Source organism: Notamacropus eugenii, chromosome 1 (genome assembly GCF_028372415.1).
Source record: "Notamacropus eugenii isolate mMacEug1 chromosome 1, mMacEug1.pri_v2, whole genome shotgun sequence".
Lineage (NCBI taxonomy): Eukaryota > Metazoa > Chordata > Mammalia > Diprotodontia > Macropodidae > Notamacropus > Notamacropus eugenii.
This window is the reverse complement of record NC_092872.1, coordinates 437,558,075-437,630,163: the sequence shown is the minus strand read 5'-3', so window position 1 is coordinate 437,630,163 and position 72,089 is coordinate 437,558,075. Positions and strand designations below refer to the sequence as shown.

Below are 72,089 nucleotides of genomic sequence, written 5' to 3'. Positions count from 1 at the left end.
AGTTCAAAAGGTATCCACAGTTGGCTGCATAGACATAGTTATGCCTTTGGGTATAATTCCAAACGCTTTTCCAGAATAAATGGATTAGTTCACAACCAGGGCATTAGTGTCCCAATTTTTCAACATCTTCTCAAACACTGGTCATTTTCCTTTTCAGTGATATTAGCCAATGTGATGAGCATGAGGTAGGACTTCTTATTTGTTCAATTTTTTATTTCTCTAATCAATAGTGCTTTATTTTTATTTTTTCTTCTGTAAACCATCTATCACTATCTTTTCATGATTTATCATATGGGGAATGAATCTTAATTCTATAAATTTGGATCATTTTCTTATATATTTGAGAAATGAGACCTTTTCCAGAAACATTTGCTCTATCTTTTTTTTTTTTCAATTTTCCTGCTTTCCTTCTAATCTTGGCTATTTAATTGAATATTTGGGGGGAGTTTGATGGGTTTCACATTAAATAAGTAAATTAATTTTGGGAGAATTTTTTTTCTTGTATTATTGCCTCAGCCTATTTGAGAGAAATCAATATTTCTCAAGTTGTTTTGATCTGCATCTATTTTTCCGACAAGTGCTTTGTAATTATATTCATATATTTTCTGGATTTGTTTTGGCAGGTAGGCTACCAAATATTTTATATTGTCTGCAATAGCTTTAAATAGAATTTCTCTTTTTATCTCCTCTTGTTGATTATTTATGTAGGTTTTTTTTTTTAAATCCTGCAACTTTGCTAAATTGGTTAATTGTTTCAACTAATTTTCTTTAGTAGATTCTCTAGGACTCTTTTCGTATATCATCATAACATTTGCAAAGTGATCATTTCCCCCCCTCATTGCATATTCTAATTCCTTCCATTTATTTTCCTTCTTTTATTGCTATATCTAACACTTCTAAGACAATATTGAATAATAGTGCTGATAATGGATATCCTTGTTTCACCCCTGATCTTACTGGGAAGGTTTCTAGCTTATACTCATTATAGATAGTGTGTATTGATGGTTGTAGATGGGTACTACTGTAAGGAAAACTCCATGCATCCACATGATTTCTATTTCTTTCCTTTTCTTTCTTTTTCTTGTGGGAATGAGTGTTGGATTTTATCAAAAACTTTTTCTACATCTACTGAGATAATCATGTGATTTTTGTTGTTTTTGTCATTGATATGGGCAATTAGGCTGATAGTTTTCCTAATATTGAACAAACCCTGCATTCATGGTATAAATTCTACCCGGTCACCATAAAGAATCATCGTTGTTTATTGCTGTAATTTTGTTGCTAGCATTTTATTTTAAAAATTTGCAATAACATTCATTATGGAAATTCACTTATAGTATTTTTTCTGTCTTTGTTCTTCCTGATTTAGGTATCTTCATAATATTTGTGTCATAAAAGGAAGTTGGTTTGACTCCTTCTTTGCCTGTTTCTTGCAAATAATTTACATAGTTTTAAAACCAATTATTCTTTAAATGTTTGGTAGATTGTGTTGTGTTTGTCCTTCATTGTCGAAGAAGACTATGCCATCAGATAAATGATGACATGACTTGCACTTGACTTTGTTTTGAGTGAGGGAGGGCTGTGGAAGTCACCAGCCTCACTTCTCCAGAGCCATCTGAATCCAGAGATCTGATATTCATCAGGATGACTGGAGATGACCCAGGATGCACTGGGAGACCTTGGGCCCTTTAGGCTAAATGTTTGGTAGAATTCACTTGTGAATTCATCTGGTACTAAGGATTTTTTTTGTTATGGAACTTATCTATGGTTTATTCAATTTATTTTTCTCAGATAAGGTTACTTAGGTGCATTATTTTCTCTTCTGTTATTCTGGGAAATTTATTATTTTGTAAATGTTCATCTAATTCACTTAGATTATCAGATTTGTTAACTTATTATTCAGAAAAATAACTACTAGTAATTGCTTTACTTTCATATGTATTGATAATGCAGCCACTTTTCATTTTTGAAACTGGTAATTTCATCTTTCTTTTTTAAATCAAATTAATTTATGGTTTATCTATTTTATTATTTTTTAACAAACCAGCACCTCATATTATTTATTACTTCAATTTTTTGAACTTTCAATTTTATCACTATGTCCTTTGATTTTCAGGATTTACAATTTGGTGTTTAATTGAGTAATTATTCTTTTTCTGTTTTTTTTCTTTAATTGCAAGTCCAATTCATTGATCTACTTGTTCTCTTTTTTATTGTTCTAAGTTTTTAGAAATATCAGTTTCATCCCCAGTTACGCTTTGAATGAAATCTCACAAATTTGGTATCTTGTTTCATTGTTGTCATTCTCTTTAATGAAAACATTTATTGTTTCTATGATTTATTCTTTGATCCATTCACTGTTAAACAACCTGACCATTTAATACTCAACTAATTTTAACCCATTTCCTTAGCTTTTATTGATTTTTTTTTTGCATTATAACCTGAAAGAATGCATGTATTACTTTCTCTTCTGCATTTGGTTGTAAGATTTTTATGCCCTAAAGCAAGATCAATTTACTTGAAGATGCCTTGTACATTTAAAGGGCACAGTAGATAGAATGCTGGGCTTACAGTTAGGAAGATTCATCTTTCTGAGATCAAATCTGACCTAAGATACCTACTAGCTACATAACCCTGAGAAAGTTACTTATTCCAGTTTGATTTGGTTCATCATCTGGCAAATGGAAAAGTAAGTGGCAAACTGTTCCAGTATCTTTGCCAAAACATACCCAGTTGAGGTCACAAAAAGTTGGACACAACTGAAATGACTAAAGAAAAACATGAACACCTGAGAAAAAGGAATACTTTTTTTTTCTATTCCTATTCAATTGTATCCAGAGTTCTACAATGTCTAACTTTTTTTTCTAAATTTTTATTCATATCTTTATCTTATTTTTTATTTATTCAAGGATTAAATTTATCTAGCTCTGAGAGGGGCAAGTTGATGTCTGGTACAGTTTTATTTCCTGTCAACTCTTGTAATTCATTTGACTTTTCTTTAAAAATTTGGATGCTGAGCCATGATGGTACAGTAAAAAGCAGGGACTTACTTGAGCTATCCCCCAAATCCCTCCAAATATCTGTAAAAATGACTCTGGGGACAGAGTCAAGATGGAAGAGTAGAAGGATGGTCCTGCTCTAGCTCTCCCCCAATAGCCAAAAACATACCTGTAAAAAATGACTCTAAAAATTTCTAGAGCATCAGAAGCCACAAAAACAGCAGAGTAAAAAAGATTTCCAGCCCAGAGAGCCTAGAAGGCCCACAGGAAAGGTCTATCATACCAGACTCAGAGCAGAGCAGTCTGAGCCACACAGCATGGACAAGACTAGAGCAGGATTCAGAGCACAGAATCATGGGTATCAGCTGTGGTTCCCAGATTTCTCAACCCACAAATGCCAAAGACAGCTTTAAAAGTCTGTAAGAAAGCTCTTTCACCTGAGTGAGAGGGGAGTGCAGTCTGGCCCCAGATCTGGTCCCAGGGCAGCAGCCTCTGCAGCAGCAGCATCCACTTTTGGAGCCCTCAGTCTAAAGACCCTGGGGGAGTTGAGTATCTGATCTAGGTCTCAGTCCTGAGTGGTGATCCTGGGGTGAGGAAGAGCACTGGCATGGTGCAGCTGGAGATAGCTGTGGAGAAGGAACTCTACTCACAGTTTCAGGACAGAAAAGAGTGCTTGTAGTTGCTGCCAGAGCAGAGTGCAGTTCAGGAGAGGAGTAAACTCTTCTCCCTTGATTGTGCCACCTTGGAGGAACTGAGAACTTACAGGTATCTAGAGTATACCCTGTGCTTGACAAAGAATTCAAAAGTCAAGTAACTGGCAGGGATAATGCCCCAAAAGTGGGAAGAATAGAAGACTATAGAAGGCTATTTTCTCAGTGGAAAGGTAATTTCTTCCATCCTTCAGATGAGGAAAAACAAAGCATACTATCGGACAAAGACATAAAAGTCAAGCCTTCTACATTCAAAACCTCCAAAAAATATGCAATAGTCTCAGGCTATGCAAGAGCTCATAAAGGACTTTAAAATTCAAATAAGAGAGGTGGAGAAAAAATTGGGAAGAGAAATGAGAGTAATGCAAGAAAAATCATAAAAAGCAAGTCAACAGCTTGCTAAAGGAGACTCCAAAAATGCTGAAGGAAATAACACCTTTAAAAATAGACTAACCCAAATGGCAAAAGAGGTTACAAAAGCCAATGAGAAGAAGAATGCTTTAAAAAGCAGAAATGACCAAATGAAAAAGGAGGTTCGAAAGCTCACTGAAGAAAATAGTTCTTTAAAAATTAGAATGGAGCAGATGGAAAGCAATGACTTTATGAGAAACCAAGAAATTATGAAACAAAACTGAAAAGTGAAAAAAAAAAAGAAGACAATGTGAAATATCTCATTGGAAAAAACAACTTACCTAGAAAATAGTTCGAGGAAAGATAATTTAAAAATTATTAGTCTACCTGAAAGTCATGATCAAATAAAGAGCCTAGATATCATCCTCGAAAAAATTATCAAGGAAAACTGCCCTGATATTCTAGACCCAGAGTGTAAAATAGAAATGGAAAGAATTCACTGATCACCTCATGAAAGGGAATCCAGAAGGAAAACTCTTAAGAATATTATACCCAAATTTCAAAATTCCCAGGCCAAAGAAAAAATATTACAAGCAGTCAGAAAGAAACAATTCAAGTATTGTGGAAATACAATCAGGATAATCCAGGATTTAGCAGCTTCTACACTAAGGGATTGAAGGGCTCAGAATATGATATTCCAGAGGTTAAAGGAGATAGGATTAAATCAAGAATGCACTACCCAATAAAACTGAGTATAATACTTAAGGGGGAAAATGGAATTTCAATGAAATACAGGAATTCTAAGCATTCTTGTCAAAAAGACCAGAACTGAATAGAGAATTTGACTTTCAAATACAAGAAACAAGAGAAACATGAAAAGGTAAACAGGAAAGAATAGCCTTAAGGAACTCATTAAAGTTAAATTGTTTACATTCCTAAGTGGAAAGATGTTATTTGTAGCACATGAGACCTTTTTCAATATATATATGTATGTATGTATGTATGTATATAGGTGTGTATGGGTATGTATGTGTATATAATATATGTATTGGTATGTATATGTACATGGGTTTATGTGTGTATGTATGTATATGTGTGTGTGTATATAAATGTAGGTATGTATACATGTAGAGAGCATGGAGGATAAACTGAATATAAAGGGAGAATACCTAAAAAAATAAAATTTACTGTTGAATGGGATGTACTAGGAGTAAGAGAAAGGGAGAGGTAGAATGTAGAAAATCATCCCACATAAAAGAGGGAAGAGAGGGCTTTCAAAATGGAGGGGGAAAATGGGAGAGATGAAAGGACATAATTGAGCCTCAATCTCATGGGATTTGGCTTAAGGAGGGAATAACACACACTCCATCAGATATGTAAATCTATTTTACCCTGCAGGAAAGAAAGGGGAAAGGGTATAGGAGAGGGAAGATAATAGAAGGGACAGTAAATTGGAGAAAGGGATAATCAGAAAAAATCATTATTTTGGGAGGATAGATCAAGGGAAAGAATGGAATGAATGAAGAACAGGATAGGACAAAGGGAAATGTAGTCAGTTTTTTACAACATAGCTATTATGAAAGTAGTTTGCATTGGTACTCATGTATGATCTATATTGAATTGCTTTTTTTCTCAATGAGGATGGGTGGAGCAGGAGAGCGAGAATATTGAGGAGGGAGGGAGAGAATATGGAACTCAAAACTTTAACAATGAAAGGGAAAAATTATTATTTAAGCATGCAACTAGAAATTAAGCCATAGAGGCAATGGACTTTAGAAATCTATTTTGCCCCACATGAAAATAGAGGGGAAGGGGAATGGAAGAGAATATTAAGAACTGAAAAATAAATTAATTATATATTTTTAAAGATGACTCTAAACAAATTCTAGAGCAGCAGAACCCACAAAATGACAGAGGGAAACAAATTTCTAGCCCAAGACCCCATTCCCAACCCCAGGGCAGTGGCAGCCAATGCCTCAGTGGTCACTTCTAGAGCTCTCATGGGGAAATCTAGCAGCTGATTTGTTTCTCAGTGCTAAGTGGTGGTTCTGGGATGAATAGTGCTGGCTTGGCAGAGCTGGTGGCCGCTTTGGAGAGAGAATTCTACTCTCACTTCCAAGGCAGAAAAGGGTGCTTGTGGTTGCTCACAGATCCAGAGTGCAGGTCAGGAAAGTAGTCAGCACTTTCCCCATGATTATGTCACTTTGGAGGTACTGAGAATTTACAGGTCTCTAGAGATATCTTGGAAAACAGCCACACAAAACCTCTGAAGCCTGATGTAGTACACCCTCCACTTCACAAAGAGCTCAAAGTCAAGTAATTGACTGGAAAATTCCCAAAAGAAGGAAAAATAAGACTATAGAGGTGACTTTCTTAGTGGAAAGGTATTTTCTTTCATCTTTTCAGAGGCAGAAGATCAAAGCATATAACCAGAGGAATAACAAACCATACAAATGGAGGAAGTTAGCAAGGCTCCTACTTCAAAGCTCCTACATTCAAAACCTCCAAAAAAAATACGAAATGATCTCAGGTCATGGAAGAGCTCAAAAAGGACTTTGAAAATCAAGTAAGAGAAGTAGAGGAAAAATTTGGAGAAAACTAAGAGAAAAGCAAGAAAATCATGAAAAATGAGTCAATAGCTTGCTAAAGGAGACCCAAAAAATGCTGAAGAAAATAACACCTTTATAAATAGACTAACCCAAATGGCAAAAGAGGTCCAAAAAGCCAAAGAGGAGAACAATGCCTTAAAAAGCAGAATTAGTCAAATGGAAAAGGAGGTCTAAAAGCTCACTGAAGAAAATAGTTTTTTAAAAATTAGAATGGAGCAGATGGAAGCTAATGAGTTTATGAAATATCAAGAAATTTTAAAACAAAAGCAAAAGAATGAAAAAAAATAGAAGACAATGTGAAATATTGGAAAAACTATTGACCTGGAAAAAGATCCAGGAGAGATAATTTAAAAATCATTTGTCTGCCTGAAAGCCATGATCAAGAAAACAGTCTAGACATCATCTTCCAAGAAATTATCAAAGAAAGCTACCCTTATATTCTAAAAGCAGATAGTAAAATAGACATTGAAAGAAATCACTGATTACATCCTTAAAGATTCCCCAAAAGGAAAACTCTTAGGAATATTGTAGCCAAATTCTAGAGTTCCCAGGTCAAGGAGAAAATATTGCAAGCAGCTAGAAAGAAACAATTTTAGTATTGTGAAAACACAATCAGGATAACATATGATTTAGCAGCTTTTACACTAAGGGTTCAGAGGGCTTGGAATATGATATTCTAGAGGTGAAAGAAGGTAGGATTAAAACCAAGAATTGCCTACCCAGCAAAACTGAGTATAATATTTCAGGGAAAAGAATGCAATTTCAATAAAATAGAGGGCTTTCAAGCATTCTTGTTGAAAAGACCAGTACTGAATAAAAATTTGACTTTCAAATACAAGAATCAAGAGAAACATGAAAGCACAAACAGGAAGGAGAAGGTATAAGGAACTCATTAACGTTAAACTGTTTGCATTCCTACATGGAAAGATGTTATTTGTAAGTCATGAAACTTTTTTCAGTATTAAGGTTGTTAGGTGGAACATTCCACACACTCACACACATACACACACACACACATATACACACACATACATAAATATATATACACATATACATAGATATGTGTGTAGGTGTTTGTGAGTAGGTATGTATGGGTATATATGTACATGTATGTTATACATGGGCACGTGTGTATGGGTATATATGTATATGTTACATATGTGTGTGTGTCTATGTATATGTATATACATATACATATGGATACATAAATAGACAGAGACCATAGGATGAACTGAATAAGAAGGGAGATTATCTATAGTACCTTTAAGAAAATATAGTTTCCCTACTTCTCACTTTTAATTAGGGCTTTTCCTTTTTCTGAGATTATGATTGCTATCCCTGACTTTTTTTTTTACTTAACTGAAGTATAAGAATTTCTATGCCAGCCTCTTACTTTCACTTTGTGTTTGTTTTATTGTTTTAAGTTTATTTCCACTAAGCAATATATAGTTGGATTCTAGTTTCTAATCCATTCTTCTATATCCTTTTTTCATGAATGATTTCTTCCCATTCGCATTAAGTTATGATTATGAACTGTATTTCACTTATCCCATTTTTCCCATTTATTCTCTCTCTCTTCTCTCTCTCTGTCTCTCTCTCTTTCTGTCTCTCTGTCTCTCTCTGTCTCTGTCTGTCTCTCCCTCTGTCTCTTCTTTTCCTTCTCAACAGTCTATTTTGTTTTTGAGTACAGCTCCTCTTAATCTTAATTTTTCCTTTCCCTTCCCTTTCTTCTCCCCATTTTCTCCTACATCCCTGTGGAGTAAGATTATTTTCACTGCACAAATGAATGTGTATGTTATTCCCTCTTGGAGCCAATTTGAATGAGAGTAATGATTAAGTATTGTCAACTCCCTCATTTCCTACTCTACTTGAAAAGTTCTTTCTTGTGCATGTCTTTTATGTGAGATAATTACCCAATTCTTTCTCTGCCTTTCTCCTTCCCCTAGCACATTCCTCTTTCTCGCCACTTTTTTAAATCATCACAGTCAACTCAAACCCAGCCCCTCTGTCTTTGTAAAATCCTAATTTGCCTAATAATAATAAATGTCTTAGGATTTAAAAGTCAAAATGTAAACAGTTTAACCTGATTGAGTCCCTTATGATTTCTTTTCCTGTTTACTGTTTTATGTTTCTCTTGAATCTTGTGTTGGAATGTCAAATTTCCTATTCAGCTCTATTTATGCTTGAAAGGTATGCTTGAAGGTCCTCTATTTCATTAAATATTCATTTTCCCCTAAGGGAGTACACTCAGTTTTGTTGGGTAGTTTATTTCTGTCTATAATCCTAGTTCCTTTGACTTCCAGAATGACTTATTTCCAGCCCTTCTTTTGTTTTATGTAGAAGCTGATAAATCTTGTGTCATTCTGATCTGGCTTCTTTATATTTGAATTGTTTCTTTCTGGCTACTGGCAATATTTTCCCCTTAAGTAGGGAGGACCGAAATTTGCTTTAGCTGTTCTTAGGAGCTTTTAACTTGGGATCCGTCTCAGGAGGTAATTGGTGGATCCTTTACATTTCTACTTTATCCTTTGGTTTTAGGCTATCAGGAAAATCTTCCTTGATAATTTCTTGAAATATGCCATCTAGGCTTTTTCTTTCTGTCCTAGCTTTCAGATAGCCCAATTAATTCTTAAATTTTCTCTCCTGTATGTATTTTTAGGTCAGTTTTTTCTTATGTTTCATATTTCTTCAATTTTTTTCTTTGTTTTGACTTTGTTTTATTGTTTCTTGATGTCTTATAGAGTCATTGCCCTCCAGTTGCCCAATTCTAACTTTTAAGGAATTATTTTCTTCAGCAATATTTTGCATCTCTTTTTCCATTTGATTAGTCCTATTTTTTTAATAAGTATTTTTTTCAGTGAATTTTTGTGCCTCTTTTTTCCATTTGTTTAATTTTACTTTTTTATTAAAGTGAGATTTTATTTTATGCTGATATGATTATTTCTTTAATATGTTCATATGCTTGTCCTGTGTTTTAAAAAAATTGTTTTTTAAAGCATGCAATGACTTAACATCTTTTCACTCTGCAGATAGGATTGTCTGGCCTAAGCAAAATGGTTAAATTTTTCAAATTTTTAACAAATTGTTTTCTTCTATTAGCTTTTGTTCCTTCTTTTCTATTTTTGCCAATTCTACTTTTAAAGGAGTTGTTTTCTTCAGTATACTTTTTTTTTCCATTTTACCAATTGCATTTTTAAAGAAAATGTTTTCTGCAGTCAATTGTCCTTCCTTTTCCAATATATTGACTCCCTCTTTCTTACCTCTTGTGTCTTTTCCCAATTTTTCTTGTACCTCTCTTATTTGTCTTTTTAAATCCTTCTTGAGCTCTTCCAAAAAGACTTTTTGAGGCTTGAAACCAGTTCATATTCCCCTTTGAGGTTTCAGATTTGGGTATATTGATAATTTTGTCCTCTTCTGAAATTTTGTTTTGCTCTTCCCTGTCACCATAATTCTCTATAGTCATTGTTTTCCTTTGTTGTTTTTGCTCATGGTGTTTGCCTTTTTCCTGGCTTTTAGAGTTTATCTATGCTTTTGGGACATATGGGGCACTGTTCTAAGCTTCTTATTCTGGGAATCAGGAGCCTGGTCACTGTCTTAATGTGCTGGGGCCTCAGATATTGGTAGCTGGAGACTATAGGTGTCTGATAGCTTACCTGGAGCTGAGCTGGAACTGGTATTACTGGATGGTATGTACAGGTGCCAGGTGAGGTTACTGTCCATTTCTCCAGGCCTACACTGAAGTTTGCCAAGTTTGTGGTGGGGGAGAGTAGGAGGCTCTGAACACTGGAGGATGCCTCTTCACTGGGGCTGTGCTAGAACACAGTAAGGTTCAGTCACTGGTGGGTGTGTCTCCACTGGTGCATGTAGTAGTTTTCTGAGCTGGAGTCTTCCATTTCCCCTGGCTGTGCCAATGCAGACACAGGTGGTCTACCATCTTAGGGCTCTGGGACTCCTGCTTGTTTGATGAGATGGGATTTGCCACTGACTTGCCAGGAAGCTCCCATCCTGTACTGCTCTCCTTCTATAAGCACAAGAGGGACCTTTCCTATTAATCCCTCAAGCCTCCTGGGCTATGAGACTACTGCACCCTATCTTTTTGCTGGTTCTGCTACTCCAGGATTTTTCTTGGGTGATACATTCTGGGTTTTTTGAGGTCAATAAGTGAGGGTGAAGGTGAAACACTGCTTACTCTACCATCTTGACTCCTGGAAAGTCCAGTTAATTCTAATTTTTAAAGAGCTTTTCTTGTTAGTGAATTTTTCTGTCTCTTTCACCATTTGGACAATTTTTTTTAAAGGAACTCTTTTCATCAGTGAATTTTTGTATCTCTTTTTACCATTTGTCCAGTTCTATTTTTAAGGTATTCTTTTCTTCAGTTTTTTTGTGCCCCTTTTGCTATGCTGTTGACTCTCATAATTTTCTTGCATCTCTTTCATTTCTTTTGCCAATTTTTCCTCTAGTTCTTTTATCTGATGTTCAAAATTCTTTTCAAGCTCTTCCAAGAATTCTTATTGGACTTCTTTCAAATTAGAAATTTTCTTTGAGGATTTGTTTGTAATGGTTTTTACCTCAGTGTCTTCTGAGTTTGTATCTTTGTCTTCATTGTCACCGTAGTACATATTTATCACCAGATTCTTTTTGTTGTTGCTGTTGTTTGCTCATTTAATAGAAGTCTATTTCTTAACTTTTAACTTTATGTTAACATTGGGCTCTGCTCACCTGGAAATAGAGGGGGGCACTGTCCCAAGTTTCAGGATTTTTGTCCAACTGTTTTCAGAGATAGTTCTAGGGGTCAGCAAAATTTTGGTGTTTCCAAGATAGTTTGATCTAAGTTAAGGTGTGGTCACTGCTTTCCTTACCTGTCATCTGGTCTTTACCCAGGAAGGGACTCTGTTTGAAGACACAACCATGAGAATGCTCTTCTGCCTTGGGTCTGAGAGTAGCTCCCCTGTTCCTTTGTGGAGGACCAAAAACATTCCTCTGCTCTTTCTGACTATGACCAGGGCCTCTATTCTCCTGTAGCTACAAGTGCCAGTGTATCTCCACTCCAGAGATGTGACCCTGAACTAGATATGGACAGAGCAACAGGGTGCTACATGCTGGCAGCACATGGTTCCCTGTAATCTCTTTTTGACAATTTTTTCTGAGCCCTTTTCCATCTCCAGAATGAGAACTGCCAAAGCTGCTGCCATGTTCAAAGCCACCTCCAAGACCTGCTGCTTGTATTGCTTCTGTGCTTTCTTTTCTCCTGGCTGTCTCTGACCTTGGTGTCACAGACCTCTCCTAAAATATCTTAGGGTGGGAAAAATTTCTCACTCTGAACTTTTTCTGGTTCTGTCACTCTAGAATTTGAATTGAGTTATTATTTTAAAGGGGTTTTTTTTTTGGAAGGAAATGTTTGGAGAGTTTAGTTGAGTTGCTGCCTATATTTCACCATCTTGGCTCAGCCTCCCTAGGTCCCCCCCAACCCCTACAAAGGCTTCTTGAAAAATATGGGCTTTCTATTAAGACTTGAGCAAAGCCAGGGAACCAGTAGGCAGAAATGAGGGGGAACAGAATTTGAGTCAAGGGCTACAACCAGTGAAAATGCAAGGAACCAGGAGATAAAATGTCATGTGTGTCATGAACAACAAGAAGGTCAGAGCCACTGGATTGTAAAGGATGGGAGGAAGCATGTGTAAAACTAGAAATGTAGTAAAATGGGCCAGATTATGAAAGGTTTTAAAATCCTAACAGAGGATATTATCTTTGATCCTGAAAGTGATAGAGTGCCTTTGGAGTTTATTGAGTATATAAGTAACATATTCAGACTTGCTTTTTAGGAAGATCACTTTCACAGAGGAGTGGAGGATAGACTGGAATGAGGAGACACTTGAGTCTAGGAGATCAAACAGAAGGATTTTATAATCTTCCAGGTGTGAAGTGGTGGGGGTCTGTACTAGGGTAGTGCCAAGTGACAGAAGAGAGTAGAAGGTATATATAAGAAACATGATGAAGATAGAAATGATATGTCCTGGCAACTGATTGAATATGGTGGGAGGGGGATGCAATAGAGTAAGGAATTAGGGACAAAACCTAATTTGTATGACTGTGAACGTGGTGGTAACCTTCACAGTAATAGAGAGGTTAGGAAGGAAGGAAGTTGTTGTTTTTGTTGTTGTTGATGTTGTTTTGGAAAAGATAATATGTTCAGTTTTTGACATTTTGAGTTAAAGATCCAATTTGAGCTGTCCCATAGCCAATAGAAAATTTGAGACAGGAGAGAATAAAAGAGATTAAGGCTGAATAAAATTTAAGTAATATAGTGGGGAAGTAGATAGTGGGGTAGCTTAGGGTAAAGGGTAGAAGCCTTGGATTTAATCCTACTTCTGATTCATGCAGTCTGTGTGACCCTGGCTAAGTCACTTAGCCTCTCAGTTCCTCAGACAACTTTCTAAACATTATAAGTTATAGAGCAGTTGCTTATATGCATAGTAGGGAAACTAGAAGAGCCTCTTCAGAGATTCTCCCACTAATGAAAGCACAGATCTGCCTGATGATGACGATGATGTTGGTGGTGGTCATGATGCCATCAATAAAAGTAATATCATCACAGTAATGAAGGTGCAGAGAAAAAGGAATAAGATGAATTTATTTAAATGACTTCTTATAAGTACTAACTAAAAGGAAAGAATAAAACTTGGCTTTGAATCTAAAAAGACCAAGACCGAGGGAGATCAGTGAGCCAAACCTATGTAGCCATAGAGGGAAAGAGTGGTTTCCTGCTTGTTTGATCATCGAGTCATATAACATGAGAAATGGACACCCATGTTGAAGTTTGAAGGAGGTTGTTGCTGAAGAAAATGAAGGTTTGCTTGATTGTTTTCTTTTCCTAGTGGGGAATGAATACTTTGTAATAGTTACCTCAAAAAAATCTTATTAACAGACCTGTGAGCTCATACTGATGAATCATCCAAGGGATCAGATCACCACTCATTTTTCATTCTTTGTAATTTTTGTCCACATTCTCCTCAAATGCTTGGTAAGATACCTACCTAGTATCCTGCGGAAGGAGTGGGGGGGGGGTCCTTCTTTAAGATAGGGATTCTCTGATTTGGGTCCATTAGTTTAGTTTTAGAAAAATATTTTTTGATAACAATTTCAATGATATTTATTTTCTTTGCAATCCTACATATATTTCTTTTGCATTTAATACATTCTGATGAATTTATAAGAATCACCAAACTACCAAAGTAGTCCATGACACAAAATAAACAAACAAAACATGTTAAGAACCCCTATTCTCAGTCTCTAAAAATATCGTGAATGTGATCCTAACAACTGTGCTATGATAGATTCTGCTTCAATCTTGTTAAATAAATAGCTTGCTTCCTTTTTGCACTAATGTCCTCCTTAGATGACACTTTTGCTTTTCCTTCATAATTCTTAATTCATAACGTTTTACAAACTATTTAGGACCATCATAAGGCTCTCCAATGCTGTTTGAGTAACCCACAATTTCAATTATTCAGAGACTGTAGTTATCTCTGTTAGATATCCTGAATCATAGAAACAATATTTATGATAAAAAGGTGAGATAGATTTTTGTTTGAAGTAGGTCAGGGTCTTTAATACTTCTATATAATTTTCCAGATGCAATGTTTCATGTTCACTCTCCTCCTCCTATTCAACTGTGGGCTCAGATAATGTTCAACCTGAACTGTCTGTCCAAGTTATATACACTGGTGAACCAGTTCTATGAATTTCCAACCTTCTGAATAGTTCAATCTAGGTAACAGATATTTTTCTCCATTTATTTATTTGTCCTACATGGATAGACAGGCTGAAATTTTTGAGATTGCATTAAGAGATTTTGCAGTCAGTATTCAAGGCTTTGATAAAATTAGCACAATGTCATTTTCAAATACAAGTGTATGGGGAAATAATTTACAATCTTTAAGAAATTTCTATTTGATTTAAAATCCTTGCTTGATACCCCTGATAGCAGCAACAAACATGTATGGTTATAATTTGGTGCTTTTGTTTTAAGATTTAGAGGGTCCTCACAATACAATTATTTTATTACATCTTTTCAAAGAATCTTCTATTATTTACATTGGAAATACTTTGTTAGAGGAAAGCCTTCAGGGCAACATGTTTACTCCACCAAGTCAAATACTTTGTTATAGACAACAATGAGCAAAGTAGGTTCTTGTATTCTCTGAATCTTTTGTCAGTTGTGTGGTTGTAATGAAGTTGTTTGCTGTAGAACATTGCTCGAGAGAGTCTTCCAACTGATTCCTTTTCATAACTTCTCATGCACCAAGAAATGATAGTATAAATAAAGTTTAAAGAAAGTGTTCATATGTGACATCCACAAAAGATCGTTAAGGATCAGATATGAATGTCAATCCCAGCTCTGTAAGAACTTACTGGACTCAACAGAACTTGAGTCGGGAAGAACCTCAGAGGCCCCCTAGTCCAATCAATACCTAGCCAAGAACTTGCTCTGCATTATTCCCAACAAAAAAGACATCCAGTCTTCACTGAAAGGTCTCCACTCATGGAGCACTTACTACCTCCAAAAGAAAGTCATTACACTTTTGGCAGTTCCTATTGTTACAAATTCTGTCACTCCATTTATCTGAAATCTCCCATCAAATTTCACCTATTTCTTCAATTTCTGTTTTTGGATCTAAGAAGAAGAAATCTCTTCTTTCTTTCATATGGTAGGCTTTCAAATACCTTAACACAGCCATCATCCTCCTAACCTTCATTAAATGCTTTCTTCTCCATTCCCAATATTTTTAAATAATCTTCACATAATGTGATGCCCAGAAATGTAGTAAACCCTTTCCTCTAAGCAAGTAAGTATATAGAAAGTCTATATATCACTGCCTTGTAACACTTGGCAGAATGCAAGAATAAGAATGATAGCAGTGCTGAAATAAAATGAAAATACTTTTGAAGTTTAATCTCACCTAAATCAATGAAAATATTTGTGTACACATACATACACACATATACATACATACACATGTAATTTTTAGTAACTCTTCACCAATTCATAAAAGGGGGACATTTCTTCAGTTCTCTCCTTGAGTCCATTCTTATTCAGAAACAGAATATTGTTGCTCTGCTTTTGTTCAATTTTCCTTGAGGTATGTGATATACTATCACCTCCTTCCCATTTTTCTGTGATGAATCTCTCCCTTTCTTCCACGGTCAGTTCAGATGTAGCCCCTCAATTAAATATTTCCTAGATACTCCATCTTTCTAGGGAAAAAAAAAAGTGATTTCTTTGTTTTCATATTCTCATTGTCCCATCCCCCACATACATACATACACCTTGTCCCTCCCACCCCCAAAATTTTCTTTTCTCTAGTTACTTGTATAAATATATTTGCCCCCTCATACTGTGAACTCCTTGAAGGGAGGGTCATGGGCATCTATATTTGTTTCTTTAGTGTCTGCCGCAGTGCCTGGCACATACAGAATGTTTACTGAAATAAATCTAAACACATGAAAAGCTAAAGGAGGCTGTAGGACTCACTGGCCTGACTCAGATTGGGAATTCTCTCTCTCTCTCTCTCTCTCTCTCTCTCTCTCTCTCTCTCTCTCTCTCTCTCTCTCTCTCTCTCTCTCTCTCTCTCTTGCTGTTGTTGGTATCCTACTGCTCTTTACCAGCTAGAGAGAGTCATTGGCATCCCTCAGAATTCTCAGTTTCAACCCTCACAAAAGCATATCCCCTTTCTCAGAGAGACAAGCCCTTCTGATAACATTCTTAGCCCTTGTCTCCTGTAGATGCATTGACTCTGCCGCCTGGTGATTATAATTAAAATTCTTCTCCTTTGATTTATTTCAGTTGGGGAAAAGAAATCATTTAACTTCTTAGAGATGCAGATAAGAGATGAAACATGCTCCATCTATTTTGCTGATAGCAACATATCCTGCTGTTAACACAGATGGAGAAGTGACTTCAATCCCACCCATCTCTAAGTAACCACAGTGGAATAAAGGGCATAGGAAGTGGGATGTGGGGGTGGCCAGAGAGTCTGGGAAATAGTCAACTCACAAAACTTTAGAAAACAGAATGTTAGAAATAGAAAGGTCTTAGTACATAGGGTACTAGAAAAATTCCTCAAATGTAGAATATGGATCTAAAAAAGACTTTAAAAGATAGAATATTTTTAAAAAGCTAGACATGAAGGAAACCTTAGAGAACACCTAATCTAAACCCTTCATTTCACAGCCAGAGCCCCAGGAAATTCTAAAAGTGAAGTGATATGAGTTAAGTGATAAAATGAGTTAGCATCAAAACCAGAATTAGAAACTGGGTCTACTGATTCTTTGTCCAATAGTCTTTATAGAACATTGGCATCAAGAAACTATTATTATCATTGGTCAGAAGTTAATGGAGGGAGGAATTTATTGTCTACTATATTCTGGGTACTATGATAAGCACCTTATATATCATCTCATTTGTTCCTCACAACCACCCTGCTATTATTCTCATTTACAGTTGATGAAACTGAGAGAGATAGGAGTTGAGTGACTTGCCCAGGGTCATGCAGTTACTATGTGTCTGAGACCTGTTTTGAGGTCATGTTTTCTTCAACTTCAGACCTAGCATTCTTTCATTGAGCCAGCTAGTTGCCCTAGATGCCTAATAGAATTAGAAAAATCACATTTTACTAACAATTAATTTTTCAAGGCATTTAAAATATATTTATAGAACAAAGATTAGTTTGGATTTGTAATGACGTTTTGAATCAAAATACCCAAGTACTAATTCTGATTTTGCTGCTTTCTTGCATGATCTTAGAACAGTCACTTTCCCTCTGGAACTCCATGTCCGCTTTTGTGAACTTAGGAGATTGATTGTTCCTTAAGGTAACCTTCAGCTGTAAGAACTCTACTATTTAACAATAACCTCAAAAGAATTCTGTGATCAGCCCAAGACAGGTTTTATTATTCCCATTTGACTTAGACCCTTTAACTGAGACCCAGAGTACTTTGTGTCCTGACAGTGAATTCATTTTCCACCAAAGTGTCTAAGGAACAACTGGGGAAAAGTTTAAATAGAAGATAATGCTGTCATTTCTCTCAGTCTTTGTCTGTTTTGGAAAATGTCAGAGCATCGTTTAGAGCAACCATATGAGTGGTGGTAGTTGAGTTTTGGGATATTTGAATCATTAACCCAGCATCTCAGAGCATAGCTGTAATATGATTAATGCTATTCTAGGAAGATCAGGACATCCTAAGTTACATTCCACTGCATACCCTCTTCCCTGTACTTTTTTTCTCCAAGTGTGATCAATCTAATCGAAGGCTTAACAGATGAAGTGAATAGAATGAGAGAGGTGATAGTTCAACTATTCTCTGATCTGGTTAGTCAACTCTGGAATATTGTATCACATTCTGGGGACCAGTATTTTATGATTGTACCCTAAATAAAGGTAAGGATAATAAAAAATCAATACTCTTAGAGGAAATGTATTGACTAGGATGATAAAGTGATTCAAAACCTTGGTATATGAGGGTCCACTGGAAAAAGCAGGAATGTTGGCTTTCAAAAAAGATAAGACTATATAAAGATATATGATCAATTATCCCATCAGTCAATAAATATTTGTTACATAGCTACTACGTGCCAGGCACTGTGTTAGGCACTGAGAATGCAATGATAAATGTAAAAGAGAACCCACCCTCCAAAAGCTTACATTTGATAATAAAAACTTTTAAATGTTGAAAGCTCTCATATTTAGGAAAGATTGGATTTATTTTGCTTGGTCTCAAAGGGAATATTAGATAGAAGTTGCAGAAGCAGATTTTTGACCCTCCTTGTAAGAGCTGTCCAAAAGTGGAATAGGCTGCCTCAGGAGGTAATACCAAGAGTAATCTTGAAGGAGGAAAGAAGTTAAATAAAACAATTCATATTCTGAGATCTCCCTGGAAATGGAAAAAAAGTAGTCTCAGGTCAGAGAGGACATTGGCTGATTGTAAGCATCCATATGAGCCTTATTTGTTTGTTGTTTTTTAGTTGCTAAATACTTTCTAGCACCTCTGATGTAAATGTAAAACGCAGAAAATTTCAAAAGATCATGAAATAGGGTTTGAAGGGACCTTAGGGGACCCCGTTAAGTTTTATCAACCAATTAGCCAGTCAGCAACTATTGATTATTTGCTTACTGTAAGAGACAACTTCATGGTACAATGGATAGAGTGATGGCCCTGGATTCAGGAACCTCTGAGTTCAAATCTGGCCTCGGATATTTCCTTTATATGTGATTATGGACAAATCACTTATCTTCTCTCAGTCTCAGTTTTCTAATTTGTCAAATATGGATAATAATTTCACTTACCTATTGTGTTGTAAGTAGTTATTAGTACCAAGGCACTGGTGAGAAATGAAAGAAAATCCATATTGAGTCCCCTTTTTATATAAAGACCCTGAAGCCATATTTCCAATATGTTCTGCACACTGTTAGATATATAAGTACAAGTGAGACAACCCTCACAGATAAGAATCAAAATGGCATCTTGATGGAAGCTGTATGTAAGGTGAACTGTGGACGTGTCTAGTGATTCATTTCCAAGAGGCCTCTCTCTAGAGGTGAGGAGGGAAAGTCATCCAGAAAGATTCATCACATAGCTTGGGTTATTTCCTTCTCAGAATCTTATAATAAACTTGTCCTTCTTGCTGCTTCCCTGTGTCACTTCCAGATTACCTGTAGTAATTCTGTAGTTCCTGCAGTAATACTGGGTTCCTGTAGTGTTGCTGCCCTCCCCCAACCCTCCACCCCCACTTTAAGAGGCCCAGGATAACTGCTCCAATTTCTTATGATCTAGCAATACCTCTGCACTCTGCTGGGATTTAAGCCTCATGACTTAACTAAAGGGGTCTCATTCTCTAACTTGGTGAGGCACATCCTTGACTCCTACTAAAAATCACTAAGCTAATGGGTTGGGGCCTCTGTCAGGGCAAGTTGGAAAGCTTTCTGTAGATATTACTTCTTTTCTGGGAATGGTTGGAGAACCATCCTATATGAGAAGCTGACCTATATATGAAAGGACAAGCTTGAAAAAATTCTATCTCTTTCTGTCTTCCTCTGTCTGTCCAATTGTCCCTTCTTTGCCATTCTCCTTTCTTTCCTTCCTTTCTCTCTCTCTCTCTCTTCTCTTTCTCTACCTCTTCATCCTTACTTTCCATTTCTGAGATCCTAAGTCATGGAGTTCTAATGCCCCCTGCTGCTAGCTGATTACAGAGTCCACAAATCTTTCCTACTTGCCCTAGTTTTTAATTTCTGTATGTCTATTTCTGTCTTTCTGTCTACATCTCTCTCTCCACCTTCCCCCCCCTCCATCTCTTCTCCCTTCTCTTTCTCTCTCTCTCTCTCTCTCTCTCTCTCTCTCTCTCTCTCTCTCTCTCTCTCTCTCTCTCTCTCTCTCTCTCTCCTCAAGCTATACCTATCTTCACCGCTGTCCATGTCTTGATCTATCACTGTCTCTTTCATATAAATACATTAACAGAAACACAATGAATATATGAACACATAGAGACAGAGACATATAAATGTGCATGCACTCAAAAGGCTCCATATGAGGATCTCTAAAACTTGCCTGGATCCTCTCTTTTATTTATCTTTTCTCTGCTCCTAAGCTAAGCCTCTTATTTTTGACAAGGATACACACTCATACTTTTTAAGATCAAAGGAACTGGTTTGGTTACTAGATTACTAATTTCCTACAGTAAATCTCTTCCTTCCTTCCTCCAAAAAATTGCTCAATAATATATGAGTTTGGATTTTAATGTGCTCTGCTTGCTATTGTATGGTGGTGAGGGAAAACCACCTACAAGAGGAAAGCAGACACTGGGTTTCTACAAGGATGTTGCCAAGTTTTGGGAATAGGGGAACTGCCTAGTGGCAACCATTCTTTATCCCCAGAAATAGAAAGTGTACTACCTCTTTCTGCTGGGTATTTTGACCTGCCACCATCTGGACCATTCAACCAGTCTTTACTCTCCTGAAACTAGCGATGCTGAGACTATCAAGAGGTTTACAGATATGCTGCTACAGTTGAGATGGAACTTTCCCTCAGATTTTAAATTTATGGGTGGGAAATTCTCGATTTCTGACATTTTCTTTTCTTTCTTTTGTTCCTTTTTTTTATTCAAGAACATCTGCAAAGTGTTCCAACTTACCTATAATCCAGCCACACCAGAAACTAGATATTTCTTAAATATACTGCATTTTGTTGCATCATTGTTCCTTTGTTCATACTTACTTCCCCCCAATCCATCTAAAATGCTTTCCTCCTGCATCTTTTTCTTGTGACATCCTACCAGTGCTTTAAAACCATCTTCAATACCACCTCTTCTGTGAAGCCTTTTCTGATCTTCTCTCCTTCCAAATGGTTAATCCACTCCTCATTTGAACTCTTGTAGAATTCTGTTTGTGTATTTCTTAAACAAAGACAACTTATAACATAGTATATTAACCACTGAACCTGGAGTCATGAAGACTAGAGTTCAAATCTGACCTCAGCACACTATCTGTGTGACCATGAGCAAGTCACTTAACCTCTTTTTGCCTCTGTTTCCTCAAATATAAAATTAGGATAATAACAGCACCTCTCTTACATGGTTGTTGTGTGAATCAAATGATATAATATTAATAAAAAGTTCTTATCACTGTACCTGGTACCGTAAATTCTTATCATCTTCCCTCTCTCCCCTAACACATTTTCTTTTTCTTTTTTAAAATAAATTTATTTATTTTCAGTTATCAACATTCACTTTCACAAAATTTTGAATTTCAAATTTTCTCTTCATCTCCCCCTTATTCTCACCCCAGGACGATATGTATTCTCATTGTCCTTTCCTCCAATCTGTCTTCCCTTCTATCACCCCTCTTCTTATCCCCTTCCCTTCTATTTTCCTGTAGTTAGACAAGATTTCTATACCCCACTGCCTATATATCTGATTTCCTAGTTGCTTGTAAAAACAAAGTCTAACATTCAGTTTTAAAGCTTTGAGTTCCACATTCTTTCCCTTCCCCCTCCCCATCCACCTTTATTGAGAAAGCAAGCAATTTGATTTAGATTATACATGTGTGGTCATGCAAAACACCTCCATAACAGTCATGTTATAAAAGACTAACTAGGTTTCCCTTTATCCTGTCCTGCCCTCCGTTTATTCATTTCTCATCTTTGGCTAGTCCCTCTGCAAATGTGTTTACTTCTGATTACCCCTTCCTTCAATCCTAACACATTTTCATAGTCTACTTTGTATTATACTTGTTCACTATAGCCTTATCTCCCCTACTAGATTGTAAACTCATTGAGCTCAAGAGCTATGTCTTAGACAATCAAAGAATGTCAGATTTGGAAGGAAATTCAGAAATTATCTACTAGACAGTAAAAAGACGCTGGATAAAGTATTAGGCTTAGAATCAGGAAGACCTGGGTTCAAATCTTAGCTCTGGAACTTATTAATTAGTTGTATGAACCTGAGCAAAGCCACTTTCTATCTCTCAGACATAGTTTCTTCATTTACAAAATGAGAGGATTGGTCTTGATTGCCTTTAAGGTCCTTTCCAACTCTGACTGAAATGTAATATCCCCTATAACATCCTCACAACTAGACTCCAATTTAACACCCATGTTGATTAAAAATTCACTTCCTTTCAAGTCAACTCAATCACTTTTGGTCAACTTTTATTTTTAGGAAGTCTTTGCTTGCACTGAGCTGAAATCTTTGCCCTTTGCTCCTGATTCTTTCCTCTGGGGCTAAGAAGAACATTCCCAATCCTTCCACATGATAGCTCTTCTTGAAGATTCACTTTCTTCTCCAAAGAGTTCTTATATAGCATGGTTCTCAAACCCTTTCTCACCTTGGCTACTTTCCTTTTGACTTGTTCCAGTCTGACAAAATCTTTTCAAAAAATACGGGGTCCAGAAGTGTGCCCAATATTACACATGGTCATACCAGAATAGACTAGGACTCTCAACTATAGCAAAATAGTAGCACTGCCACTTTCTTCATTCTACATATTACAGTTTAATTAATTACAATAACTTGTTTTTCTGCCTGTCATGTCATACTGTTGACTTATATGGAGCTTGCATTTTGGTAAAGAACACAGGTCATTTTCACATGTAACATTGTTTAGCTGTATCACCTGCATCCTGTGCTTTAGAAGGAGAAATATTTTCCCATCTAAATGTAACACTTTAGATTTACCTCTGCTAAATTCAATCTTAAATTTAATATTTGTGTCATATATGTGAATATATGTATATATCTGCATCCTATATATTAGTGAATGTGAATACATAGATATACCTATTTGTATTTGTAGATAGATAATCCTGTTGCATTTTTTGGATATTTATTCTGTTGTCCAATATATTAGTTATACATGCTTTTTTTTTAATCTACAATTTGACAAGCATGTATCTATTCCTTAATACAAGTTGTTGATAAAAATATTAAATAGAACAATGTCAAGGACATTCTACTGGAAGTCTCCCTCCAGGCTGACATCAATATTAATCATAACTTTTGAGACTTGTCATTAAAGCTGATCTAAATCACCTAAATTTTGTTACCATTTAGCAACCTGGATAATGTTCTGCAATCTTTTTCACCCAATATCACGTGGTTATATGGCTTACATAAGTTCTCTATGTCTTTGGCATTCCCCCATACAATTTTAACCATCTATTGTCTGACAGAAAAGAAAGGAAATGAGATTAGTTTGGCATGCTCTATTCTTAATAAATTCATTATGATGGACTACTTTCCTTCACAAATGTTCACAAACCATTCTTTGAAGATTTTTTAGAATCCCACCTGAAATCAAAATGAAGCTTATTTGAGTACCCAAGATATTTTTTCTCTTGAAAATAAAGGCTGCATTTTTCCATTTCAAGTCCTGTGACACATAGACATTTCCATTTTTTTTTAATATCACTAGCTATGACTCAGAAACCACATTAACAAGATTTCTTTGCTTAACCGTTATCATTGATATGAGAAAGATCATGTAGAATAGGAAAGTAACTACAGAATTGGGAGAGGAAAAAAAAAACACCCAATCTTAACCCCAAAATGAGAAAATTAATATATTTCTTATTTTAAAACTAAAACCTAAGGAGCCTGAGTTAAATTCTTGACCTGATTCTAGAATATGGCAATAATAAACAATATCTTTATTTATAAGATAATATGTTTTGGAAGGGAGATACTCACTGAACAGATATGGAAAGAAAGAATCTCAAAGATCCAGAATGAATTTATCCAAAAAAAAAATCATAACAAAATTTACCTTTTAAAAAAAGATGTTTCAGAATAATCTAATTTCCTTTTATTTTTCTGCCACTGTCACTAGAATAGGGAAATGTTGCAAGCATAGTTTTCATAAATCTTAGGAAAGCATTTGACAAAACCTATTATGCTATTCTCATGGAAAGGTGAAAAGATGTAGACTCAATGAAGGTTGCACAAGTGAGCTGGGTTCACAAGCATTTAAATTATCTGTATCCTAAGAAGAGGCTTAAGAGTTTGATGCCAACTTCAAAGACAATCTCTAGAGGAGTCCCCCCCACTCTACTCGGCCCTAGCAAGTTGTATGCCAGTAAGGATCCAGAAAGATTCCTAAACAAACTAAAATGTTGGCTTAAATCTAATATTATATGAATTAATAAGTCTAATTATAAAGTCTTCCTCTTGGTTAACAAAATTAGCTTAACAAATACAACATGGGAGATAAATAGCTAGATATCAGTTCATATTAAAAGGGTGGGGTGGGGTTAGTGGACTACAATCTTAATATGATTCAACAATGTGGTGTTTTTTTGTCAAAAGATCTAATTGTTTCTTAGACCACATTAAAAAAATGGCATCCAAGTTTAAAGCAGTGATAGTCTTGTTGCAGTTTACCTTGGTCTGATCACATATGAGGAACTGTGTCCAATTCTGAGTGCAGCATTTTGAGGTAACTATGTTGTTATGTAGTTAAAACACCTGACTTGGAAGAAGGAAACACTGAGTTCAAATGCTGCTTCATATACTTACTAGCTATGTGTCCCTGTTTAAGTCACAGCTTCAGTTTCCTCTTTGATACATATGGTAAAATAATAGCACCTACCTCACAGAGTGGTTTTGAGGACAAAATGTGATAATATGGACGGTGTTTTGCAAACTTTAAAGGGCTATATAAATATTCGTTATTATTACTATATTTTGGAAAAATATTGTAGAGATGATCTAGAAGAAATAAACTAAGGTCATACTATATGAAGTTCAGGAAAAGGAATGGACAGAAGGGGAAGAATTTATCTTGTAGAAGAAAAGATTTGGAAAGGTGCAGAGCAGCTCTCTTCAAGTACTTGAAGGGATAGCACAGGAGATTAATTAGGTCTTTTCTGCTTAGTCCCAGAGGAAACAATAGGTAAAAGGTACAAAGAGACATTTTCAGCTTTATATGAAGAAAAAATTTCTTAAGGATTAGAGTCAATAAGAAGTAGAATGAATGGGGACCCATCTGGCTGGGTAACTCAGCTCCTCCTCTCCTGTCTGCCTCCCCCTCCCCTCCTTCTCCTCTCCAAAGCAGGGTAAATTTAGATGGCCATAAGATGCCCAGCTGACTTGAGTTTTACTGGCTACTTTCCTTCCCTTCCCTCCCCTCCCCTCCCTTCCCCTCCCCTTTCCTCCCTTCCCTTCCTTTCCCTTTCTCTTTCCTGTTCTGCCCTGTCCTGCCCTGCCCTGCCCTTTCCCAAAACCTTAAACCTACTGCACTCTGAAGCTGAGACACCAATGGGCCCCTGCCCGAGGGCTCTTCTGGACCCTCCTTACTTTAGAGTGACTATCAATAGTAACTGCTGCTGTTTCCCTCCCAGCCTGATGTCTTGCTTTTTCTTGACCTCATTAAAGGGGCCATGCCCTGGCTATTTTTTAAACAGGCCTATTCAATGAATGGGCATTACCTCACCCTAAGTGAGTACCTGTAAAGACCTTGGCCTAAAGGGCCCAAGGTCTCCCAAGGCTCATCTCCAGTCATCTTGATGAATATCTAGTGACTGGATTCAGATGACTCCGGAGGAGAACTGAGGCTGGTGACCGGCACAGCCTTCCCTCACTCAAAACAAAGCCAAGTGCAAGTCATGTCATCATTTCTCTGATGGCATGGTCTTTGGCAATGAAGGACAAACACAAGTTCCACTTCAGTGGAGGTTTTGACAAAAAGGTTGCATGATAACTTGTTTATGTTATAAATGATGTTATTGTTCAAAAATTAGTTGGACTTGAGTTCTCCATTCTCATTCTGAGATTCTCTAGGATATACTTTGTCTGAGTTAAGCTGTTACTATCATGGTATGGTGGGAAAAATAATCCCTAAATATGGAGGCAAAGGATCTGAGTTCTAATCTTGGTTTTGCTATTCATTACCTGCATAATCTTGGACAAGTCACTTATGGTCTCTGGATCATAGCTTCCTTATGTATAAAATGAGTTGATTTAAAATGTCTCTGAAGTTCTACCTAGCTCTGGATCTATCTCTCTAAGAACTTAAATTTCAATTTCTTATCTTCCTTTTTGCCCCCTTCTGATTTCCCATTTGGAAATCAGTCTTCTTGGTAAAGACTGGAAATGGGCCCGTAATTTCATTGGTATAGGATCTCCTAGGTAAGGAAATTCCCTATTCTGATACAGGTAAGCAGTTCCTTACAACTTACTATCTTACAGAGATATTTAGAAAAAAAAGATATATTAAATGACCTCATCATGGTGACACAGCCAGTATGTGTTAGAAGTGGGAACCTGAAATTAGATCTCCCTGTACAAGATATTGACTTTATCTACAGAATCATGTATCATTTCTTAGTAAAGAAAGTAGAAACAAAATGAGAGTTGAGTAGTTCTACCTTCTCTACATTATTAGCCATCTTTATCCTCTCCCTAAGCAGATGAACCTTATTTTACCTAGTCAAGAATCCCATACATAACTCAATACACATTTTGTTTGTGTTAGACCTATTTTGAATTTATTACAATTCTCTAGTTTATCTTCAGTTCCCTTTCCCTATCTCACCTCCCACACCAGCTTTCAAGAAAAAGGGAAAAAAGAAGAAAAATAAATCCATACTACCAAGAAAGAACCAGTCCTTACTTATTAAAGAGAAGTCACATTTTTAACAAAATACTCACTAGACCTTTGTCTCCTCCATTTTGCTGAGAGTAAGACAAACAAGACTGAAATTATGCAGAATCATAGAATAGTAGGATTTTCTAACTAGCACTTTCTCAGGACACAAGGTTTTAGAAATTAGTATTAACGAAAGAAAAAAAAAATCTCACTTGTGATAAATTATTGGATCATATAATTAACACTGTAAAGCTCTAAGAGGTTATCTTGTCCTATATCCTGCCTTATACAGAAAATCCCTTTGTATAGCATTCCTCATCATCTAGGATCCATTTTAACATGTCCAGATGTCATTTAGTTTCACCTATACCTAAGCAAAAATGCCTTCTGTATTAGAACTATCTTCAAAAGGCAGCCCATTGTGATGCTGGACAGCTCCAGTTATTCAAAAATTCTTTCTTATAATTGTTGCATTGTCATTCACTTTTCTTTCCCTGCAGCTCTCTGCACATGGGGTATGTTCAATAAACATTGTTGACAGATTGACTTGTTCATTAGCAAATACGGATAATGCTCCAAGAACCCCACTGGCCTAGGTTTGTTTATAGTGTCAAAGTGACTTGCTGATGAAATTGTGAGATAAATACCCAAATAATAGCAACAAATACTAAAATTCATCTATATTGTCAGAAAGGAAAGAAGCTTTAACTAGTACCCAAGTTACATATATTAATTCAAGTGCACTTCCCTATAATGGAGCTGACTGGAGGCAAAGGCATTTTATTATCATTATTTTTTTGAATATTATTGTTATTAACAACAACAATTACAAAGAGAAGCCCCTTGAATGCAAGTTACCAATATCCATAAGTGGAGGAATTTTCTATACCATGAATTTACCCATACTGATGAAATCATAGGTCTGGACAAAAATAAAAATTAATAATTCCTTACAGTTTGCATAATTCTTTTACAACTTGGTGTTTCTATATCCATGGTTTTTTTTAAATTTTCTTTTCATATTTTTTTTAAGAACTAGAGCATTTTTGAAGACTATTTAACCCTAATTTATCATTTTGTAAACAAGAAATCTATGCACAGAAAGGTTAAGCGATGTTACTGATGTTATGCTGCTGTAAAAAAAGGAGAATTTGGATTCAAATCCAGATATTTAAGTCAGCTTCTAATTCTTAGTCAAGGGCTTATTCCACTAAGTTACACTGTCTTTTTAATTTGCCCCACACAAAACTTGTGAAGTAGGCAGGGCATATTATTATTATTATTATTATTAGCCCTGTTTATCACATAGCTAACCACAAGAAATTCATTTCATATAACCTTTTTGAGCCTAGGGTCCACATCTATAAAATAAGCATAATGAGAAGCCATCTCCCTTCTTCCCTGCCTCTAGTTAGTGCCATATGGCATGCTCACACACTTCTTTTATAATAACTAAAGTGAGCCTAAAATCTTTTAAGTTTGAAAATATTTTAGAAATTTCATGACAACACACACACACACACACACACACCACCCCTAGTATATTCACATGCATTTCTTACCTGGGGACTGGACAGAGAGAGGAGTCAGTTTTCATAACAGAGTGAAAGGCAATTATCTCACATGGGGATATTGAAAAGGTTAGACATCTGGAATTAAGATGAGAGCAAATAAGACTGGTAGTTTTGGGGGCAGGGGAAATCTAAGAAAATCCCAAAGCAATTCTATCTTTATGGTCACTGTACTAAGGACTTGGGGGAAGCCTCAATCTTTTTATGATTTTAATGAGCCATTGCTTAGGAGTTTGAAGGCTTTGGGAGAAGTGATAGAAGGTTTGAATTTCATGTTTTATGAGAGATGTTAGGTACCCAGATCCCTTCACACTACTTGATGAGGTAACAGATGAGTTGTTTCCAGGGCAGAACTGAGGAGGCAATGAAAAGGACCTGTACCTTTTGTGCTCACTCCTATCTGAGATAGATGGGGAGAGAATGGTATATAATTCAGGGACTATCCCAGAGGCCATTAAAAGTCAGGACATAACAAGTGTCATAAAATCATAAAATATTAGACCCTGAAAAATCCTCAGATCATAAAAGTTAGAACTGAAAAGGACTTTAGAAGATAAAACTTAAAATGACAGACAAGAAAGAGATTACAGAATTATTTGATCAGTAAACATTTATTAGACAATTACTATGTGACAGGCACTGTGCTAAGGGTTGAGGATACAAAAAGAGGCAAAAGAAGTTTACAGTCTAATGGTGGAGACAACACACAAACAAATATATACATAGCAAGCTATATACAAGAGAAATAGAAAATAATTAGTAGAGCAAAGGTTTAGAATTAAGAGGAACTGGAGAAGACTTCCAGTAAAAGATTAGACTTCAGATTGTCTAGAAAACTTTTCTAAAAGAAGTAGACTATGTGCTTACCTTTAAAAGATGGACACAGTTTATATGTTGAAACATAAAGGAGAGAATATATTCAGACTCTAAACAAAAACAAACATTGGCTTGCTATGGAAACTAATGCTAGTAAATGGATAAGTGCACTGGATCTCACCTGTGGTATAATGCGTTAGTTGTGCATGTCAGAAAGAAAAATGGGGGAAGGGATGTAACTGTAACTCTGAAAAACCTTTCTAGAATGCTTCTCTCTATAATTTGTCAATCTAAATTATTTAGATTATAATTTGAATGCAAAAGACCAAACCCAAATGCCATCTAAATGGATAGTTGTTGCAATGGATCCAGTCCTGTACTTAGACTAAGGAATAAATGAATACAAATCACTATTCACATTTGTTGTTGTTCTTCTTGTTGCTATGATTTCAAATACTAACCAGTACATCAACATTACCTTTCTATATCTTATTATGTTTTTAATTCATACCATAAAGCAAACATTTCCATAACATAGTTGAATTTTTAAAAAATAACAATTGTACATGAAAGCAGGAAATCTATTATGTACAACTTTGTATTCCCTTTAAATATATAATAAAGTACAGAGCCAAGATGGTGAAGCAGAAGGAGGTTTCTGCTGTAGCTCTCCCCTCAAAGCCCATAAAATAACTGTAAAAATGACTCTAAACAAATTCTAGAGCAGCAGAAGCCACAAAACAATAGAGTGAAGGAGATTTCCAGTCCAAAGCAGACTGGAAGGCCAACAGGAAAGGTCTATCACACAGGGCTCAGAGCAGAGTGCAGTCCATGAAGTGCAGCCCAATCTTGGCCACATGACAAGGCAGGGACAGGACTGGAGCAGGTTTCAGGGCACAAAGTTGTGGGTAGGAGCAGTGGTTCCCAGATTCCTCAACTCATAAATGCCAGACACAGCTTCACAGGTCAGTGTCAAAGTTCTTTTACCTGGGTGAGAAGGGAACAAGGTCCTGTGCTTTCCCTGGTCCCAGGCCACTGCATTGTCCATTCTTGGAAACCTCAGCCTAAAGACCCTGGGAGAATCAAACAGCTGACCTGAATCTTAGTGTGGTGGAGCTGGAGGGGGTTTTGGAAAGGGAATCCTACTTGCAGATCTTGGGCAAAAAAGAGTGCTTGTGGTTACTCTCTGACCAGAGCACAGGCCAGGAGAGGAATAAACTCCTTTCCCTTGATTGTGCCACCTGGGAGGAATTGAGAACTTGTTGATATCTAGACTACACCCTCCACTTGACAAAGGACTCAAAAGTCAAATAAGTAGCTGGGAAAATGCCCAGAAAGGGGAAAAAATAAGACTATAGAAGGTTACTTTCTTGGTGAACAGGTATTTTCCTCCATTCTTTCCAATGAGGAAGAACAAAGCATACCATTAGAGGAAGACATTAAAGTCAAGGCTTCTTCATCCAAAACATCCCAAATATATTTGCAATGGTCTCAGGCCATGGAAGAGCTCAAAACAGATGTTGAAAATCAACTAAGAGAGGTGGAGGAAAAAATAGAGAAATGAGAGCGATGCAAAAAAATCATGAAAAGTGAGTCAACAGCTAGCTAAAGGAGATCAAAAAAAAAAAAAACCCTGAAGAAAATAACACCTTTAAAAACAGACTAACCCAAATGGCAAAAGGGATCCCAAAAGCCAATGAGGAGAAAAATGCTTTAAAAAACAGAATTAGTCAAATGGAAAAGGAGGTCTAAAAGCTCACTGAAGAAAATAGCTCCTTAAAAGTTAAAATGGAGCAGATGGAAACTAATAATTTTATGAGAAACCAAGAAATTACAAAACAAAACCAAAAGAATGAAAAAGTTGAAGACAATGTGAAATATCTCATTGGAAAAACAACTGACCTGGAAAATAGATCCAGGAGAGACAATTTAAAACTTATGGAGCTACCTGAAAACCATGATGAAAATAGAGCCTAGACATCATCTTTCATGCAATTATCAAGGAAAACTGCCCTGATATTCTACAACCAGGGCAAATGTTGAAAGAATCCACCAATCACCTCCTGAAAGAGATCGTAAAAGAAAAACTCCTGCAGCCAGATTCCAGGGTTCCCAGTTCAAGGAGAAAATATTGCAAGCAGCCAGAAAGAAGCAACTCAAGTGTAGTGGAAATACAATGAGAATAACACAAGATTTGGCAACTTATACATTAAGGGACTGAAGGGCTTGGAATATGATATTCCAGAAGTCAAAGGAACTACGATTAAAACCAAGAATCTGATATTCCAGAAGTCAAAGGAACTAGGATTAAAACCAAGAATCTCCTACCCAACAAACCTGAGTGTAATACTTCAGAGGAAAATAATGGTTGTTCAGTGAAATAGAGGACTTTCAAGCATTCTTTATAAAAAAAAAAAACAGCCAGAGCTGAATAGAAAATTTGACATTCAAACATAAGAATCAAGAGAAGCATGAAAAGGTAAACAGGAAAGAGAAATCCCAAGGGACTTACTAAAGATGAACTTTTTACATTCCTACATGGAAAGATAATATTGAGCATATCAGTATTTGGGTACTTGGAGGGATTACATACAAATAGACAAAGGGCACAGGGTCAGTTGAATAGGAAGAGATGATATCTAAAAAATAAAATTAAGAGGTGAGAGAGGAATATATTGGGAGGAGAAAGGAATAAATGGAGTAAGGCAAATTATCTCTCATAAAAGGGGCAAGGAAATACTTTTTCAATGGAGGAGAAAAGGGAGGAGGTGAGAGAGAAAAAGTGAAGCTTACTTTCTTCACGTTTGACTTAAGGAGGGAATAACATGCTCACTCAATTTGGTATGAAAATCTATCTTACACTACAGGAAAGCAGGAGATAAGGGGACAAGTGTGGTAAGGGAGATGATGGAAGGGAGGGCAAATGGAAGAAAGGAGTAAGTAGAAGTAAACACTTTTGGGAAGGGACAAGGAAAAAAGAGAGAATGGAATAAATGGGGGACAGGATAGGATGGAGGGAAATATAGTTAGTCTTTCACAACATGACTACTATGGAAGTCTTTTGCATAAATACACATTGTTTGCCTTCACAATGGATTTGAGTGGGGAGGGAGGAAGAAAGAGAAGGTGGAACTCAATGATTTAGGAACAAATGTTGAGAATCATTTTTGTACTCAACTGGGAAATAAGAAATATAGATAATGAGGTATAGAAATCTATCTTGCCCTACAAGAAAAGAGAGAAGATGGGGATAAGGGAAGGGAGGGATGTGATAGAAGACAGGGAAGACTGGGTGAAGGGGTAATCAGAATGCATGATGTCTTGGAGTGGGGGAGGGGAGAGATGGGGAGAAAATTCAGAACTCAAAATCATGTGGAAATGAATGATGAAAACTAAAAATAAATAAGTAAATTTAAAAAATTAAAAAACAAGTTTGATCTCTCAAATATATATATATGTTTGCATATATATATACATATGTGTGTGTGCATGCATGTGTGTGTGTGTGTATGTGTGTGTGTGTGTGTGTGTGTGTGAAATAAAGTGGGGGCACAGCCAAGATGGCAGAGTGAAAGTAGGAATTTTCTTGAGTTCTCTCCCAAATTCCTCCAAATGCATATAAAAAATTACTCTAAATAAATTCTTGAGCTGTAGGACCCACATAAGGATAGAGTGAAAAAATCTCCAGCCCAAGACAGACTAGAAGGTTGACAGGAAGGATCTATCACTCCAGGCTTCACAGGAGCATGGTCTAGCATGGGATGTGCCAGCATAGACTGGGGCCAAGTTGACCTCAGGGAACTGAATCACTGGTATCTGTGGCAGTTTCTCAACTTCTCAACCCACAAACCCCAAAGAAAAGGTAGAAGGTCAGTGGGAAAACTCTGTTAGACCTGGGGGAGAGATGAACATAGTAGAGACCCAGCCCTGGGGAGGCAACAGCAGCAGCAGCAGCAGTAGCTATCTCCAGATCTCTTAGCCCACAAATGGTATGGGGATCAAGAGGCTGATCAGAGGCTAATCTCAGGAATCTCTTTGCTGATGCAGAGGGAGAATTCTCTTGTTTTGTCCTGCTTGGATCTGGATTGCAGGGTGGAGTTCCTGGGGTGAGGAGGAGTGCTGGTATGGCAGAGCTTGTGGTAGTGGTGGAGAAGGAATCCTCCTCACAATTCCAAGGCAAAAAAGTGTGCTTATGGCCACTCACACACCAGATCACAGGTCATCAAAGGAGTAAATATCTCTCCTTTTATCATAACACCTTGGAAAAACTGAAAATTTACAACCTCCCCCTATCAAGAAGCAATTCTGAAAGCAGCTACACAAAACTCCTGAAGTTGGGACAGGACACTCTACATACTGGAAGCAGGGTGCTACTTTAACAAAGAGTTAGAAAGTCAAGTATTTGACTGGGAAAATGAGCAAACTGCATAAAATATAACCTTAGTCTATAGAATCTTACTTTGGTGACAAAGGTGAAAACATATGGCCAGAAGAATACCACAAAGTAAAGCTCATACATAAAAAGTCTCCAAGAAAAATATGAATTGGTAGCAGACCATGAAAGAGCTCAAAATGCATTGCAAAAATCAAGAGAAGTAGAGCAAAATTTGAGAAGAGAAATAAGAGTGATGCAAGAAAATCATGAAAAACAAGTCAATAGCTTACCAAAGGAGACCCAAAAAATACTGAAGAAAATAACACCTTGAAAAATAAACTAACCCAAATGGCAAAAGAAGTCTAAAAAGCTAATGAGAAGAAAAAAGCCTTAAAAAGCTGAATTGGTCAAATGGAAGAGGAAGTCCAAAAGCTCACTGAAGAAAACGATTCCTCCAAATTTTGACTGGAGCAAATGGAAGTTACTGACTTTATGAGAAATCAAGAAATTACAAGACAGAACCAAAGAATGAAAAAAAATAGAAGAAACTGTGAAATATGTGACTGGAAAAACCACTGACATGACAAATAGATACAGGAATGACAATTTAAACATTACTGGACTACCTGAAAGCCATGATCAAAAAAAAAGAGCGTAGACATCATCTTTCACTAAATAATCAAGGATAACTGTCCTGATATTCTAGGATTATGGGATAAAATAGAAATTGAAAGAATCCACCAATTGCCTCCTGAAAGTGATCCCAAAGGAAAAACTCCTAAAAATATCATAGCCAAATTCCAAATGTCAATTCCCATGTCAAGAAGAAAATATTGCAAGCAGCCAAAAAGAAGCAATTTCAGTATTATGGAAACACAATTAGGATAACACAAGATCTGATACCTTCTACACTCAGTGATCAGAGGGCTTGGAATATGATATTCTAGATGTCAAAGGAGCTAGGATTAAAACCAAGAATCACAGAAAACTGGGAAAGAATTTTTACAACTAGTGTCTGTGATAAAAGCCTCATTTCTAAAATATATAGAGAACTGAGTGAAATGTACAAGAATGCAAATCATTCCCCTGTTGATAAATGATCAAAGGATATGAATAGGCAGTTTTCAGAGGAAGAAATTAGATACCTACAGTCATATGAAAAATGTTCTAAATCACTATTGATTAGAGACATGCAAATCAAAACAACTCTGAGATATCACAACACACCTATCAGACTGGCTAACATGACAAAATAGGAAGATGGTAAATGTTGGAGAAGATGTGGGAGAATCAGAACACTAATACACTGTTGGTGGAGCTGTGAGCTGATCTAACCATTCTGGAGGGCAATTTGGAACTATGCCCAAAAGGCTACAAAAATATACATACCCATTGACCCAGCAATACTACTTCTAGGACTGTATCCTCAAGAGATCATAAAAATGGGAAAGAGTCCCACACATACAAAAATATGTATGGCAGCACTCTTTGCGATGGCCAAAAACTGGAAATCAAGGGGATGTCCATCAGTTGAGGAATGGCTGAATAAATTATGGTATATGAATGCAATGGAATACTATTGTGCGATAAGAAATGATGGAGAGGAAAACTTCAAAGAGGCGTGGAAAGATTTATGTGATCTGAGGCTGAGTGAAAGGAGCAGAACTAGGAGAACTTTGTACACAGCAACAACCACAGTGTGCGAGTATTTTTTCTGGTAGACTTAGGACTTCATTGCAATGCAAGGGCATAAAATATTCCCAATGGTCTTTTGAGGCAAGATGCCTTCCACATCCAGAGAAAGAACTATGAAATTCAATCACAGATCATCTTTTTTTGTATTATGTTTTTGTTTGTTATATGATTTCACCCGTTCATTTTAATTCTTCTATGCAATGTGACTATGGTGAAAATGTATTTAATAGGAATGTATGTGTAAAACCTATATAAAATTGTATGCCATCTCAGGGATGGAGGGGGTATGGAGGGAGGAAGGAGGGGGAGGTAGGGAAAAAAATCTAAGGTATATGGTAGTAATTGTAGAACACTGAAAATAAAATAAAACCAAGAATTACCTATCCAGCAAAACTAAGCATAATACTTCTTGGGGAAAATTGGATATTCAGTGAAATAGAGGACTTTGAAGCATTTTTTATTAAAAGACAAGAGCTGAATAGAAAATATGATTTTCAAATATATTATTGGAGAGAAGCATGAAAAGGTAAACAGGAAAGTGAAATCCTAAGGGACTTGTTAAAGTTGAACTGTTTATATACCTGCATGGAAAGATGATATTTGTAACTCATGAGACCTTTCTCAATTTAGGGTGGTTGAAGGGAATATATACATATATACTATATATATATATATATACATATACACACATATACATATATAATATGCATATGTATATGCATACACACACATAGAGGGCACAGGGTAAGTTGAATTTGAAGGGATGATATCTAAAAATTAAAATTTAGAGGATGGAGAAGAATGTATTGGGGGAAGGAGAAAGGGAGAATTAGAATGGGGTAAATAATCTCATGTTCAGGAGACAAAGAAAAAGCTTTTACAATGGAGGGGAAGAGGGAGGATGTAAGAGAGAATGTGTGAATCCTTACTCTCCTTAGGTTTGACTTAAGGAGTGAATAACATACAAGCTCAATTGTGTATCTTACCCTACAGGAAAGTAGGGGTAAAGGGAATAAGGGGCAGGAGGATGATAGAAGACAGGACAGATTAATGAGGAGGTAGTCAAAAGCAAACGCTTTTGAAAATGTACAGGGTCATAGGAGAGAAGAGAATGAATGGGGGGGGCGTGGAATAGGATAGAGGGAAATATAGTTAGTGTTTCACAACATGACTATTATGGAAGAGTTTTGCACAACTACACATGTATAACCTATATTGAATTGTTTGCCTTCTCAGTGAGAGTGGGTGAGGAGAAAGGGAGAATTTGGAACTCAAAGTTTTAAAAACAAATGTTAAAAATTGTTTTTACATGCAACTGGAATATAGGATATACAGGCAATGGAGTATAGAAATCTATATTGCCATAAAAGAAAATAAGGGGGAAGGGGATAAGAGAGGGGTGGGGTGGGGTTATGGAAGGGAGGGCAGACTAGAGAAAGGGATAATCAAAATGCATGCCCTCTTGGGGTGAGTGGAGGGGAGAGAGGGACAGAAAATTTGGACCTCAAGGTCTTGTGAAAATGAATGTTGAAAACTAAAAGTTAATTAATTATTTTAAAAGTGAATCAACATTATCTTTTTAATGATTCTCTGGCTGCTCTTCTCTGGATATTCCATCACTTTTACAAACTCCCTCCACCAAAAATGTCAGTGAATAATGTATCTTTTACCATAAAGACCATTAACCAAACAAATTCATGCAAGAGAAATTAGAGAAAAGCAATCTTCACAGACACGTAGAATGATAGAACTAGTACCTAGAACAGCTGGAAGAGAAGCTAGAAAATAGTATATTTGAGAAAAATGCCAGAGTTTTGAAGGGACTTATGCATACCCAGTTTTATATTGAAAATCAGAAATCTAAGAACTTCACAGGTGAAATGACTTGTCAAATGCCCCACAGAAAGTTTGACAGGATTCCTTTTAGAACCCATGCCTTCTAAGTCACAGCAAAGTGAATTTTCTAATGTAATACTTTAGGAAATTCAAAGAAAATGGTTTGTTAGAAAGAAAAGGAGACCAACTAATCCCTGAGAAAATTATGAAGTTGGCAAAGTTTGTCATGTGGGCATATAAGACTCCTTGTTCCCTTCCCTACCCTTTTTTAGGGAAAGACCTTCCATCATCTTTCATGCTCATGTACCCACTGCTCTCCTGCTCATTTTCTTCTTTATCTGCCATCCTCAAAGGCTTCATTCATACTCTGAAGCATATTAGTTTGGGCTTTGCTATAAACTAAAAATGTGACTTTAGGTGAATCACTTTCCATTTATGAGCCTTCATTGCTTTAGCTATAAATGACAGAGGTGACTAAAGTAGTCTCTGATAAATCTGATAAATTTCTTGAATCAGCTTGATCAGATTAATAAAGCATGGACCTTTGCTAAGAAAGTCATTTCAGCAGAGGCAAACATGTGAACTTAGCCCCTTGCTAAATAGACACTGGACGGTCTCAATGGTCCCTTGTGGTATGTGAACAGGAGCTACCTCCAGGATGATTTCCCACAAAAGGGGCAGGGGAAGGAGTAGAAATGGACTGATTGGAGAAAACGTCCTTTCTATATGTCTAAAATAATGTGTTATGATATGGCCTGGCCTCCACCCCTGCCCACTTCATACTTTCTCTCCCTTGAACTCTCAGACCATTGAGCAATAAGTTTTCTTTCTCTCTTCCTCTGCCCTCCCATCCTCCGCCAACCCTTGCCACCATGAGGAACAATGACAACAACAACAGCAAAAAAGGTTGACTTGCAAGAAAAGCATATGACAAGTAAAGAGTGTCTGCTCAGGTGAACCTGAGAAAGGAATTCATGGATTTCAAATTTCTGGCTACCTTTTGCTTTTTTGTTTCTTTTTCTGAGCCCAGATTGAAGATAAATAAACAAATGAATGAATGAATGAATAGCCAAATAAATAAATATAAAACAAACCCCTAAGAATGTTGAATATCCAAAGTTTAATAAAAACAACAAATGTTAAAAATTGTTTTAACATGTAACTGGGGAAAAATAAAATGCTAAATAAATATAATGAAGAAAAGTAAAAAAAAAGTATTGAGGATCCCTCCCCCCCAAAAGTATTAGTTTATGTTGGTTATAGCTATTGATATTTACAATGTTCAGAATTAAAGCATCTTATGTCTGAAAAAAAAAAGAATATTGAGTATCTTTTGATGGTTTTGTTTGCTTTCCCCCAAGAAAGTTCAAGAGTTCCTAAGAGAATGATAATTCTAGACCTCGAGAGAATGGCACTTGCCTCTTAGAGGGAGAATATTTCCTTAGCAATATGTTATTTGTAGAAGGAAGAAAACCAAAACTTCCAATGACCCTGGAATTGAAATACTGAAATCTTGCCATGGGAGTACAAAAGACTGAAAATTTGCCAGCCCTGCAATTGCCACATTGATACTGTTCATAGTTTCACAACTTTAGAGCTCGATGGGATGTACAGACCAGATAGTCTAACTTCCCCATTTAATAGATGAAGAAACTGAGTTCAATACTAGTGAAATAACTTGCCCAACACCACATAACTAATTTAGTGTCATAGGCCAGATTTGACCTCAAGTCCTCTGACTCCAAATCTAGCAATCTATTTTACTGCTTAAAAGACATCTATCTGAAGTGAATGAGGAATAATGGTTCATTAGTTCTTTCAGTATCTCTATACTCATGGGGAAGTTTAATGGATTCTACAATTGCTTTATCTTTCTATATTTGTCCATGTGCTCCAATGAGCCATTCAGGTTTCATGCATTTTTTGGGGGGAAAGAAAGTAAAATCTATTCTATACTTTCTGCTCACACCATACAACGAATATTTATATGGCAGCTGTGACCCGATTATCTGCACTGGGGGCATCTTAGACACACAACTTGTCTTTTCTCAGATTTTGTTAGAATTTTAATCTGGGATAGGAGCAATGAACCAAAAATAGAAACTGAAACATTTGTGGTTAGAACCTAGAATTGAACCCAAGTCCATTCCATACAGTCTCAGCGTCCTGAGTTCCCCAGGTCATAGATAACACTTAAAATGAAGCAATTGAAGAAATTTATCTCTTGTGTTCATCCATCTCCAAAGTTTGTGATTCTGTGACTGACAGCAGTCTGAAATATGACCCCATCTGAGTACAGTTTAGATACTCAGAGAGCCTGAGTTCAAATACTGGCTATACTATTTGCTGCCTATGTGACCTCGAGTAGGTCACATAATTTCTCTTGACAGTCAAGTAGAAAATGCAGAAGTTGGATTAGTTGAACACTAAGGTGACTTACAGTTTTAAATCTGTGTTCCTATGATTCCAAACTCAAAATTAAATGGAGCAGCAAAACTTGTAAAATTCCAAGCCTCAGTGGAAGGGTATGGCACGACTTGGGGGGGGGGGGGAACACCAGGAAAAGTGACTGATGAATAGTCAAAGATTGTTACTCAGCAAGAAAAAAAGATTGGAAGCTATTACTTTAGACAGAAACCTTTCTCTTTATCATAAGGAGGAGGCAAAATCGGGAAAAGTGATAGCTCTTTGCAGGTCAGAAATAGCAACATCAAAAATAATGCTTCATCCAGGAAAACCACCTTTATTTTTAGCCTGGTACTTCCCAAAAGCAGCATCTAGTTTCTTTCAATTGACCCAAGCTTTTTGAAAGTTTCCAGAAAAATCCAATATGAACTTCTCTGAAGCTTATAGAATCACAGCATTTTGGAGCTCATAGCTTTTCCCATTTGAGGCAGCTCTTTGACCTTGGGCAAGCTGTATCTGGGGGCTCAGTTTTGAGATCTGTCCAATGAAATCACTAGAATAGACAAACTCTAACGTTCCTATCAACTTTAAAACAATTCTTGTTGTAAGTTAGCTTGCAGTGCTAACACTGTATGTCCTAAGGCAATATTGTATGTCAAACTGTAGTATTCTATTTTCTATAATTCTACAATATGAGGAAATGTGTGATCTTGACTTAGCTAGGTCACTATCATCATGAACAAGGGCAAAACATATTGTTTCTCTGCCACTCAGTGCTCTGAACTATAAAATGAATGACACAGAACTAGATACTGATCTAAGGTCTTTTCCAACTCTACCACTCTAAGATTCATATGATTGATATGATTGTTTGTATGTATGTATGTATGTATATACATGTATGTGTATATATATGTATATATATTTTTTTCAATACTTAGGAACCGTTTTTTATAGTCAGCTTTTATGTGAGGGGTAGGGGTAGTGCAGATCATGGGAGCTGCTGTTGTGCGCAGAGGAGATCCTTCTGGATGCCCTGACATGCTGGGACTCTAAAACTAGCACTGAATCCAAAGACTGTTTGATCTCTTTTAGATGAAGTTTTCTGAGTAGAGGCTAATGAGAGATCAGTTTCCTCCATCATTTAGTTTGATCTCTGAGTATATTCACAAAAGAAAGAAAAAAGTCATGAGCAAGAATACACATACACATTTAATTAATTTAATTCACCAAACATTTATATAAGTACCTAAGATGTTTAAATACCTATGCCAGGTCCTGGTTCATCATCATCATTAGCATCAATAACTCTTTTCTTCCCCTCAAGTGGCTCATATTTTACTGGGAGGGTGTGTGTGTTTATCCTTCATTGCCGAAGAAGATCATGCCATCAGAGAAATGATGACATGACTTGCACTTGACTTTGTTTTGAGGAAGGGAGAGCTGACTAGAAGGGTACAATATGTAAAAAGGTACATACATTCAAAACATATACAAAGTAATTTCATAGGGATTGGGAAAGAACTCTTAAATGCTATTACCAGAGTTCTCAGTGTGACTAGCAGCAATGTTTCTGTTAATTGGTTCTGGTAGTGAACTTGAGATTTAGTCCTAGATCAATATCTGTCTTTCTGCTACCACCAGTACACTCTACCATCTCTAGAGAATTCCCTTCCCTTGGTTCAGCAGGGGGCAGAGAGAGACAGAGAAAGACAGAGAAAGAGAGACAGAGACAGAGACAGAGAGAGACAGAGAAACAGAAAGACAGAGAGAGAGAGAGAGAGAGAGAGAGAGAGAGAGAGAGAGAGAGAGAGAGAGAGAGAGAGAGATTCAGAGACAGAGAGAGAGAAAGACAGAGATAGATGGACAGACAGAAAGACAGGGACAGACAGAGACACAGAGATGGAGATAGAGGAAAGGAAGAAGGAAAAAAGAATGGAAGGAAGAAAGGAAGGAAAGAAATATGAGGAAACTGAGGAACAGAAAGATTAAGTGGCTTGTCCAGGGACAAATATCTAGAAAGTAATTTAAAGAATATTGAACTTACCTCATTTTAGAATTTCAAGTTCATTATGGTTGTGCCCATTGTATTTAAGCAGTTCTTCTTGGGTCTTTTGGTTTTGAACTAGCCATTTCCAAAATTCAGACTAATCAGTTGTAGGTACCATTCACTATCATGTCTTCCTCCCTCCTGGATTCGCAGCCTTTCTACTAAGTTACTAGATTCCAGCCATAGCACTCATGATCCTCTCCTATCTTGGGATGCCAAGGTCTTCAGTAAGAAACAAACAAACAAACTCCCTTCTCACAGGAAATTGTTGTGGATTCTTGGTGGTTTGGAAAAACAATGATGCTTTCCTGAGTCGAATCACTGATCTATCCAATATATTTTCCTCATTTCAAATGGGACACCAAGGAATATTCTGAATAACAGGACAGAAGTTATCCTCTGAGACAGTGACCAAAGAGACTGATATTCAGATCTTCCCTAATAAATCATGATAATGTATTCTTACATTTGTATAATGCTTTATGCTTTCTAAGTCACCTTCAGACACAGTATGTCACTTGATCCTCACAATAACCATGTGAAGTCAAAATGACAGATATTATTTAATTGGAAGACCATGTGTAAACTAAAAGGGGGTCTAGACTCAGAAGCAGTTTGACAAAGAGTCAAATCCCAAGCCCAGCTTTGAAGGCTATTCTGATATATATTAGTAGCATGATCCTGGTTAAATCATTTAACACCTCTGTTCTTCAGGGTGACATTTATAAAAATATATTGACAATGCTTTGTACCATCTACTTCACACAGATACTATGATGAAAGTACTTTGTAAATTTTAAAGTGCTATTTTGGCCCACTTTCATTAGTGATGAAATTGAGGACAACAAAAGAGTGTCTTGCCTAAGATTCCATTCGTAGTTGGTGCCAGAACCTAGACTAGAATCCAGGCCAGTTCACTATCAGACCAATTTATTTGTATGTGGAGGTATATGTTTCTCTCACCACATCATGTTTCCATTTATTTGAGATCAAACTTTTTAAATTCTGTTTTTCCAGTCAGCATAGTCTTTGACCTCTTTCTAGCCTGGTTTCTACTAACTCACCATGTTGTAGGGCTGCTAGAGACTGAGAAGAGGAATAAGGTGAAATTTGTTCTCATAATAAGGTTCTGGGATGGGATGGGGCTTTCAAGAAATAGGGATCTGAGCTCAAGGTTGAGCAGACTTATAGAAAATTAATGTCAAAGAAAAGGAAAGAAATGTTACTTTTGGGAGAGTTTCTCCTGATAATCTCCTTGCTACAACTTCTGTATTCATTTGAGCTCGACTAACATTTATTTTTATTTTTTAGTTCTAATTTATTTTTAGTTTTCACAATTCATTTCCACAAAATTTTGAGTTCCAAATTTTCTTCCCATCTCTCCCCTCCACCCACCCCAATACAGCACGCATTCAGATTATCCCTTCCCCTAATCTGCCCTTCCATCTATTATACCCCTCATTCTCTTATCCCTATCCCTTCTATTTTTTGTAGAGCAAGATAGATTTCTGTACCACATTTCCTATATATCTTAATTCCCAGTTGCATAAAAAAAATTTTTCAACATTTGTTTTTAAAACTTTGAGTTCCAACTTCTCTCCCTTCCTCTCCACACATCCCCACTGAGAAGTCAAGGAATTCTATGTTACACATGAGTAGTTATGCAAAAGACTTCAATAAAAGTCATGTTGTAAAAAACTAATACATTTCTCTCCATCCTATCCTGCTCCCCATTTATTCTATTCTCCCTTTTGACCCTATCCTTCCTCAAAATTATTTACTTCTAATTATGCCCTCCTCCCCTTTGCCCTCCCTTCTATCATCCCCCACCCCTGCTTATCCTCTTCTCCCCTACTTTCCTGTAAGATAGATTTTCATAGCATATTGAGTATGCATGTTATTCCATCCTCAAGCCACATGTGAAGAGAGTAAGGTTTGCTTTTTCCCTCTCACCTCCCCTCTCTTCCCTTCTATTGAAAAAGCTTTTTCTTGCCTATTTTATGTGAGAAAAAATTTTCCCCTTTCTCCTCCCAATATATTCCTCTCTCACCCCTTAATTTTATTTTTTAGATATCATCCCTTCCTATTCAACTCACCCTGTGCCCTCTGTCTATATGTACGTAATCCCTCCAACTACCCTAGGACTGAGAAAAACCTCAAGAGTTATAAATATTATCTCTCCACGTAAGAATGTAAACAGTTCAACTTTAATAAGTCCCTTATGATTTCTCTTTTCTGTTTATCTTTCCATGCTTCTCTTGATTCTTGTGTTTGAAAGTCAAATTTTCGATTCAGCTCTGCTCTTTTCATCAAGAATGCTTGAAAGTCCTCTATTTCATTGAATGAATACTTTGTCCTCTGAAGTATTATACTCAGTTTTGCTGGGAAGGTGTTTCTTGATTTTGATCCTAGTTCCTTTGACTTCTCGAATATCAAGCCCCTCGATCCCTTAACACAGAAGCTGCTAGATCTTGTGTTATACTGATTGTATTTCCACAGTACTTGAATTGTTTCTTTCTGGCTACTTACAATATTTTCTCCTTGACCTGGGAGCTCTGAAATTTGACTACAATATTGCTAGGAGTTTTCCTTTTGGGATCTCTTTCAGGAGGTGATAGGTGAATTCTTTCAATTTTTATTTTACCCTCTGGTTCTAGAATATGAGGACAGTTTTCCTTGATAATTTCTTGAAAGATGATGTCCAGGCTTTTTTATTGATCATGGCTTTCAGGAAGTCCCACAATTTTTTAATTGTCTCTCATGGATCTATTTTCCAGGTCAATTGTTTTTCCAATGAGATATTTCATATTGTCTACTATTTTTTCATTCCTTTGATTTTGTTTTATCATTTCTTGATTTTTCATAAAGTCATTAGCTTCCATCTGCTCCATTCTAATCTGTAAAGAATTATTTTCTTCAGTGAATTTTTGGACCTCCTTTTCCATCTGGCAAATACTACTTTTTAGGGCATTCTTCTCTTCATTGACTTTTTGGATCTCTTTTGTCGTTTGGGTTACTCTAATTTTTCACAGTGTTATTTTCTTCAGTATTTTTTGGGTCACCTTTAGCAACTTGTTGATTTGTTTTTCATAGTTTTCTTGCATCATTCTCATTACTCTTCCTAATTTTTGCTTTACTTCTCTAACTTGATTTTCAAAATCCTTTTTGAGCTCTTCCATAACCTGAGACCAATTCATACTTTTCTTGGAGACTTTAGATGGAAGAACTTTGATTTTGTGGTCTTCTATTTGCATGTTTTGGTCTTCCTTGTCACCAAAGTAAGATTCTGTATTCTGATTTTTTTTTCGGTTTTTGCTCATTTCCCATCATTTACTTGACCTTTGAGCCCTTTGTTGAGGTAGAGCTCTACTTCCAGTGGTGACAGGGGGTGTACTGTCAGCTGCTGGATTCCCCCACAATCTGTAGGCCTAGAGCTCCAGAAGGAGTCTGCTGCCTCTGACTCTGCTGCTGCTATGGGTTCCCCTGTCCCCTTCCCCCTCTGCTGCCCTGGGACTTGGGCTGGACCACTCCTCTCTCCCACACTGGTCCTACAGGTTTTTCCCATTGACCTTCCAATTTGTCCTCAGCATTTGGGATCCTGAAGTCTGACAACTTCCACAGTTTCCAGAGAGATTCAGTCCTCCCAAGGCCTGCTCAGGTCCCCTCTGTGCACTCATGGCCCATATTAGTCTTCACTCTGCTCCCAGGATAGACACTTTCCAGTGACCTTCCAGACTGTCTTGGGCTGGAGATTTGCTTCACCCTATCATTCCCTGAATTCTGCAGCTCCAGAATTTGTTTAGAGCCATTTTTCCAGATATTTGACTGGGCTTGGGGGTAGCCCTCTAGAAAGTGCATGCTGTTACTCCACCATCTTTAACGTTTACTTTTTTTAAAAGGTATTGTGCAGAATGCATCATCCTCTGTGTTGAAGATACAAAGATAAGCCAAGGTAATAGAGTACCTGTATTCAAGGCAGATTATAATTTAATTGAGGTAGGGAGTGAATGGGATAGAACATATATGAAAATGTAGAAGTGATGGGGCCAAAGGAGAAGCAGGGAACAAAAATCTAGGAAAAATTGAGCAAAAAAACATTAAAAGTTTGGACAAGAGGAGGAGATAAGGAAGGTACATATTCCAGGCATGGCAGAAATACCATGGAAATGCACAAAAATCAAATCAAACAGGATGGAATGGGGGAAAAGCTGAGAGGTCAATTTGCCTGGAAGATAGAGTACATATGGAGTAGTAATATTAGGAAGAAGACTGGATGAGTAGGTTGAAAATAGATTGTGCAGGGCCTTAAAATCCTAGACTCCATTTGTATTTTGTCCTACAGGGAAGGGAAACTCATTGAAAGTTCCTGAAAAACAGAGTGAATAGTCATAAACCACAGTGGCTATTCTAAACATTTTCTTCTGTTTTTTTTTTCCTATAGTATCTTCTCCCCAAGCCCTTTCTGAGAAAAGGAACCATGTTAACCATCAAGCTAGAACATTTCTGCTCAACACTATTCTACATTCTCTCTTCTTTTGCTCCAATTTCTGATAAACATGTGGCTCTTCATTTTACCAAAGCCAACCCCTCCTCTTCTAATCCTGTAAACATTTTTTCCCAACCCCTCTGGGATCTTAGCTGTAGAATCATTTTCTTTCATTATCCTACCTTCAATCTTTTTTTTATCACTGATTCTTTCCCCAACACCTATGAATATGCCCAACTCTCATCTTAAAAAACAAATCATTTGAAGTTCCAAATGCCCCATGATATCATTCTATATCTCTTTTCCTTTTCAAAGCAAAAGGAAAAAAAACATGGATTACCTTCACTCATCACCTGGATAGCCTCATCTACTAGCTATTTATCAATCATTTGCAATTTGGTTATATCCAGCTGAAACTATTTTCTATAAGGTTACCAACCATCTCTTAACTGTTATGGCCAGTAATCTCTCCTCAGATCTCTTTATCAGAATTAATTAGACCTAGGTATCAAGGACTCTGTGCCAAGGCATGGAAGGACAAGGGACAGAACAGAATTCTCCCTTTCCATGGTGATATAATGTAGCCTGGAGTACTGGGTACTACAAGATGAAGAAGACTACTTATTACCTAGAAGAAGCATGACCAACAGACATGTCAGTAATTTGGGGGAAGAAAGTTTGACTTCACCAAGGCTTGGCCATCAGCCCTAAAGTTACCATTGCTATAATCCCCTTTGACAAGGGTCCAACTTTCCTCACTGCCACATGCACTGAACTGCACCCACCTGACACAGATACACTGCCTGGCCTAGGATCCCATATCACTTAAATGCTGGAATATCAGGGTGGCAGTATATAATGGCCTCAAGGTACTACAATGGTTCTGTTTCTAAAACCTCAGGAATGAATTTGTTCCAGATGGCAGAATTTCCAGTTATGAATATTCTCAAGGAGTATAGCATAATGTAGTTATACTATACAAGAGGAATGGAAATTAGGTAGGGAAGAAATAAAATTTTTGAGGTACAGAAAAAGGGAAAGTACTAAAAGGGAATAAGATGGTGAGGAAGTCCTCCATCTTTAGAATGAAAGTATCCTGATACAAAGCCCCAGTTGCTTGGTGTTGGTAGCAGATCTATCTGCTGATACCTCAGCCTCTCTCACCAGTTGACTCCAGGGGTTACATAGTATGATTATGCCATAAGGTTCTTCCCCTTCTCCCAAGGGGTGTATCTTCTGCCTGAAAGTTCTGCCTCACTGATGGATCCTTTGTCTCCCTTCTGCTTTCTGTCTCATATTCCTTCCTTGGAATCTCTGGTGAGTCACTCTTCCCTCCAAATCCTCCCAGAAACTGACAAGTAAAGCTCTTCCATGTGCATCTCTTTTATAAATTGCCTTCTATCACAAAGGTCTTACTTCATCCATCCATCCCTCTTTCTCTGTCCCCTGTGGCTGCACAGTACAAATAATACTAACTAAAGGCAATTGTCTGGGTCTTCTAGCCATCTTTCCTCCAGTTGCCTTCTCTAGAGCTTTGTCCAGGGCAAATTGTTCCCAAAAATTTTCCCTTTTCTCAGCACAGTTAAATTGTGTCCTCACTGTTTTCTCTATAAAACCTTGGGCTTTCACCTCCCTCCAGATAGGACTCATTTCTTACTTAGCCTTAACCCTTGATTGGGTGTTGCCCCAGTCAAAGTGAAACCTGTTAAAGACCTTAGTTTAAAAAGACCAAGGTCTCCTGCTATATCCAGGCAGGGTCATCTCTAGCTATACTGATCTGTATCTTGCCATTGGACTCAGATGACTCCAGAGGAGAAAGTGAAGCTGGTGACTTTGTAGAGTCCTCCCTCACTCAAATCCAATTCACTTACATGTCATGGCATCACCTCCCTGATGTCATGGTCCTCTTTGAGAATGAAGGGCAAGCGACAACAACAACCACAACTAGGTATACATACTTACATATCTATATCTATATCTATATATGTGTGTGTGTGTGTATGTGTGTGTGTGTATATAAAGCTTATGTTTATACATATGTGTTTGTATATATGTATGTATACGTGTATGTATACACATAAAGACAGAGAGAGATGGAGATTCTGTCTTGCTCTCTTGCTTTGATTCCCTAATGAGTCAATTAGTGGGCTGTTTTTAGTGAGTGGGTGGGGAGAGAGAAAGACGGCAACCCAAATCTTTACCTCCCTCATTCTGAGTTATGACTCAGTAAAGATCTGATTAAGGTGGTAGCACTGTGATCAGAGAGTAGGGGCTGGATACAAACAATGTGGATATAACAACAGAAATAACAATGCATTTATGAATGAATGAATGAACATTTATTATGCATCTGCTGCGTGATAAGCCTATGATGTAAAAGCAAACAGTTTCTGCTCTCTGTGTTCTAAATGGGGGAGAAAAAATAAATATAAATAGGTAGAGTGGGGTGTTGGGGTTGGTAAATTATAGGGACGGTGAATGGATTCCTAGAAGAGAGTAAATTGACACACCCGTTCAGGACCAGTGGCTCTGTTGATCTGAAAATGATTTCTGAACTGAAAAGCAAGGAGGGAGAGGGAAGGGGGCAAAAATGATAGAGGAGTTAAAGAAACCACCACAGAGAAAAGGGGCCTGATAAAGTGGCCAACATATAAGCCATTTACCAATCTTAACCCAGGGGGAGGCTGATGGGGCTGAGGGGAATTAGGGAATTGAAAGAGTTCAATCCTCCAGGGAATGATTTTTTGGTTCTAGGGGAATATTGATTGTGAAGTAAAGTGAACAGAATGTTTGAGAAGTGCATTCCTTGAAACAACCCTGTGAGGTAGGAATTTTAAGTATCATTATTTTACAGATAAAGGAAGATAGGGCTGATAGAGGTTAAGTGACTGGCCCAAGGTCACATAACTGATCAAGTGACAGAGCAGAGATGGGAACCCAGATCTTGCCTATCTCCAAGTCCAGCGTTCTTCCCACTGCACATTTCATGTACTTTATAAAACTGATTGATCTCTTTCCTCAAATTAAAGCCCAGCTCTGAAACCAGTAGGGAAGTAGCAATTCATTCAGAATGTTCCATTAGATTTATATAGCATATAATTTATATCTAATCCTTGCCCCTGCATTTACAAAGTTAGCACTATTCCCAGGTGGTTAATGAAATGGCTGTTGGAGTCTATTACTTACGTACATAATGCTGATATAGACCCTTGTCTGCCTCTGCTGAGTGCAGAGGGTCTCTCAGCAGCCACCCTAGACCCCTGGCCTGAGACTTGCTGTTTAATTCAATTACCTCAGCATTAGGTGAGAGGCCTCCACCTGTTCCTTGGAATCCTGACTGGTATGTGGGCCTGGAGGTGGGGGAAAAAGGAAGGAGAATTAGTTCTATCAGTGAGCACACCCTAAGCTTCCTCTCCTTTAAACCATCTCTATAGAGAGAATACTGAATTGGGAACCGGGGATAGTCTTACTTCTTCCACTAACCCACTGTGTGAGCTCAATCAATTCACTTCATCTCTTTGGGCCTAAGTTTTCTTATCAATAAAATGAAGGGTTTAGATTAGATGAAAAAAAATAATTTCTCTGTTTTAGATAAGCAAAACAGTCTAATCCATCTTCATGGTCTTTAAAAAAATTATCAGTAAGTTAGTAGTGTGTACACAGGATACTCAGTGCTAGGCATGTAATAGGATGGAGAAGGGAAGGAGAAGCAGGAAAGTGAAGTAAAGGAGGAAGACGAAGGAGAAAGAAATAATAACAAATGGCAAAAAGAACAGATAAGGGAGGGGACAAGATGAAGAAGAAAGCAGTGGATGAAAGGGGGATAAAAAAGGGATAAGAAGATAAGAAAGGGGTATAAAAAGAGAAGGGGGAGAAGAGGAGAAAAAAGATAGAAGAAACAAAGTGAGATTTAGAATAGTCAGAAATATGCATTTATTCAGCATCTCCTACGTGTCAAGCACGGTGCTAAGCAGTGGAGAACCAAGGAAGGCAAAAAACAAAAAGGAAAAACAAACAGCCCTTGCTCTCAGGGAGCTCACAGATCTATAGGGTGACAGTATGTAAATAACTTACATAACATATGTAAATAACATATATGCTTGATAAATAGGAGATAATCAATAGAGGGAAGGCATAAGGATTGAGGGAGATCAGAATAGACTTGTTCTAAAAGGTGAAATTTTAGCTGGGATTTGAAGAAAGTCAAGGATTCCTGGAGATAGAGAGGAGTAGGGAGAAAATTCCAGGAATGGGGAACTGCCAGTGAAAATGTCCAAACTCAGGAGAGATGGAGTGTCTTATGTGAGGAACAACAAGGAAACAGGTGTCACTGGATGACAGAGTAAGCGGGGGTTAGTAAAGGATAAAAGACTGAAAATGAAGGAGGGAGCCAGATGATGAAGAACTTTGAAAGTCAAAGAGAGGATTTTATATTTGATCCTGGATGTGATAGGGAACCACTGAAGTTAATTGAATAAGAGGGTGACATGGTCAGATCTGCATTTTAGGAATATTAATTTGACAGCTGAGTGGATGATGGATTGGAGTGGGAGAGATTTGAGGTAAGGAAACTGACCAGCAGGCTATTGTATATAGTCTGGGGATGAAGTGATGAGGGTCTATACCAGGGTGATGGGAGAGGTATAGGAAAGAAGTGGAATATTATAAAGTTAAAATTGGCAGGCTTTGTCCACAGAGAGTTAAAAGTAGAGGTATACACAAAGTTTGTTGTGAGTCAAAGTAATTGGCGGATGGTAGTATTCTTTGCACCATAGGGAAGTGCTCAGTAAAGGAGGGAATAGACCATGGGAGAAATAAAAAGATAAATAGAATGAGATGAAGGGGAAAGGGAGAAATAGGGGGATAATGGGAGAAGGAAATTATAAGAAGATGAGAAATTAGAATAAGGAGACAAGGGGAAGAGAAAAATTAGAAGAGATGGGAAGAAGAAAGGAATATAAAAAGGAAAGGAAAAATGGAGAAGAAAAAACTTAAGAGGGGGAAAGAGGAAAGAGAGATAATAGAAAGAGGAGTTGGAGATTAAGAAAGAAAGGAGAGTGGAAAAATAAGAGAAGAAAGACAAGAAAGAGCTGAATGCAGTGGGGACTAGCAGCATCTCTAAGAGCCACCCCAGGAACCATTTGCTGATATTAGGACTTTGGATTACCCAGACTTGGTTCCCTGAGGAGAAGCCCCAGAAGCTTAGAGGGCCCCTCTTTCCTTCCCTGGAACCCACACACATGGAGCTGGAGACAGTGCAGAGGCAAGCCCGAAATCCCAGGAGAGGCTGGCATTCACACCCCTTAACTAATGTGTCATTTCATGCTCACTGGCCCCTCTGATTGGGCTCTGACAATTAGAGCAGCCTTGGCCAGGCTTCGCCTGGGACTGTTTATGGCAAGCTCCAGCTCTGGCTCCAGCAGACACCATTAGTCCTGGCTTTACAGGGATTTATTCAGCCTATTACTGCATCTCTGACTCTGCTAATGAGGATTTGATGCCAATTGAGGCTTAAAGCTCAGCAGGGGGCCCTGTCTCTTAGATCCTGCTTCTTTGCCTTGTCCAGAGTAGCTCTATCTCAGTACTACCATCACTACCATCTTCCTGTCAGCCTCACTCTTGGCCTTTCTCCTTAGATTTTGGAGAGAAGAGCAGAATTGCTCGGTTCCCTGTGTTAAGAATGCTGGTCTCAAAAGGCAACATATTCTAAACATACTTGGAGATTCTCAAAGGGCCAGAGGTACCTATTATAAACACAGGACTAGGCAAAATTTTCACTTTATTTTACTTTCCACATAGTCTAGATTCATGCTACTCACCACATAAAGAATGAAGAGTGGAATACAAGAGAAAAGTACATTAGCTCTAGAGTGAGGCACCTTTGGGTTCAAATCTCGATACTAACCTTATCTGTCCAACTTTTGGGAAGATATTCAACATTCCCTGGGACACAGTTTTCATAATTTTAAAAAGAGGGAGTTGGACTTGGTGACCTCTCAGACCCTTTCCAGTTAGATCTTTGATTTTATGAAACCTAACAAGGAAATAACCAGATATACCCTCTGTTTTAACTGACTGAGATTCTGCCAAATATCTGCATTTTAGGGGCATGCAGAAAGGTCATGGGGATCAGTTCTAACATGAGAAATAGCTAAATAATTTTAGAGCTACAAAGAAAATTAGAAGGCATCAAACTCACTCTCTTAATTTTCTAGATGAGGAAACTGAAGTCAAGAGAAAGAAAGAGAATTCCCCAAGGTCTCATCAGTAAAAGTAGTGGAGGGACTTGAACCCAGATCGCTTGACTCACAATTTCATGAATTTTTTATCCTTCATCTCCCACCACATTGTCCCTGTGTCCCAAGATATACTTATCTTGTGGTTCTTGCAAATTCCTCTATCCTAGTTTAGATTACCCTTTATGCATACTTAAGGCATTTCTGCTGAAAGGTTGAGCTAAAGAGAACCTACTCCCTCAGTCCCTTTGTGGAAAAATGCCATTGCCCTGAAAGTTCTAAGGGACTCACATGAATTTTGGTGAATCACTCAGAGATTTTCCAGTCAAACTGAACAAATTGGAGTTTTTAAGACACAAGGCTGGGTCGATAAATTGTGGGACTCATAGGAGCCAAGCAAGGGCTGGAAAGAGACCAAGGAGCAAGAGGATTTTTAACCTGCCCACTGTTGAATCTGCCTTTGACCCTTCCAGTGCTACCACCTGCTTACCTTGTGTTCTGAGTGATTTGAGGGACAGCACCCCAGGAAACCAGAGCCCCCTTCTGGAGTAGAGATAGGGGTGGGATGTATGAGTGCAGGATACAAAACATCAACCATTTCCACCAGGTAGGCCATAAATCCTACCTTTATTGTCTTTTATTATGTTGTTTCAACAGACTCTTAAAGCCGGCACAACGGCCGGTTGATAGCTGTACTAAATCTCTTTCATTTTCTCCCCATATTACTTTCGTTTCCTGTATTTTTTTCCCCTCTCTCTCTCTGTCTCTTCGTGAGTCAGATTTTATAGGTCTCCCCTGGAGGACTGCAGCCAAATGGAAACACTGTTTATGATAGGAAAGCTAAACCAAACAAATCCCAAACCTCAAACCTGGAGACAGTGATACCAGACGTATGTACATACCTACATATGGCGAAAAGCAGAAAAGGGATATAAATTCAATTGCAAGAAAGTAGTCTGGGGGTGCTAGTAGATAATGAGTTCTGAAAGAATTAATTGCCAAGAAGTCAAAAAGAAAATGTGAAATTAAAACATCCTGAGAACCAGACAATTTTGCAAGACTTTGTCAATGTCTAGGATCTGATTCATGCCTGGAAACATCCTCTTCTTTCCTCTCTCCATTTATTTTATATGTGACTTCTCTAAAGTGGGAGAGAGGAAAACAAATATGGACAGGCAGACAGAAAGACACAGAGACAGAGAAACCAAAAGACAAAGAGGGAGAGATAGAGGGAGAGAAAGATAGAGAAGGAGACAAAAAGAGATTTTTGAGAAGCAAAAATCACAAACAGAATTCTAAGCTCCCTCATTCCTGATCTCCACCCTTAGGAGTAAGATTATCACTAGAGGAGAAAAATAATCCTTCTTTCAGAAAAAAGTACTGTATTTCCATAAGATGTGAACTGGGCTTAGAGTTCAAAACCTGGACCCAAATCTTGTCTCTGTTGTTACTGCCTGTGTAAGTCAATCTTAGACCATCCACCCACCGCTGTACTTTTCCTCATCTGTAAAATAGGGATAATAATACTTTTACTACTAACCTGACAAGGTGATCCTGAGGTTCGATGTAGGCTATTATTATCATAGTGTTAAGAGTGAGCCCTGATGAGTTACTAAGTGAAGCTGTCTCCCCTTTCTCCTAGCATACCCTTTCTCCTTTAACCAGGCTGCTGCCCTCCCAAACTCTAACCCCTTCATTTGACAGCTGCCCAAAGAGAGGATGGGACTTGGCTGTGATAAAAATGGTTGTAAACAGCAGCACCCAGAGATAGGCAAGGTGTATGACTCAGGAGGAGCCACCTACTCAGTAGACTCTAAAGAGAGAAACAACTTTTGCTCCGTCTTTCCTTCTTTTCTCTAGAATGTATGGTATGGGACTATTTCTTTAGAACTTATTGTAGAAGACAAGAACTATATCTCTCTTATCTGGGGACCCATGCTACCCATGGCCAGTGCTCGTACATGCGGCAGGCCTACATGTGGTTTATGTAAATTTGAGCATGGCATAAGACCTGGGTTTGCGTCTTCTGCTTTTTATTTCTTTCTTTGAACATAAGTGACTCAATATTAATTAACAGAGGAGTACATTTTGCAAGTGGCTACCGTGGGAATTTAGAAGTCCTGGGTTCAACAACCAGGACCTGGTCTGTTGACATATAGGAATAGTGCCTGCAATGCTTCTCAGAGAGGCTGGCCACCAACAGGAGGATGTATCCAATTCTTGGTCTGGCTTATCAGAAAATACTTTTTCCTGAGGCATGTATGCAGACAGTACAGAGCTAAATTGAAGATATGGCGGCTGTTCATTAAACCCACTACATTTTTTTACTGTTTAAAATATCAACTTTTTGGCAAAATATAATAGAAGTTGTGGCTTACTATAGCCTGTTTCAGTCTTTGTCAAGGTATGACTATGAGTCTTTTGTTTCTTAAGCATTTCCTATGTGTGACAAGTAATAAATACCTATCCTATATCAACAGTGTACATTGAGTACCTTTCTACTCCCTTTCTGAGAGACACTTGACATGAAAGCTTACTTTAAGATTTAAACTAATTTTCCTCAGAATTCTGAGGTAGAGGAATAAAGAGCATGATTCCTTTCTTTAGAGGCAAGGCTTCTTCAGGAATGAACCTTATCTATCAGGTCAAAGCTAGGGGACCCTTGGTAGGAGAGGGTATGCACCCCAGATCTCCTTGACCATGCTAGTTCTGTTATTGTTATGCATACTATTCCTCTCCCACACTTCCCCATGTGTTCTCATTCCTGCTATTCAAATCCTACTCAGGTTTTATATTGAATTGAATTAAACTGAAGTGAACTGAATTGAATCATACAACTTCATTAAATGGAAAGAGCACTCATCTTGAAGTGTGAGGACAAGGATTTAATTCTCACTTCTGATATTATCAATGTCACTTTTGACAAGAAATACTTTTAACCACTCTGGGCCTCAGTTTTCTTGCCTGTAAAAGGAGGAATTTAGAATAGAGGGACTCTAAGGTCCTTTTACTCTACATCTACAGTCCAATGCTGTACCCATGTTTCTTTGGATATGTGATCCTGGTCCTGTAGCCCCTTCAACAATGCAAACCAAACCTATCTATACCTGGTCTTTCCAAGTTATCTTTCATATGTTTCCTGAATGATTCTCCAAACATTACCTCTTGCAAGTATGTCATCATTGAAAACATGCTTCTGCCTTCTTGTACCTGACATGTGTCTTTCCATTACCCTTTTGGTCACCTCCAACTTTACTTCTTTTGAAGTTATGGTATTCCAAAATTCATTTAAGTTCAGAATGACTAGAAAAAGATCTATGTTAATAATATGGGGTTTGGTACTAGTCATCATTAAAACTATGCAATTCCCTAAATGTAATGTTCATATAAATATGTAATATAATGTAATGTTATGTTATGTTAGTTATGTTATGCTATGCTATGTTATGTTATATGTTATGTTATAGCAAAAGCAGTGTGGCATTACCAATAGAGTCAGCCTTGGAGTCATTAATTCTTGGGTCCAAGTCTTGACTGTAAGACATATTGGCCTCTTTGTGATCTGTGACCTGGGAAACTTCTAAGTCCATAAGTTAAAAAAGAAGAGGCTGACCTTTATTGCAAGAGATTCCTGAACTATAAGCCTCCAGTACAGATGATATCACAGGCCCAATCTCTATTTCATTTAATTACTTGGATAGTAAATTTGAGAATCTGTGACCTCATGAATAGCGATAGGTATAATCTAATCCCTCTAATGGCCCAGTTCACAATTCACTAACAAATTCTCATCCTCCCTTCCTTTCTCATTTCCACTCAGAGATCTGATGTCCCATAGGCCTTCTTCTAGGTTTCTTGGCATTTTGTTAATATTGTTCATTAATATTAGCTCTCTGTGACACAGTGTCTGTATGTTTCCCCTTGGCTGGTTTCAAGAATGGCTAGTTGCATATCCCCTCTGATGCTTTTTATAGTGCCTTGTGCATAATTCTTTTAGTAAACACTTGTCTATTTCTGTACTAGGCAGCTTGGTGGCACAGTAGTGCCCATAGTCAGGAAGACATGAATTCAAACTTGGTTTCAGATGCTAGTTGACTATGGCACTTAACCTCTGCCTACCTTACTTTCCTCACTTGTAAAATGGGGAAAATAGCATAGCCCATCTTTCAGAGTTATTGTAAGGATCAAGTTAGATAATATTTGCCAAGTATTTTGGAAAACTTAAAGTGTTTTATATAAATATTAGCTTGTTGTTATTGTTGGCTGTCTCTATGGCTTATCCACACCTTTGATTCTTTGGATGTTGAGATATTCCATGATTTATAATCATATACCACCTCTAAAAGAATACTGGTACTAAAATATAAATATTATTTCATGGAGATGTTTGGAATCATCATAAATATATTTTCTTAAATGAAATATACCTTACTCTCATCCTCCTCTTTCATTATGGGCCCAATTTATTGAAAATTTCGCCATCTGTCCAAGATATACCTACAAATGGATGAATTCTTAGGAGTACATATTATAGACTGGACAGTAGGCATTCTTAATCCTTTTATGTCTCGTATGAGCAATTAGAAAACATTTTTTTCCTTTGGCCCTCATTTTTGTAGCCATGCAATGACCAGAGGATGAATGTAGGCCTCAAAACATAATCTTTAAATAGGAGCATCTGGGAAGTCTTAGTTTTTCAATTTGCAGTCTGAGTTTAGAACAATGACAAACACATTTAGCAAGCTTGTATCTTCCTGTTTTGTCTCTCACTTTGCATTAATAGAGGGAAATCAAACAGAGTATTTATGATTACTTCTATCATGGAATCTCACTTAATGTTACTGCGTGCATTGGAAATAGCTCATTGGTACTAGAGATAGGTATAGAAACAGCAGTTGTGCTTTCATTGGTATAGCAAACTAACTCCCAGGTAAGGAAATTCCTTCTGCCAATGCAGGGTTTTTTTTTTCTTTGCAACTTCTCTAATCTTAGCTGACATTTACACAATGCTTTAAAGTTTGCAGAGCACTCCACATACATTATCTCACTTAACTCTCACAACAAATTGGAGAGGTAAACAGGGGTCTAGTCCTGGCTGTGCCATTTATACCAATAGCAATTCAAATTTCTGAAGTTCTTTCAGGTTTACAAAGCACTTAAAAAATTAATGCCTTTTGTCTTTTACATCATGAATCTCTTAGCATTCCTCCTCTTTTCCTTCCCAGAGAACCATCCAACATAATAAGTAGCATTTTTAAAATCAAACAGGAGGAAAATTAGCATCAGTGATCAATATATGGAAGTCTGAAAATATGTGCAATGTACAACACTTGTGGACATTCCACTTTTGCAAAGGGATACTTTCTTATGACTATTCTTTTGAGCCATCATAAAGCACTTTTAACACAACAGCTTCGTTAGAGAGGTAGGATATGTAGCATTACTTTCATTTAGTAGAAGGGGAAGCTAAGAGTTAGAAAGGTACAAGACATACCTAAGTCACACAGTTATCAAGTGGCACAGGTTTCATTTCAAAATAGGATGTACTGGAGCCTGGGAGTTCACATCGAACTCAAAACTTTCGCAGTCTAACCAGCAACCTCGCTAACCCCTCAGACACCCTCCAAAATGACATCAACTATTAAGGATTAGTTTATCTTGAATGTCCTAAAGGAAGACCAGGTTCCCATGAACAAGATCACTGTTGTTGGGGTTGGTGCAGTTGGCATGGCATGTGCCTTAATATCTTAACAAAGCAATTGACTGATGAACTTGCCTTAGTTGATGTAATAGAAGAAAAATTAGAGGGAGGGATGACGGATCTCCAACATGGAAGCCTTTTCCTCAAAACACTAAAGATTGTTTCTGGCAAAGACTATAGTGTGACTGCAAACTCAAAACTGGTCATTGTTATGGCTGGGGCACATCAACAGGAGGGAGAAAATCATCTTAATTTGGTCTAGCATAATGTGAATGTCTTTGAATTCATCATTCCCAATATTGTTAAATATAGCCCTAATTGCAAGCTGCTTATTGTTTCCAATCCAGTGGATATTTTGACATATGTGGACTGGAAGCTAAGTGGCTTTCCTAAAAACTGTGTTTGTTGCAAGAGGTTTCGATCTGTATTCTGCCCATTTCTGTTACCTAATGGGGGAGTTACTTGGTGTCCATTCTTCAAGTTGTGATGGATAAGTTCTTGGGAAACATGGAGACTCCAATGTTCCTGTGTGGAGCGGTGTGTGAATCTTACTGGTGTTTCTCTAAAGAACTTTCATCCTTCTTTGGGAACTGATATATGCTGATGCTGAAGCTGACGTAGAGGATTGGAAAGATGTTCATAACCAGGTGGTTGAAAGTGCTTATGAGGTAATCAAACTGAAGGGCTACACTTCATGGGCATTGGCTTGTCTATGGCAGATCTGGCAGAAAGCACTATGAAGAACCTTACGAGAGTGCATCCAGTTTCCACCATGATTAAGGGCCTATATGGCATTAATGAGGATGTCTTCCTTAGTGTCCCATGTGTCTTGGGGCAGAATGGCATTTCAGATGTGGTGATGGTCAACCTGAATCTGGAGGAGGAGAGCTGTTTAAAGAAGAGTGCAGATACTCTTTGGGGAATCCAGAAGCAGCTGCAATTTTAAAACTTTTGAATGTGCTGCCATCAAGAGAACATGACAAGGGTTGAGGAGTTACGTATGATCTGCTTTTCAAATAGGCCAAATCCTTCCTCTGATTAGTGACCAAACACCAGAAATGTGAAACCTGTGAACACACTCTAGTTTCTTCCTAAAGTTAGAAATGAGGAATAAAACCCTGTTTCAGTTAGCACATAATGCTAGATATGACTTGTATAGTCTCAGTGGTTGATGTCAAGCAGAGCCAGTGCCCCACAGGTATATAAACTACCTGCTTTGTATGTAGGTGCTGCATGTTTCCTTAGCTCCAGAAGACAACACTTCTGGACACAAAACACCATACAGTAGTAATTCTTTATTGATGCATTGATGCACCTTTGTACTCCCCTCCATTAGGGCATTGAGGCATGGTCCCACACATCACCTTTCCAGAGGACCTGATTTTGTGTGTATATATATATATATATATATATATATATATATCTCAATAGTTGCAAATTTCCATATTATATAAATAGATCTGTATATGTATAACAAAGCATCTAATTCCTCAAGTATCATATTAACCCTAAATACTGAATAAACAACAAATATCTGATAAAAAATATAGGGTGGAATGGCTCCAAATCCAGGACTCATCCACAGTGTCACAATTTACAAAAGGCAAGACACTTCATCTCTCTGGGTCTCTGTTTCTTCATCTGTAAAATTAAGGTGTATATTGCTGGGGGCAGCTAGATGGCACAATGAATAGCACACCAGCCCTGGAATCAGAAGGACCTAATCCATTCTTAGACATTTAATAGCTGTGCAACTCTAAGCAAGTCATTTAGCCCTGATTGCCTCAAAAGAAAAAAGAAAATACATATCACCTTCCTCATGGAGTTATGAGGAAAGTACTTTGTAAACTATAAAGCAATTTGCAAAGGTGGGCATCATTAGCATGATCAGTGGGTTCATCAGTCCTATTACTGCCCTCATCGACAGCCTCAATAACACTTCAAACATTGGACTCCAGTGAGAAGGAGTTATTTGAGAACTTCCACTGAAGGAAACCTTACTTGAGAGTTGTGTCACAGGACTAAGATTCTTGTGCATTGATTCAACACGTCTGTCTGCCAAGAATGCAGAAACTTTGCCTCCCTGATGTCTGTTGTACATATGATTCTTCAGCATTTCCTTTCCCAAGTGGACTTATGATGGCCTTCCAGCTCCTGGACCATTGGCTGTGATAGGTTTCATGCTGGTATCTGGCTTCCAAGGTTCCAGTATCCATTTCAAGGCTCATACTCCTGCCCTTAAGTCCAATACAACACCATCAATAAGAACAGTACTGTAAAAACAAACAACCCTAAAAGCTGTAAAAAATTATGATGAAAACAGTAGCCATTCATGATGCCAACTGACTGATGACAGGACAAATTAATCATTTCATATAATATATAATAGATCATGTCATACAATATTTCATATATATTTATCACATTTTACTTAGCTATTTATCTATCTACAGTCATTGAAGGAATTTGTTTACATGACCATGATTTTTGTTGAAAGAAATTTGTTTTTCTTTTATTTTTTACCTCAATGAGGTGAGAGATCAAAAGGAGAGAAAATAGATTTATAATTTTTTAATGACATAGGGAAACCCTCTAGAAGCAAAATGTTGCATATACCTTCAGACAAGGTCTCTCCATTACTGATTCAACTTAATATTTAACTTTATATATAACAATATATAACTAGTTTATTTTATAATAAGAAAGCTCTAATTGGTGGGAATAATCTGTAAATATAACAACAAAACCCATCAGTAAAAGGTAAGATGAACTACAGAGCCAAGACTGAAAACTGTCCAAATGAATGAAAGGAACATATATCAGTAACTCTGTTGGGAATGCAAAAACTCTGGTCTTTATCTGACAAAACATTGCTTTTTTGAGCAAATTGAATTTTCTGCCATGTAGTTAAAGTTTATGCTTGGACTCATCATTTTCAAAGTATTTGTTTTTATCTGTGTGTCTGATCCTTCCATCTCTCATTCCCTTAAAATTTCCCCACAGAACTGTGCCAAACTTATTTATTGTCTAGGTTGAAAACTTTTGTGATTCCTAATGGGAAAGCCAATTCTTCAGGCCTAGTTAGCATCACCAAGCAGGGTTCCTGCTGGGCAGTGTCATTTTGTTGGCAGCCCCTGCTGAGAGACACCAGTGCCATTGGAGGAGAGCAGAGTGGGGAATGGATACAGAGATGTCTTCTGATTGCTGTAACAAATTCCTTCTTTTTACTATCCACTTTCAGATGCATGTGTATATGCATATGCTTAGATAGGCACACACACAACCTTGTTTCTGATTTTATTTCTTTAAGTTTCCTCCAAAACTGTTTCCTTCAAAATGCCTTTGGTTCTAACACTTGGTCAAAATCATCTTAGAGAAGTCCAGCTGGTTTTCTTCTGTATGAGGGCTCCTTGGAGGGGAAAATTCTAAGTTATAACCTATAGTCACTCATACCTAGAGGCTAGGACCAAGTCAGCTTTAGAAAAGCAAGTTAATCAACAGGCAACTGTAGTGGACAAAATGTGGAATTGAAAGTCAAATGTTTTGGGTTTGAGTCCCAACACTTTCTAGCCATATGACCATAGGTAAGTCCCTTTCTCTCTTTGATCTTCAGTTTGTTCACATATGAAATGAACATAAGAGCAAGGAATCTGAACACAAAGACCAGTGTAGAATGAAACTTATTCAATGAGGAGTTGAGGTAAATAAGGAAGACAGTAGTCAGTGTAGAAGTGATAGCCTGCAAAAAACAGAGCCATGGAGGGATTGGAGATCATGATGAGAACAAAGACCAGTATTAGGAATCATTCGGCAGAGGAAAAGACAGAATGAGAGAAGATTATGAGAGAAGACTCTGTTGGATCATCCTCAGATTATTAATAGCAAACTAGGCACAAAACCAGGAGAGGTACAAAATATGATTGTCAGAGGCAATCACCATTGCCATGGGGGTGGGGGTGGGGGAGCGCGTAGTGCAGACAGCAAGTTCAAAAGGTCTCACATTTATTGCAAGGTCTTCAAGATTTTCCTGTTTGTAGATGATGCTATGCCCACTGTATCTATTCTATGACCATTGTATGACTTCCAGAATGAAGTCCATAATCAAAATAACTTTGCCAACCTATTGATACAGGAAAGTAATAAAGTGAATGAAGATTTTCTACTATATATTCAAAGATATACGTTATTGTTATTGTTTAGTCATTTTTCAGTCATGTCTGATTCTTTGTGACTCTTTTCTTGGAAAAGATACTGGAGCGCTTTGCCATATCCCTCTCTAGCTCATCCTAGGGATAAGTAAACTAAGCCAAACAGGATAAAGTGACTTGCCCAGGGTCACACAGGTATTAGGTGTCTGAGCCCAGATTTGAATTCAGAAAGATGTCTTCCTGACTCCAGACATGGCTCTCTATCCAATATGCCATCTCGCTGCTCTCTAGAATATAGACAGATTATTAGATAGATAGATAATGTACATATATATATGTATGCATGTGTGCATATGCATATGTGTTTGTATAGATAACTCCAAAGGTTAGTCCATAAGTCCATATATCTTATACAGATATTGAGCTCTTCTGTTTCTACTTCAACCTGACTAACCCCTATTTCTCAGTTGCCTTTACTCATTTTCATCCAGGTCACATCCACCAATTGTGACTGTCCCTCAAAAGTCTATCCTCAGTCTTCTCTCCTATTCCATCTTGCTTAATGATCTTATTAGCTCCATGGGTTCAATTATCATCTTTATATTGATGATTTCCAGATTTATATGTCCAACCCTAATCTCTCTCCTGAGATTTAATCTTGCATTACTCCTTCTCAATATATTCAATGGTTCCTTATTGCCTCAAGGATCAAGCATAAGTTGTTCTTGTTGAATCACTGTTTTAAGTTGTGTCCAACTCTTTGTGACCCCATTTGTGGTTTTCTTGGCAAAGATACTGGAGTCATTTTCCATTTCCTTCTCCAGATAATTTTACAGATGAGGAAACTGAGGCAAACAGGGTTAAGTGACTTGTCCAGGGTCACATAGCTAGTCAGTGTCTAAGACCTGATTTGAACTCAGGAAGATGAATCTTCCATGACTTTATGCCTAGTACTCCATCTATTGTTCCACCTATCTGCCCTTAAGCTTAAGTACTGTTTAGCTTTTATTGATAATAACTTAATAACTATGGCCCTTTCTACCTTTCCACTCTTTTTATTGGCTAACTTGTTTCTCCTGATATATGCCAATCCATTACCCAGGTCTGGCTGCCCTCCATTCCTGGAATATTCTCTCTCCTTTCTTCCTTCTTCTGGCTTCTCTACCTTCCTTTAAGACAACTCACATCTCACTTCTTCAGGCCCTTCCTTCTCCCTACCTCATCCTCTGCTGCTTTTCTCTCTGAAATTATGTTCTGCCCATACTCTCTTCATATCTTGCATGTATATAGCTATATCCATATTGTCTCCCCCATTTGAATGTTAACTCCTGGAGAACAGAGACCGTGTTTTCCCTTTCTTCACATCTCCAGCTGATTTGAGATACTTTCTAACTCCCTGAGTTGTAACAAGGAAAATAGTTTATAAACCCAATGGAATCTTAATGTTCCTTTTAAATGTGAGCTATTGTCATGATCATTACTATTATGCAGAAATAGGCAAACCTCCTGAAGTCAAAGTAATAAACAGAGGAGGCTATATTGAAATAACTTTGAAAGTCAGAGTGATTGGGATCAAAAGATCATAACTTAGAACTTGACAGGGCCTTAGAGACCAACTAAATCCAACCAACTCATTTTATAAAGGAGGAAACTGGGGCCAAGGGAAGAGAAATAACTTTTTAAAGTTCATAATTTAGTTTGGTGCAATTTGAACCCAAGGTTTCTGACTACAAATCCACTAATCTATTCACTGCATGATGAGGCTCAATTGTTTTGTTTTGTCTTTAAAGAAATGTCATTTTATTAATATTCCATCCATATACTAAAGGGGAATTGAGTGAATACAGTAAGAATCATTTGTAATTAGTACATTAGTGATTTGTTTATAGATGAGAGCTACTAAATTAATATTTATAGCTCTTGAAGACTTTCATTATTAAGCAAACTATAAAATCCAATGTCTAGGGGCAAGGGTAATCCAACGAGTAGTGACTCAGTGGTCCCACTAAGAAGGTTTGTGGGATGGAGAATCAGAGAGCCAAGAAATTTACTATGTTCAGGGTCCCTAACACTTGCTGGGCAAAGTCTTCTCCGTGTTCAGTCCTCACTTCAGAGCTCCTTCTCTGTGTGATCATTCTCCTCTACCCTCTCCTCAACATCATCCTAAGGACAGGACTTTCGTGTAGGTATGTGTAGGCAGAATTAGTGTCCATGAGGAGAGTCAGGAAGATCCCATGAACCCAAACATTTACCTCTCTAATGCCACAAATTCCATCATTAGAAATTCAGGCCATTGAGTATAGTATTACCTTCTCCACGTTCCTCTAAAAAATGCCACTTCCTCTGCAAAATGTCAAATATAACAAGCCCCAGCATCTGAGCAAGAAAGGAGCAAGGTCAGTGAGATACTTGAATTTCTTGAGTAGAGAGGGTAAAGAAAGGGCCGGGGGACCTGGACTTGGCTTTCCAGCAGAGCTTTCAACTCTTTACCTGTCTTGACCTTGCTTCCCCTCTTACTTATATTAGGATAGAGAGAGACACATAAGTGATGTAGGTTAAAGAACTCATAACCTCAAGTGACACTGGAAGGGGGGAGGGTGTCAAGGTGAGGTGCCTGCCTCTCCCTCCCAGCTGTTCTGACAGAATGTCAGCATTGCTGATGGATGGCTCATTAGCAGCCAAACAAAATGCTTTCCATTCTCCTTTCTTTGAAATCTCACAAAGAACATCCCCCTCCCCCACACATACTCCTGACAGTTTCAATCCAGCAGTGCAATCTATTAAACATAGCTCTTATTATTCAAGAATATATCTGGCACAATCAAAGCTTTGTTTTCACCACATGTATAGACACAGAGGTGAAGATCTGCTTGGATATCGGTTCTCTGCACTCCAGTAATCTTTGGATGTGACCACTTGACCCTCCTTTAGATCTAATGCCACCGTAGACAATTGGGCTAATCCTATCCTTGCGTCAAGGTCTCTCCAGAAAGTTAGCTTTTTGATTGGTTCCGTTCAGACCTTGTAACCTGGCTACACTAACCATCACCAAATACCCTCTCTATATTACAATCCTCTTGTCTATGTCCTTGGCTTGGATCATAGATTCTAAAAATGTAAGATCTAGAAGGGCCCATTTACTCCAGGGGTTCAAAACTTTGTGTAAAGGAGTCCTTTGACTATCTGCTGAAACTTATGGGTCCTATCTCATAATATTTTAAAATGCAGAACAATATTGTAGCAGAAGGCTAAAGTTAATGAAAATAAAGATGTATGTTTCCCCCATTCAAATCCGTGGACTCCATGAAATCTATCCAGAGACCCCTGATTTTAAGAGGAAATAGGCCTCATGAGCTCCAATGCCTTCTTCAAAGTCACATAGATACTTAGAAGCAAAATTAAAGACTCAAGCCCAAAGTTAGTGGTTCCTACTGTTGACTTATCTCCACAACAGCATGGTATCTGTTCTCTGCCTGGTCAGTCAATTCCTGAAGGTCTCAAGTCACTTCAAAAGCTGAAATCTGCTCCTGAACATCAGATGCCTTGGGCCCCTGCTTCCTTACTTCTTTCTGTGTTTGACTTCCAGTTTGGCATCTCCACTTGAATGTGGATAAACCTTCCATCATTCCAATGTTCCTGTTTCAGTCCAAGATAGCACCACGTCTTGTCAATCCAACCTCTTATGGAGTTTGTCAATTACCAGCATCTCTGGCATCTGCATTCTTCATTTTACTCAAGCAACTGCCCTGCTCATCATGATGCAGTACTTGGAAGAAGCCAAACTTTTTCCAGTTCTTTAAAAGACAACCCAGAAGCAAATTATTGGGGACTGAAAAAAATTTCCCCATTTGTTTTCCAGTAAGTCTGTGAAACCAAAAAAGCACCTGCAGCCCCTCAAAGTCTCCAGAGTCTCAGAGAAATGAACGAAGTGGGCATAAGTTTCCAGATAGGGAGTTCCCTTTGTGTGCCTGGGTGGAACCTGTGTGGAACTGCTCCACCAGAGAGCCTGAAAGCATCAGGCTCTAAAAGTACCTCCAAGCCTTCCTAGGTGTTTGAAGTGTGACCTCTGAAAGTAGGGTGAAAAATGGATAGAGAGAGGGAAGGCTTATGTATCTTCTGATCTTGATAGGAAGAGAGCATGAGAGTTAGGCAGATCTGTCTTCAGTCACCAAAAATGATGAGGTTTTAGAGTGCTGGAATACTGAGAATGCCAAGGCAGGGTCATCTGGAATGAATCTACATACTCAAGCCTTCTCTTAGTTAAGTGGTAAAACATTTATTGAAGTATGCTAGCAAAAGTGGGTATGGGTCCTGCGAGAGACTGAAGATAATTCTGGGGTTTGTGTGTGTGTTTGTCCTTCATTGCTGAAGAAGACCATGCCATCAGAGAAATAATGATATGACTTGCACTTGACTTTGTTTTGAGTTAGGGAGGGCTGGGCAGGTCTCCAGCCTCACTTCTCCTCCAGAGCCATCTGAATCCAGTGACCAAATATTCATCAGGATGACTGGAGATGACCCAGGATGAGGCAATTGGGGTTAAGTGACTTGTTCAAGGTCACACAGCTAGTGAGTGTCAAGTGTCTGAGGTGAGATTTGAAGTCAGGTCCTCCTGATTCCTGCACTGGTGCTCTATCCACAGTACCAACAAGCTGCCCCTTACCAATGCTGAGGTTTATATGGAAAAGGAATGCCAAGGATACTAATTAGGTAATCTATGGGATCCAGGTGTCTTTGAGAGTTAAGGATGGGAAAATGTAGGGAGTATATCAGACATTAAATGAGTTGTCAGAGGCATGGACCTTGGGGATCTGGTGCCAAAAGGGCACCAGTCCTTGGGTCAGCCAGGGACACAAATCATCAGACCAGGTACCCCTCTGTCTATTCTTACAAGAAAATGTGCTCTGCAACAAGAAAACATTTTCTCATGGGACTGAGAAATGGGGAGACTTCCAGAAATGTGATCTTAGGGCTGAGACCCCAGTATCCCATCAAGCACATCATTAATTTTTGTCTTGACTGTTGCAATAATATACTAAAGAGTCTCTCTAAATTTCATCTCTCCCTACTATGTTCTTTTCTGTATATATCTGTCAATTTGATATTCCTAAAATTCAGGTATGTCCCTACTCTACTCAAGAAATTTGGATGACTCCTCATTCCTTTAGGATAAAATATAAACTTCTCTTTTTGGAATTAAGTTCCACCTTCTCTTTTTAGGCTACTTATACATCACATATCCAATACATATTCTGTGTTTCTTCCCAGCTAGCCTTCTTTGCCATTCTCCCTAAACAACTTTCCAAATCCTGCTTCTTAGATTGCTTCTCCAGGCCTGGAAAGCTCCTTCCTCATTTGTTGCTCTTGGAATCCCTAGATACATGCACCCCCAGCCCCCCATCTCCCCCACCCCACCCCCATCATCAATGAGTGTTCATTTTGTATACATCCTAGATTTTCTTATCTGCGAATTTGCTACTTCTGTTTTCCACCCCCATGTTAGAATGTAAATTCCTTTAGGGTTTTGGTGGTATCACTTTTGTATTGGTATCCATAGGCCCAGTAAAGTGCCAGGCACATAATACACAGTTAATGCTTGAGAGAGAGAAAGAGAGAGAGATCATTTCCTACTCTACTGACTTAATAGTTTCTTCTAGCCAGACATCCTTCATTTGCCTGCCCTACCATTGTGGGTATGTATTAATGGTCTCTAGGTCACAGTCATTCCAGGTTTGGCAGATCATACTTCTGACTAAGTCCTCTCAAGTTAATACATTACATTAAGAGAAAATGGGCAACCATCCACATACTTGTCAAAGGCAGTAGGGCTATCATTCTTCAAAGACCCATAGGCCTTCTTTTGGAGCATTTACATTTGCAAAGGTTTTGGTTTTTTTGGCTGAAGGAACTTCTAATTGTTAAAATGTGTGAGGACCAGTGGGGGTAATGGTGGGAGGCCAATTGAAAGAATTAAATGAGAAAATAATTGAAAGGTGCTTTACAAACCTTAAAACCTATAAATGTGAGTTAAAATTTTTATTATTATTGGTAAAACAACAGTTTGAAAAATGACCTGTTAAAGATCACCAGCCCTGTCCCTGAACCATATTTTCTTTCTGTCTTAATAAGAAGAAATCAGGCTGAGAAATGGGAACCAAAATTCTTTTTAAAAAAAGCATTTATCATTGTGAAGTATTTTTGTACAAAGTACTATTCTAGGTGCTGAGTAAAGTAAACAGCTGCTACTTCAGTAAGATTTTATTTGCCTGGGAGATTACGTATATAGATGCATGAAAACAGTATGATCTCACTTTAACTGAAGCAGATCTAAGCATCATCATACTTAGAAGGCTTAAAGGTAGAATCCTGTAAAACTCAAATGAATGTAGAAGATGAAGATGTGGAAAGATAGCAATCATATAAAAAAAAAACTGGTTTGCTGTCTATCGTTGGTATTGTTGTTCAATATCAGTGTGAAGTGATTGTCAGAAAAATCAAAACAAATCAAAACAAACCAAAATTCTAAAGTGACCACAGATAGCATTTTGTAGATCCATAGATTACAGAAAGAATTGAAAGAACTTGAACCATGTTGATTCGCTTCTGAAGTACTGTATTAATTTCTAGTTAAACATATTAAAAGCAGGCAACCTTCCTATGAAATTTTAAGGAGATATTAATAAAAAGGAAAAAATGTCTAATGGAAGGTCCTAAGCATAGCACACTGTCTAGAATGCCGGGTCCAAGTAGGGTCCTATATATTTGAAGACATGGTAGGATAAGGTCCTGGAAGGGAGTAAGACTGTCAAGGTATAGGAGCACCAAACACATACCTTATCTATGTAACAACTTTATCCTGGTGATAATGAGTCATCTCTCTACAATGAATACCCACATTTCCAAAATCCCAAGCTAACCACTGTGGCAAAAACCCATCTTTTTCAAAATCAATATTCACCTAGTGTTGCTGGTTGAGGGAAAATAATGGAATAACCTGAACTCAGAACCTGAGTTGCAGGTGATGCAAGGGGCAATGGAAAACACAGTATGATGGACCTAAGCAGAAGGCAGTAGACTATCAATAATAACTTGTTTGTAAGAAGTGCTGTAAAAAATAACTGTGAGAACTTGTATGCCTGGAAAATACAGCCTCCTTGGGAAGCAAGAATGAAGACTTTTAGATAGCTAGCTCATATGCTCCACTGAGTTCCAATGTGACCTCTCACTATATGTCTGTCTACCTGTGTGTACATGTATACACATGTGTATATACATATTTACATATACACATACATGCACTCATATGTTCATACATGCATGTGCATATGTGTATATACATATAGAGGCATGCATGTATAGATGCATTTGCATATTCACACATGTGTATGTGTATATATATATGTATACCGAGACATGTATGTGTGTATATATGCAGGTGTGTATACATATGTCTCTGCATGTACATATATGTATATAGAAGTGTGTGTATAGACACACATATAGTGTATATATATGGAGATAGATATGGGTATATATATGTACATATATGCATGCATACATACACACATATATACATACATCTATACATGTCCATATGTTGTCACTTAAGGACCTTTCTGCAGACCTGCCTCTCCCCTGGGTTGAAGACAGAAGGGGAGCTCCATGTGACCCACCCCCTCCACTACTCCACTGCCTAGCAGCCAGAGCCATTTCAGTGCCCGGAGCAGAGGACCCCCAGTGCCTGGCTACACCCACAGCTGCTTCCACCAGCTGCAGTCCCCGCCACCATGCCACCTGCGGAGAGCCAGAGCCGGAGGGCCTGCCAGTCCTTGCCTAGGAGCAGAATTTGCATAATGCAAATTTATATAAAGCTAGAACTTAGTTCTAGCTTGTAAATGGACTGTTGCATTGCATTTTTATGCAATGAAATGTGTCCACGGATATGAGGAAAGGCAGGAAGGAGGCACTCACCTGTGGAGGAAAGAGACCAGTACGTGGTTCATGGACATGTGGGGCATGGCGCAGACATATTGGGGGGAGGGGAGTGAGGAGTGGCTCTCTAGTGGCTGAAGGTCTCAACTCAAGTCCTCAATTAGGTCTCTGCTGCTCATCCCTTCTGCTTTCACTCAGGCAGGAGATTTATTTTTAAGTGTGTTTGTTTGATTGATTTGGATTCATTGATTTTTATATATTTATGGGAAGGCTGTGGGGGGGGTGGTTGGGGGTCAAGTGGTAAGCTCCGAGAGAGATGAAACATAGTATTATACAGTAAAGTTAACATAAACCTTTTTTTTACACAGATTTCTTTCAGAATCCTTTAAGTCAAATTTGCTTCATATAAATTTGCATAACGCCAGAATTATCTGTGCATAGGAATGTATATATACCCATGTGTATGTACATATGCACATGTATATGTATATGCATTTAGATAGATGGAAGGATGGATATGTGTGTCTATACACACTGGCTTTTAGGCTATCCATGATATATTAGAACTAGAGGAATACTTTGATAGATCATTTACAGAGGATTTTTAGGGGATATGGAAGAGGAATTTAGACAAATGAATGGACACTAGTGAGATCATGGAATCATCAAAGTATGGGAATAGAAAATGCATCAGAAGGAAGGTTGAATTTGGAAAACTTGACATAATGCAAAAAATGCTGTTTTTCCATAAGGACAAGTATGTCTAAGAACACAGGATTTGGATTTGAAGACATGAGTCATTTATTAGCTAGAGAGTTCTGGAAGCAATGTAGTACAGAGGACAAAGCACCCTAGAGTAAAAGGGCATGGATTCAAATTCTCCTTCTGAGGCATCCTGATTCTGTGACCTTGGACAAGAAATTTCACTACCTCAAACCTTTGTTTCCTCAACCATAAAATGATGAAAAGTGGTCCAGATGGACTCAGATCCCCTTCAGCTCTTACTGAACAATCCCTAGAAGACCCTTGACTTAAGTACAGTAAAAGTATCAGAAAGATCAGCAAATATTATATCATTTCCTTTTAAGGTCAGTTCTAGAATCCCCACTATCTTCATCTGTAAAATGGGAACATGTGCAATCATAAGACAGTTACTCATGTGGAAGGAAGCAGGAGCCAGAAAAGATAAGGTAAATGAAAGGCCTGGTATATATGACAAACACTTTCTAGCTCAGTGTGGTTGACATGGTTCCTCAGACAATTACTTACAGTGTGGTTTTTTGTTACCACAAGATATGAATAGCCTTCTTTTCTCAGTTCACTGATCTGATAAAAAATTTATTTTTCAAAAATATCCCTTTGAGGCTGGCTTGATCTTCCCTGTTAATATCATTGCCTTCACTGTTCCAAGTTGCCTTCACTGTTCCAAGACTATAATTTCAGCCCTAAATAGTTTATTGCTTTTCTTTCTATTCCTGTGAATTTCTTAACATATATACATACCACATTTTCAACCACTGGCCCATGCATACCCATAAAAACATACCTGTACAAAAACAACATATATAAATAAAAACATGCAATCTCAAAAACACATTTTACAATGATCATATACAATTCCTTCAGACATATGCACATCTAAACAAAACAGCTTTTCAGAAAAATACAATTACATCCCTATACAAATGCACATAAACACACACAGGTTGTTTTAGACCCGCATGCATGAATACTAACACACTACACATATACCTCCACACATCTAAACATATACAAAGTCTATAACCATGTGCATACAAACACACGAGCACCATCAATCTACTATACACAAATGCAGAAATACATATACAATCATATACAGATAGACACTCTCCATGCCTCTCACAGAAACAGACATATATATACCCCTACATAAACGTAACTGTATATGAGCCTTGGCTCCTGATGTCAGTTCTCAAACAGAGCTGACCCAGGTTTCATCCTCATCCACTCAGTTACTCAAAACAAACTGAATTACTGGAATCTTTCAAATGATC

General features: G+C 37.7%; 1 long non-coding RNA gene across 1 annotated transcript; it reads right to left on the bottom strand.

Annotated features, from left to right (window-relative positions):
• Window positions 1-13,793: 13,793 nt before the first annotated feature.
• On the bottom strand, window positions 13,794-49,675 carry LOC140519067 (uncharacterized). The gene is made up of 2 exons (XR_011972090.1): window positions 49,329-49,675; window positions 13,794-15,924 (listed from the first exon to the last, which is right to left on the bottom strand). It is a non-coding gene; the product is annotated as an uncharacterized lncRNA (long non-coding RNA).
• Window positions 49,676-72,089: the final 22,414 nt, after the last annotated feature.